Raw genomic sequence first — 72,089 nt, 5'->3', positions numbered from 1 at the left:
TAAAATAGGTCAAAATTTAATTTTTCTATTTCTTTTGTAATTACTAAGAGGCTGTGGTACTTAGTACTGATTGTTATTCAAAGAATGTCTTGCATGCCTAACTCAACATAAAAAAAGTATCAAAAATACAAATCCTATTCACTCTCATCTTCTCATTAATCATGTTAAAATAACATAAACAATCCTTACAGTTTTCTACTCAAGGATCATCAGGCACACCTGTTGATCTAAGCAAAACATGATCATGCTAACGAAGGAGTTAGCATGAAGCAGTGATCTAACAATTAGAAGATAGAGATTTAATTTCTGCCAACATCACTTGTTCATTTTGTCACTTGGACGTTACTCTGTCTCTACCAACCTGGAATTTTTACTTCCACAATTGTCTTGTTTACTAAAATGTGTCCATAGGAACTTCAGAAAATATTAAAAGGTGATAGCTCGTAATGGTAAACCCTGCCTTTTACCTATTGACTACAGAAAGTACTGTATGATTGAGTAAATGAAAGGTTTTGAAATTGTGAATGAGGCTCTTTTTTGTTTTCTCCTATCACTATCCAGTACAATATTTTTGTTTAGTGATGGGTTGAACCCAGAGGAAAATATACTGCTTACACATCTATATATTTCCCTGTTGCATTTACTATTTAAAGCAGTTTATTATTCATCTTTGCAACATTTCCTAATGTTTTTCAATGTTTATTGGCAATAGCAAATATAAGTTAAATATTTTGTTACTTCTCCTGTATTGTAAGGTTATTTTAAAGTTGCCTTTCTCTAATAATAACACCCTGGAAACTTGTACATTTTAAATGTCATTTATCTCCAGATGTACCTTAATTATTGCATGTTTTATGAGATTTTATTTATTTATTTATTTATTTATTTATTTATTTATTTATTTATCACATTGCTCCATGGCAGATAAAATTGCATCCCAAATGGACTCCAAAGGTAATGCTTCTTCCCAAAACAAGAACTGAGCCCATACTTGATGAATATAACTGGCTTTTTCAGAAATAAAATAATTTTAAGGGTAAGTTGCTGGGAAAACCCTTAAACTTAGCACTTCTCAGAAATGTGGCCCATGTTTTAAAATAAGTGTATTCACCTTAGAGTTTGAAAATATTTAAATCTATTATTAATGATCTACAGAATTTTTTTAAAAAAATAGCTCTGTTATTTTGCACTGTTTTATATCAACTAATTCTTCAGCCTTACTTTGCACTATCAGTCTATCAAGACATTGGTTTTGTCTTTTTAATTGATCTCAATTCTTATTTTTTTTAAATGAGCTTTGTATTCCTTGATTTTTTTAACTTTTAGGTTCAGGGGTCCATGTAGAGTTTTGTTATATAGGTAAATTGGGTGTTGCAGAGATTTGGTGTACAGATTATTTCATCACCCAGGTAATAAGCACAGTACCTGAGAGGGAGTTTTTCAGTCCTTATCTTCCTCCCACCCTCCACCCTCTAGTAGGCCCCAGTGTCTATTGTTCTTTTCTCTGTATCCATGTGTACTCAATGTTTAGCTCCCACTTGCAAGGGAGAACATTTGGTATTTAATTTTCTGTTCCTGTGTTAATTAGCTTAAGATATTGGCCTCCAGCTCCATCCATGTTGTTGCAAAAGACATGATCTTGTTTTTTGTTTGTTTGTTGTTTGTTTGTTTATTAATGGCTGCATGGCATTCCATGCTGTATATAAACCACATTTTCTTTATCCAGTCTTCTGTTGTTGGGCATCCAGGTTGATTCCATGTTTTCACTATTGTGAATAGTGCTGTGAGGAACATAGGTGTGCATGAGTCTTTGTGATAGAATAATCTACATTCCTTTGGGTATATACACAATAATGAGATTGCTGGGTTGAATGGTAGCTGTATTTTAAGTTCTTTGAGTAATCACCATACTGCTTTCCACAGTGACTGAACTAATTTATATTCCCACCAACAACGTGTAAAAGTTCCTGTTTTTTCTCTCTTTTTTGCAGCCTCCCCAGCATCTGTTACTTTTTTACTTTTTAATGATAGCCATTCTGATTGGCATGATATAGTGTCTTATTGTGGTTCTGATTTGAATTTCTGTAATGATTGGTGATGTTGAGCAATTTTTCATATGGTTCTTGGTCATGTGTATGTCTTCTTTTGAAAAGTGTCTGTTCATGTCCTTTGCCCACTTTTTAATGGGTTTGTTTTTCTTGTAAATTTGTTTAAATTCTTTACAGATGCTGGAATATTAGACCTCTGTCAGATGCGTAGTTTGCAAATATGTCTCCCAGTCTGTTAACTCTGTTTATAATTTCTTTTGCTGTGCGAAAGCTCTTTAGCTTAATTAGGTCCCATTTGATCAATTCTTAAATTTTTATAGAAATTTATTATTTTGACAACAGCAGGGGAGAGCCTTTCTTGACAAAAATGCAACTGTCTGATGTTTATTGGAATAATATGGTGTGTTTTGGCATCTAAGAAAAATAATCACTCTTCTGCTCTTCTTTTTCCGTTTTTTTTTTTTTTGTGTGTGTGTGTGTGTGCGTGCATTTTTGCTAACTTTTGACTTTGAAAGACAGTGCATTTTCTCATTTTAAACTCAGTTTTGAAGTTTCCTTCCCGACCACTGATACCCATACACAGAAATAATAGCACGTTGTAAGAAAATCCAGCACCTAGTGAAAAGATCGGGAAATCTTCCTGGAAAGTCAGTACGTGAGACAAAAATAGTTAGATCCTGCGTTTAAGAGGCATATTTTCCGTTTTCCAAACTGTCTGAGAGAGGATTTCATTTTTTATGCACAGAACAAAGTATATTGCATATATTAAGAGAACTTTATGACAACAGGGAATCTTTGTGGACTTGAAAAATCAATAAAATATTTATAAGAAAAAATAGCTACTGAGAACATACAATCCCTGGTTATCATCTCACGTTACGGGTGATGGCTTCAGCTATCTTCAAGTTGCAAAATACAATTTATTACTATAAAATCATCCTTACTACAAAGCTGAACTCTTTCAAGTCAATACAGGTTATTGCTCTGCAAGGAGGTAATGCCCATCCTCACTTAGAGCTCAAACAGTTAACATTCAGCACTTGGGACCAATTTGGCTGACATGAAAGAACACCTGGTGCAGTAATGGCTCTTTACTGGTGATCTGTATATCACTACACTTAAGTTCTAGAATGCCAGAAGTGCTTCAGATGTGAATTTATTTTGTTATTGGGCTTAATGCACCCACTAGCATATTTAGATGAGTCACTTTTCTGTCAAGTAAATTTGTCTTTTGATCATCAACCACTTTAAAATAATGTTGACAAATAGGCAATGGATACAACTGTGTCCTGTTTGATCAGAGGTTTTCTTTCTTCCACGTATGCTGGAACCACTAAGGTTCAATAATGTTTCAAATCCATCTTGAAATGAAACAGGTATAGATAAACATGAATTATATAGGCTAGATAGAACAACTGACCTTGGTTTTACATGACTGGGTTCCCATAGCTGTCATGCCTGGACATTCAGAACACTGGTCACAGTCTTTGCAAAGGATGCCCCTCTGTGCCTGGATCATGCATAATGGACACAATGTTTTAGAAAGCAATGGCACCCATATGAGGTGGAAGGATGGAGTTTGGTTAAACTATCACTGTGTGCACAATTGGCACCACAACACCTGGGGTCACTGGTACAGGTAGATAAAAAAGCAAGTGAGGAGTTGGATTACACTATCGATCTTAAATTGCATAAAGTTTTTGTAGTCAGTTAACTGAACAAATCATACTCTTGCCTGCTTTGAATTTATGACTTTTCCCTAATGATATTTAAGAGCTAGAATTCACTTAAGAGTTCCTCTAGTCCAAACTCCTTACAGTATAGGAGAAAACTAAATTTCTGATTCATCAAGGGGAGATGGTAAGCTACACAGTATAGTAGTGGGTGTCAAAACTATATCTAAAATAAAAGTATACAAATTTCCTTTGCAGTGATCCCTTTCCAAAATTCTATTTAAATTCTCCTTAGCTTATTAATGTGTTGACAGCCACCTCTCACCTGATGATTATAAGAAATATCATAGGGAAGTGACCTTACAATTATGGAGTTCTGGTTTTAGTCTCTTTTCAAGTCCATTCTGCTGTAGGGATTCCACAGTTTTGATCTTGGCTTGTTAACCTCATTAGCATTGATTCTCAACACCTGTGCTTGTGGTTCGTTGGCGACCTAAGGTGCATGACTCCTTTGTACCAGGGACCACCACCAAAAATCATTTCTCTCATGACCCAATGGAATACATGGAACCAGTGAATCTGGAATCAAGTGTGAATGTTGGACAGGATATTGTAAATATTTTGCACAGTCTATATTTTATGATATTTCATGCAATAGAGGTTTGGACAACAGGCAAAGGAAAAGCAAATGAAGCTATTTTCTTTTGTCTCTTTCTTTTTTGTATACTGAAGTTGATGGGGTTTTATTTGCTTTCCTAATGAGATGATGATTTACATGTTTTGGAGAACTGCTATCTCTGTGCCCTCTGTGCATGGTTTCAGCCTTGCAAATCTGAATCAGAGGCATGTGTGAGTCCAGAGCAGATGTGTGCAGCTGGGCAAATCTCTTTGCCATTGCTCTTCCTTGGAATGATAATCCACATGCTGAGATTTCAAATGAGTTTAATACACATTTTCTTGATTAATGGAAAATGGCAGAGTGTAGGAGACTGAAACAGTTCGTGCTTTGCTTGATTAATTAATAAGGGACTCTCTTTTCCCAGCTTCGACTCATTATGCTAATGAAGTGTCATCAATTAAGGCTTTCCCTTGATTATTGAATCTGTCAGGTAGTGCTCAGTGAAAATGTTGCATTCCTTTGCTGTCTGGGTGGAATTGCCATTACAGCTTTTTATGAACTGCTCCTGCCATTAGCTGCTGTTTGTTCTATTTTCTCATTATTGTATCTTTTTTCTTGACCTTGAGAGAAGTGACTGTGGAAAGCCTGGAATGAACTGAAAAATGTTGTATCTGGGAGTACAAGTTGAGAAAATATGTCAACAGAAAGATATACACCATTCTTCATTCAGAAACCACTTGTAATTATTAATGATAGAGTAAAAAATGAATCAAAAGAACGTGCTGAAATTTCTGAAGTCGTTGGCATTGTCATTAGATTAGATAAGTAGTTCAGAAATAAATTATCATTAACCATTTCTTATCCTGCTCTTCACATTGTATTTTAAGAGGAAGAATTTTTCCTAAGGGGAATAGTCTGCGAACAAAAGAGTGCATATTACAATTTTTTTTTCTTCAGGTAAAGTTTTCCTTTCCTTTTTTTTTTTTTTTTTTAAAGCAAATATTACTTATATATGGAACCAAGTAAAGGTGACAGAAATGTAAAAATAGGAAAACATAACCTAGGAAAGCTTGTGGGTTAGGCTTAGTAAACAAAATTTTTGTATGTCTTAATAGCCTTTTCTCCCCAGCACTGAAGATCTGAAGATGAGGCTTTGAGTATGAACCAACCAAGCAACAGAAGTCAGCTCCTGTTGCTTAATATATCCATTAGGGGACATCTTACTTTGGAACTAGGGTAGTACTCATTAGTGAGAGACTCTCAAGCCATTTTAAAAAGTTGTATGTAGTAGAATACTGGAGTAAGACACAAAATCACCCATCCCATTCCCATTTTTAAAACTGACATCTCAGGGGAGCAATAATAATGAATTAATTTAATTTTTTTTCTTCACCTAAAGAACAAAATAGTTTTATGTTTTTATGGTATATCCCTGTACCTAAAATAATTATTTTAAACTAATGATGTCATCTGTTTAATGTTTCCCTGACCAGAATGGGAATATAATGTTTATTCATGACTACTCTTCTGAATATTTTGGATATAAATCAATGAAAAAGTAAATGGGATACTCTACTACTTTCTTTTAGGGAAAAAAATTACACTGTTTTGCTTGGTTTAAACTCCAAAATAAAATGATGTTTTTAGAGATGGGATGTTACATCCAACTGATTAATTTCAATTATTTTGGTAAAATAGACTTTAGGGTGTGAATATATATGAAGTTGGTAGATCAATAAAAACAGTTATTTTTTTCCGATGGACAATATGTGTTTAATTTATAACCAAGAGTTTAGGAAATAGAACACAATCAGTTTAACAAACATGACTTGCAAGTCAATATTTTGCCCATTCTCATGCCATCATTCCCCTAATAAATTTTATTATTGGTAGGAATTGAGCATGAGGAGACTTAGCCTTTATAAGTATGTAAATACACCAATGGTGGAGTCAAACAGCCTGAGTGTGAATCTTAACTCTCCCATTTACTACATTTGTGAACATGAACAATTTACTAAACTTTAATATGCTTCATTTTTCTCTATCATAATGAAAGGAGTACCTGCCTCATTCAGTTGTGTACTAAATGAGTTAATAAATGTAAAGCTCCTAGAAGCATGTTAGTACAGATTAAATACTAAAAAAATTTGAGAAACATGTTTTACTGATAAATCTTACTAAATTTTGGGATCACATAGGTAGGTGTTCAGAATCTATCTCTATGGACATCTTTACTATTTTGTTTTTCCATTTTTGGATCTTGAGTAATGAGATTATGTCTGAAATCGCTGCGTTCTGGGTCTCTCTGACTTCAAGAATTAAGCCACGGACCCTGGCGGTGAATGTTACAGTTCTTAAAAATGGTGTCTGCAGTTTGTTCCTTCGGATGTTTAGACGCATCCGCAGTTTTTTCCTTCTGGTAAGTTCGTGGTCTCACTGATTTCAGGAGTGAAAGTGCAGACCTTCTCAGTGAGTGCTGCAGCTCTTAAAGGCGGCATATTGGGAGTGGTTCATTCTTCTCAGGTTCATGGTCTTGTTAGCTTCAGGCGTGAAGCTGCAGCTTCGTAGTGAGTGTTACAGCTCATAAACGCAGCGTGGACCCAAACAGTGAGCAGTAGCAAAATTTATCACAAACGCAAAAAACAAAAGAGTGCACGGTTTACAAGGAAACCTGAGCAGGTTGCCACTGCTGGCTCCGGCAGCCTGCTTTTATTTCCTTATCTGACCCCACCCACATCTTGCTGATTGGTCCATTTTACAGAGCGCTGATTGGTCCATTTTACAGAGAGCTGATTGGTCTGTTTTGACAGAGTGCTGAATGGTGCATTTACAATCCCTGAGCTAGACACAGAGTGCTGATTGGTGCATTTATGATCCCTTAGCTAGACATAAAAGTTGTCCAAGTCCCCACTACCTTAGCTAGACAGAGTACTGACTGGTGTATTTACAAACCTTAAGCTAGACACAGGGGGCTGATTGGTGTATTTACAAACCCTGGGCTAGACAGAGAGTGCTGATTCATGTGTTTACAATCCTTTAGGTAGACACAGAGTGCTAGACAGAAAAGTTCTCCAAGTCCCCACTAGGTTAGCTAGATACAGAGTACTGATTGATGTATTTACAAATCTTGAGCTAGACACATGGTGCTGATTGGTGTATTTACAATCCCTTAGCTAGACATAAAGGTTCTCCAAGTCCCCACTGGACTCAGGAGCCCAGCTGGCTTCACCCAGTGGATCCCACACCAGGACTGCAGGGGGAGCTGCCAGCCAGTCCCATGCCATGAGCCCTCAATCCTCAGCTCTTGAGCAGTTGAAGGGACTGGGCGTGGTAGCACAGGTGCAGGGGCAGCCCTGGTTGGGGAGGCTCCCACCATGCAGGAACCCATTGTGGGAGGGGCAGGGAGGCTCCAACATGGAGACTGCAGGTCCCCAAACCTGCCCTGCGGGGAGGTGGCTAAGACCCTGTGAGAATTCCAGTGAGGTGCAGGCGGGCCAGCAGTGTTGGGGTAGCCGGCGCAACCTCTGCAGCTGCTGGCCCCAGTGCTAAGACCCTGGGGCCAGCGGTGCCAGCTGGCCAGTCACTCTGAGTGTGGGGCCCCACCGATTCCACACCCACCAGGAACTCATACTGGCCCGCCAGCCTGGCAAGCAGCCCTGGTTCCTGCCAGCAACTCTTCCTCCACACCTCCCGGCAAGCAGAGGGAGCCAGATCCAGCTCCGGCCTTGGCCAGCCCAGAGAGGGTCTCCCACAGTGCAGTGGCAGTTTGAAGGGCTCCTCAAGTGCACCAGAGTGGACACTGAGGCCAAGAAGGCACTGAGAGTGAGGGCTGCTAACACATTGTCACCTCTCAAGATGATATATTAAGCCTCAATTTTCTTTTCTCTTTTATTTATTTTTTTTTTATTTTTTGAGACAGAGTCTTGCTCTGTCCCTAGGCTGGAGTGCAGTGGTGCGACCTTGGCTCACTGCAATCACCACCTCCTGGGTTCAAGAGATTACCCAGCCTGAGCCTCCCAAGTAGCTGGGACTACAGGCACACACCACAATGCTTGGCTAATTTTTTGTATTTTAGTAGAGATGGGTTTCACCAAGTTGGCCAGGATGGTGTTGATCTCCTGACCTCGTGATCAGCCCACCTCACCTCCCAAAGTGCTAGGATTACAGGCATGAGCCACCTTGCTTGGCCATCTCAATTTTCGTATCTGAAAAATTGGCATAATGATAGAATCAACCAAATTTTATTTTACAAGGATTAAGTTCTGATACATAATCAGCACTTAATAAATATAATTATTATCGTCAACTTTTGTTTACACATGGAACGCCATTGCCACATCAAAATAGTTTGTTTTCTTAAACAATTTCAGTATATAATAAAATCATTTTCTTGAACATGCTTCAGCTATAAACAGGTAATGTCATGTACTCTAAGATTTGGTATTAAAAATACATTATTGGGCATATACTTTGCAGTCTAATATTCTCTTCTCTTGCTACAGCAAAACCCTGAATTATATCAGAAAAGCAAACGTAACAACCTTAATAGAACTGGATTATATAGAAACAGAAAATCCCTCCTACTGTTAAAATATATTCGTTTTCTTAAAAAGGAAAGTAATATTTACTTTTGACTGACATAATTATAGCTAAGGCACAGAGAATCATAATTTCAAGTTTTATTGAAACTCAAAAGTTTACTCCATTTTCTACTAGATTTTTGCTTTTATTTTTTTTACTATCAAAATAAACTACTCTTTCAAGCAAAATATAAAAACTTTGAGTCTAATTTTAAGGTCTTCTTCAGTATAATCATCATCATCATCATCATTATCTTCATCATCATCACAACACATATATGTGAAGCAATTTGGGTAATATGTATTCATTCAAATAACTGAACGAAGAAGTCTTTTCTCGCAATGTATGAAATGAAAATTATGACATGACTGTAAAATAAGAGGCTACTGTTGGTCTGTCCTTAGAATTTATTTTACTTTTACTATTCTTTTTATTTATCTACTTTTGTATTTTCATAACATAACATTTGCTTCAATAGAAACATTTTTCCTTTATAAGCCTCATTATAGAAAATCAGCAATATGGAAATTAAGTGAGTGTATCTAAATATTGGATGTTATTCTAATATAGAAATAAAAACATTTAAAATTAATAGTTTTGTGTCAACAGCACACAAAACATAACAGTATGTTATGTATGCCATAATATACTTGTTTTTTTATGAATTATGCAACCACTTTTGAGAAATTCAAAAGCGAAGTAAACACTTGCCCACCTGCCCTTTTTACCTGGGCACATAACTAAGCCTATATTCTCAAATTCCCCTGAGGATTGCTGTGACCATGTGACTAAGTATTCACCAGTGGAATGACAGAGAAAGTAGTATACACATTTCCAAATCTATTCTATAAAAATAACTCATGAGCACTCCTTCACACTGCTTTTCCTTCCTTCTACCTTAAATAGAAACCCCCAGAGTGCCTCAAGCTTGATCATTGACCTGAAAGTTCACAGTTACATGAGAATGCTATTGTCTTGAAGTATTATATGTTTAGTTCTACCGTCTGTAGCCCAGCTCACCAAAAGTAGTAGAAGAAATATAATATTGAAATGGAGTGCTGACTTAAAAAATATAACATGTGCTATAACATAAGCAATTTTTTTGCTCTAACAGCAACAACAACAAATTTGGAGACTATGTAATATATACAACAAGTTGCAAAGATGTACATTTGGGCTATGTTTGGAGGCAAAGCATTTTGGAAAGTCATCCATAGTTACTTGGAAAGCAGACCAAGTGGCCCCTGAACATTTAGCTAAGGGAAAAGTTGCAACAAGTAAAAATGTTAAGAAATTTGCTGCACTGAGCCATGAGTTATAAGAAAGAACTGAGCTTAGACAAGAATTAACAGGTTTTAAACAAAGATTGAAGGGAAAAGAGAAAGCCAGAGATTAAAGTGTCATAGGGCTGGAAAACCGAACTGCTCTGAACCCTGAATAAGGGGAGATAAGACTGGAAAATGCTCTGAAAACTGAAGGCATATTAAGACAGTATAATCAAAGGGCTTCAGTTTGTACAAAAATCAGCTTAAAATGTCTTGTCTTCTCATCCAGTCCTATTGTTTTATATGTTCTTAAAGGGAAAAGAGAGAGGGAGGACAGACATATGTGGAGGGAGAGGAAGAGCAAAGAAAGCCAACTTGATAGAGTCATTTTAACAATGATATCTAGGAAAAAATATTTGGCAACATTTATTGGAGCATAGAAATAACTTGAATATGGAATTTATCAGAAATATGTACATTTTTAATGAGTTGTATGCTTCAGACCATAAAATTATTAACAATTCAGAAATTTGAGTGCTGTGGATATGAAAAATTTGTATTATTTTACAAATTTCTGTAAGTCTGTTGTTATATTAAAAGTTAAAAAAGTCCCTCATCTCCAATAAAGAGCAAGAATATGGACATAGGGTGTGTAATAATAGATATGGGAAACTTGAAAGAGTAGAAAGGGATTAAAGGGTAAAAAGTTATTTAATGGGTACAATGTAAATTATTTCCGTGATGGTTACACTAAAAGCCGAAACTTCATCACTAGGAAATATATCCACCTAACAAAACTGCACTTACAACTCTTAGATTCATACAAATGAAAAAATAACGATTTTAAAAAGAGCAAGAATAATAGGACAACAGCAAAAGTGTGTGTATATGTATGTGACATATAGGAGAGCATGTGTGTGTATGAGAGAGAATGTGGCATAAAAAAAGCCCAGGGTACAGGAATTTCACCAGCAGGAAGCTGACTGTCCAAATCATGAAGTTTCTAAATAGGGCATTCTTGACATTACCCACGTCATATGTGGCCATTGAAAATAATAAAGAAAAAAGAGGGACATTCCAAATGTCAGAGCAAAGGGCGCAGTTGAAGAGAGGAATATGCCCCCGGAGAGCAGATTCAACTAAAAAACAAAACAAAAAAATCTTTCTCCATGTCCCTGGGAAGTAGTTTTCCATGATGCTTGTTTTGCAGGATTTGTCCTGCCAAGATCTAGGAACTGAACTGTTCTATATCTCCTTTTCCCCTTTCATGAATATAACTTTTCATCTTGCTCTTGCTGTGTTACTGAGCATGGTGGGAGAGAATCCATAACTTCTTTTTCTATTCATAGGTCATTAGAACAAGCGGAACAAAATTTAAACCTAATGGACTTTGAGCTGACTTCTGTAACTGGAGGGTAGCTAGGTTGCCTCACTTGGCTAGGACTAAGTGTTTTCTCAGTGGAAAAAGTTGCGCACACAGGTGAAGGGGCCAACTTGTGTGATGGTGATGGCTACTTGCAGTTCTCGCAGGAACAGATTCTTCTTTTTCCTGGACTACATTTTCCACTTTTCCTTTCAGATAGATATGTGCCTATGATGGTACTCCCTTGTAGCAAATATGGGCCTCCCCTGGCCTTCATCTCCTAAATGTAGTCCTTCATGCTCATTTCGCTTTCTGACTGACTTGGAGTATGATTCCCAGGGAAATCATGCAAACTCCACACTGACATTAGAGGGATTGCCCTCAGTCTTGATACTTACATGATTTTGTGAAGTAGACAATCCCTGTATATTGGGAAATTCCCTGTACTACAGAAGCAATGAATATCTTTTCATTGTGTTGATCTATTATATATTTGTCCAGTTGTTTTCCTGTCCTATCCTTCACTAATTACCACAAAGGATAACATCCCTTTGGAACTGTAAGGATCTAAGAAATGTATTAATCTAAATTTATATACATAAAATTGGGTTGGGGTTATTTAAAAACCTCAACTTACCTCCAAAATATTTCCAAATTTATGTAGTAAGTGAAAGATAAAATTAGGCTAAAACACCATTAGAAATGATAGATGGTCTATATTTCCTAACATTGTACTGATGGCACTGAAAATTATGTTGAATTTCTTTGTCCTAATGTAAAAAAGCAAAATAAATGGTGAAAAGTCTCCTCAAATCATTTTGTAACTACATCTAGAATGGGCGGACAACACTATTACTACTTGTCACCTTGCTATTATATTCTAGGATACTAAAGTGTTAGAAAAATGTCTGTCAACATGTCATTTGAAAATAAAATTTTTACCATTGATTCTTTATATCTCTGAAAGTAGAATTTTGTTACACTGATTCTAAATGTATATTAGCAAAATATTTTTGCAAACCGAAAAAAGAAAGAATAAAGTTGACTATTCACATTTACTTCAATAGAAACATTTTTCCTTTATAAGCCTCATTATAGAAAATCAGTAATATGGAAATTAAGTGAGTGTATCCAAATATTGGATGTTATTCTAATATAGAAATAAAAACATTTAAAATTAATAGTTTCTATCAACAACACTAACTGTAATTTGAATTTCTGACATGTTAGCATTGTTTTTAGTTTCATGGGAACCCTTTACATTTATTTTACTTTTAGTTGATCTAAATTGGAATCTCAGGTGCTGATTTTTGTTGTTATTTTTTTTTAACTCACTTTGTTTTTCTTGATACATCCAGGAAATTGAAAAGTAAAGTAGGAAACATAATGTTCTGATAAAAAAACAACAGGGCTTCTTGTGCTGAGGTAAGTGCAAGCAGTAATTCTGCATTGCAGTTATTACTACGAAATCAATAAGTATAGAACTAGAAAACAAATGTGTCTCGCTGGAGGTTTAATCAACCGGCAATCTCCGGTAGTGCCCTTCTGTGAACATAGTATCATTTTTATGAAGAATTTATTAACTTACGCATTATTTTTGAATCAGGGCATGCAATTGCAATGTCATTATTTAATGGTTATACAATGCTCTGGTGATTTATGTATAGATCATGTTTTAAAGGCACATTCAGGAACGGGAGGACAAAATGGAGAATGGGCTGACTTCTCTTCAAATAAAATACGTATTAAGGTTTAAATTTGTGCTCTTACTCTTCTAAAGAATGGTAAGATGATAGATTATATAGTAAAATGCATGTCCTACAAGTTTACAACGTGTTCTTTTTTAAATAATAAAACTAATACATGCTTATTATACAGGGTAGAAAGAAGAACATAAACTTTACCCATCATTCTGCCAGAAAATAGTTACTTTTCTGTGTAATTACTTCCAATGTATCTACCCATCGTCATTATCTTCTAACCATCTCTGTCATCTGTCGATTCAGACTCTTTTAGCTTGTTTGCATGTGTACATGTGATATGTGTATTTCTTTGTTCTTTTAGTTTTTTGCCAAATTGCATTATACCATTTATGAAATTTTATTTTCTCCTTTTTGCACTTTACATGTATTTTAGCATTTTCTATATCATTAAATATTCTTCTAAAATAAAACTTTAGATAGCCACATGGAATTCTTTATTTAGATGTACTATTTATTTATTTATTTATTTATTTTTATTATTATACTTTAAGTTCTAGGGTACATGTGCATAACGTGCAGGTTTGTTACATATGTATACTTGTGCCATGTTGGTGTGCTGCACCCATCAACTCATCAGCAACCATCAACTCGTCATTTACATTCATTTATTTATAGTCAGATATTTGCGATTTCTAATTTTGCATCTAATTCACATCTTTTCTACAAACATGTTAATATCTCTTACTCACAATTCCTGAGCTCAGGTTTTATTATTTTATTATTGTAGGCTTTTAGAGATATAATTTCCTGCTCACAAAGAGGAGGTTCTTTGAAAGACTCTTGCATTAACTGCCAAATGGTTTTAGAATAGGTGTACTAATATATATTCCAATCTACAGTGTGCAGGAGGATCTGCTTACTAGCAAACATTAAGAATTATTTTTATTATTAAAATATTTGATATTTTACTAAATTGTATTTTAGTACTCTTTAATTAAATTTCAACTCAGATAATATTTATTATATCTTCATTTGTTCATCAATTGCATTTCATTTTTACAATGTATATTTTTAATATAAATGATACAAACCATAAAACTTATAAATGGAGGTGACACTAGATGTTTTTTCCTTGTTTCTGAATGTAACAGACCTACTCATATATTTTAACTATAAAGTGTGGTGTTGAATAAAATCATGAGATTTTAAACATAGCCTTTAATTGAAGAGCAAAAGGAACATAATGTGCTTATTTTTCATGTTATTTTTTCCTTGTAGTTCTGCTCTGCTATGTCACTGCATCATTTGTTTCAAAGGAAAATGGTTCAAAATAATAATTTATGTAGAATTGAAATTATCTTTTTCTGTAATATACAACCATATGAAACAAATTGCCATTAGGAATATTTTTCCTCACTAAAAATTATGTCTTTGGTTTAATATAATAAAAATCATCTAAGTTAGACCTCAATAAACCAAGGTGTGGATATAATTACTCATGTGCAAGATGGACCATATTTGACAGTTAATCATCAGTTTTTAAAGGTCTGGATATGCAAATTGTTGTGAATTTTAAAGCAAGTAATTCTTAATCTACCTAAGATAAACTATTTTTAAGAATTTTAAAAGTACAATTTGCATGCAAATATATTATGTGCTAAGTTCAGCTGTTTCTTGTCTGTGTAACAAGCAGGCTTGACAAAAGAGACCTACTCAGCAATACTGTTGGCTGCTAGTATGGTGTTATGCTATTGATTTTACTTCTAGATCAATTATACTTTAAAAAAAAGATGTAACATATCCAAGTAAGTATTACTGACTTCGATATTGTAACTCTGAAAGTTTCTTTTCTGACTTTAATGATACTATCACTATTTAAAACCTATTGAAATACCCTCCTTTGGAAATATTTTAACGCCCTCTGCAATACTTTAAATATCTTAACTAGTTGCAACTTATTCATTTTGCAAACGCAAAACCTGTGGAACCAAGGAGTGCATAGGGATATATGAATTACGCAGTGTTGATCCAACACTGCTTCACAAAAAGTGCCATGTGAGCAAATGATTTACTGATAAAGCACATTGTCATTGAGCATTCAGATACACGTCATTAATCTGAATCAAATATCCTCTTTCAAGTTTCTCAGATTTTAAACTAAATAAACTTGATTGATCATTTGACATTTTAAAATCAATATTGAATGACCACTATCAATTATTTAAAGTCTTTGTTTCAGGTTTTGACATATGATCACTTATACATCCTGAAAATGAGAGAGCATTCCATGACACGCCAAATTTTTTTTCAAATACATTTAATTATTATTAGCATTATTTTTATCTGGCATATCTTGAGCTTTGGACTTTCTGCTCTGCACCCAAAACATATATGTCACCATCTTAGAAGAAACTTTGTTCTTATTCAATAATTTTTCACATCAAAATTATTTCCACACTTAATCAGAATTCAGATTTTAATTCCATATATTAGATGTCGGACATTTTAAACAATGTCTTTGTCCCTGTAAACTTATTCCTTTGTTCATTGTTGTTGTTAGTTATTATTCCCACAGCCAACAACTCTATTCAGATTCACATCATTTTACAAGTTCTATCACAATAGTCATATATACAGTACCAAACACTCACTGAATAAAATTCCAATATTATAAAGTGAAATCGAGACCTCTCCCACTTTGAAATGCTTTCTTCTTAATCCTACCCCATATCTGCTACTTTCATTAAAGAGGCCTCTGCTTTACTCAACTTTCCCTCTTCAGTTAATTATTGCCTGTAATAACATGCATTCTTTGTGTTCATGCAGTCTCAAAGAAGACTCTCCATGTCACCTTTCACTTCCCCATGTTTCCGTCCTATCTTTTTTGTTAAACTTAGGTAAAAAATAAAACTGAGTACAGTTTGAAAAGTGAAATAAAATAGGGTTTAACTCTTGACCTAGTGTATGTGAAACTATTTTGTTATAACTAAAGAGTTATGTAATTGAGTGGCTTTGGCAGCAATATTAAAAATTTACTAATTTTAAAAATGATGACATTATTTATCAGTTAATTATGATTACCTGCTCAGACATACAAGCAGGATTAAAGATTGAACAAGTGGCCTTAGGAATGCACAGTTTGGAAATTCTGGTTATTCAGTAACCCCTTGCCTCTTAGATGGGGTACCCCCTGATATGATTGGGAAGATAAATCCATACTATGAAGACAGGACAGAGCAACTATTTAAATTGTTTTACTATTATTTTCCTGACCTTGACCCTAAAAAAAAATGGTTGGTACTAACATATATAAAAGATGAAATCCTCAAAAGCCATTTATAATCTTGATAATACTACAGGAGTGAAATCTATAGTTAGAGAAGGGGGTTAAAGTTATCTCCCCTAAACAACCGTTAAAATATCTGTGTTTTCTAAAACTGTTTCTTAGTCACAGTTATTTTTTCCTCTTTCATCCTTCATTTCTTTCCTGGATGATTTTATCCATGCCTAAGAATACATAATCTCTACCTAAATATTATTGACTTTAAAGCTCATCTCTAGAGCCAGATTTTCTTGAGAACTGTATATTCTTTTTTTTTAAATCAAACTTTCTACTAGATATCTCCACATGATTGTTCCAAAAACACCTTCATGTTAGTACGTCTAAAACTCAGCATCATTTTTCTTTCAAAATGTCTTATTTTGTCATTGCTTCTGTCCCAGTCTAGATCCTTAGTTTATCTGTTATGCATTTCTCACCAGGATTGTTACAGTTGTTTCTCAACTGGTTGTCCTGTTTCTTGTCCACTAACCAACTTAATATCTTTACTGAGCTAGGTTTCTGATTCCCACGTGAAATTATGCCATTTCTATGCTTTGATTGCTTAAGTAGCCCCTTAACCTAATATGATAAATTATACATTCATGACACTCTGAAAGACTACCTCAACTAGGAACACGATACTGTTACTTTACCAAGATTCTGTAATATTTGCTCTGCTCTAAACATTCCGGCTTTCTCATGCCATTTGGCTTCTGCATATTCCTTTCTCCATGACTGAAGAACTCCCCAACTCTTGTCTGACTAATAATTTGATAAACGTTTGTTAAGTCTCAGTCATGACACATCAGTAAAGTCGTCTCACTTCTCAAGGTACACTTCTGTTTCCCTTCTGCCATGCACCAAATGAATCTGCTACCGTTAAGTTGCACTTTATAGCAATGACTATCTTTTATGTTAATTTATTAACTATCTTCCCACTAGAGTATAAGCTCCTTTGAAGTAAAACAGCATGTTTTGTTATCTTTTATTTGTATCATTAAGCATAATGTTTAGCCTATGAAAGACTCTAGTGCAATAATATCCAGTCTCTCTGGGAGACCACAATGGTGTTGGACATGCAGATATATTCAGATCTGTGGTGGACCCCAGTGCATCCATCACAGTTTCAACTTTAGAAATGACCCATTTATCTGCTTTACATGTTGCTCTATAGCAGAATATAATTAAAGGCAAAAGTTTTTAGATGAAACAGATTTTTCCGAGAATCCTTCTCTAGTATTTTGTAATTAATTAACTTTAGGCAACTTACTGAATATTGAATATTTAAAATCAGAGTCAACACCTATACACTGAAGAATTGTGTTCCAATATCTAGAAATATTGGAGAAACTGATGCTTGCAGTAAATCTGAAAAGTCTTCACATTTAGTTGTGAAATTAATTCTTCAAAGCAGAGCTCAGAGAGATCTGCAAATACTATCATGAAGGTAAAGTGAGTTTGTACAAGGCTCTGCAAAATCCCCACATGGGACAGAACCATGCATCTTACCACTGTGACCTTCCAAAAATAATGTCTTCTGCTGCATTTTCCTTTTGCCCTCAGTATACACTGCAGCTGGTAATGATTCTTTGGCTAGTATTATAAAAATGTACTCTGGGTACATGACCACAGAGTGAATCGTAGGATACACTGGCCAGAGGACCAAGATAACTGCTATTTGCTGGAATAACCTCCCCACTTCCAACCAACTTTGGGAATGTTTACTGTATTATAGGCGAAACAAACAATTCCTCTAAGTAGAAAGTAAATAAAGAAGAAAACAGATTAATATGCCATCAGTGACTTTTTTTTTTTCTTTTTTCCCTTTTCTTTTATTTCTTTTCTTTTCTTTTTCTTTTTCTTTTTTCTTTTCTTTTTTTTTTTTTTTTTTGAGATGGAGTCTTGCCCTGCTGCCCAGGCTGGAGTGCAGTGGCGTGATCTCAGCTCACTGCAAACTCCACCTCCAGTGTACAAATGATATTCCTGCCTCAGCCTCCCAAGGACCTGGCATTACAGGCATGTGCCACCATGCCTAGCTAATTTTTTGTAGTTTTAATAGAGGCGGGGTTTCGCCACGTTGGCCAGGCTGGTAACTCCTGACCTCCAGTGATCCTCCCGCCTCAGCCTCCCAAAGTGCTGGGATTGCAGGTGTGAACCACCAGGCCCAGCCCCCTTTTCTTTTCATACATGGTATAAGAAACCGACAGACAAGCATTGCAAGTATGGAGATCTACCTTGTCTTGCTGCCACCCAAGACTGCCTCTTATGTAAGTTTCTCCTGAATGAATATTTGACTACCTACCCACTGTAGTGGCCTGCCTCTTTATTTGCTCCGAACTTGCCCTCCACTTAGACAAGGCAGTTCTCAGTTTAGCAGGGAGTTTTCCCAACAATTGGTGAGCTATTCAGGAGCCCACCAAAGAAACAGGCCTGGGGAATACAGCATCTGTGAGGGGAAATCCAGATTGGCTAGCTGTCTCCGTGCTGGGACCAGTGACCCATATGTTTAATGCCTGTGGACTTTTGCATGAGTACAGAATGCTCTAAAATGGCCCCAAAGAGTAGTCATTCTATTTTTTTTTTTTTTTTTTTTTTTGAGACGGAATCTCTCTCAGTGGCCCAAGTTGGAGTGCAGTGGTGCGATCTCGGCTCACTGCAAGCTCTGCCTCCCGGGTTCACGCCATTCTCCTGCCTCAGCCTCCCGAGTAGCTGGGACAACAGGTGCCCGCCACCTCGCCCGGCTAGTTTTTGTATTTTTTAGTAGAGACGCGGTTTCACCATGTTAGCCAGGATGGTCTCAATCTCTTGACCTCGTGATCTGCCCGCCTCGGTCTCCCAAAGTGCTGGGATTACAGGCGTGAGCCACTGCGCCCGGCCAGTCACCCTATTTTAAAGATAAAAGCAGATCAAGGCAGTAAAGGAGTCAGTTGCAGTCAGGTGGCCCCTGCTGTGGGCAGTGCAAGAGACAACAGATATGCAGTTAGCACCAGAAGTAAAGATACGGAACTCGTTGGAAAGTAAGACATGTTTTTGATGAATTAAGCTATGAGATATAAACTTGTGTTTTGTTAAGGGAAAAAGAGTAATTTTTGCCCAAAAGTAGAAAGACTTGCTTCAAAGTAATACTTTAATATTTAATACTAATTCAAGATGGAATTAATACTAGAAGAAACAAACAACTTTTATCTCTATTAGATGTTTAAGAGTTTAAGATCATAAAACTATGAGTTCAACCAAGGGACAAATGTGCATGTGGAATTGTTGTGTCCATTACTTTTACATATCAAACAGAAATAAAACAAAAATGAAAACAAAACCTCCACAATCTTGTATTTAATTCATTAGGTTCTTGCTTTCTCAATGACTGCTTAACATGAAACATGCTGTGAAAATAGTTAACAGGAAATAACTTGATGATGGCTATTGTTGTTTTGTATTACAATGTGTCAACTTAAAAATAGCTTCCCACATCTCTTTATTAGCTTACAGTCTTGGAGTTTTGCTAAGTTAAATTAAATAATGGATATTCATCAAATATCTAGATAGTTTCCAAAGAAGATAAAATACTAAAACAGTAATTTCTGAGCATTAGTTTAATTTGATTTACTTTTGGTATCTTATTTTTATATGGCATAGAAACACTAAATACTGTATTTTGGGGTCTGTTAATTAACATGAAAAATTGAACTTTGTGGAAGCATACATTTCTGGAAGTTATAAAATGATGTTAATCTACAGAATGCAAGTTCAAGATTGTTAGGGAATAAAATTCTAATTAACATATGGTAATTAAAACTAGAAATAATAAGGGTGCTTTGTCTTGGGACATAGTGGCCAAGAGATAGAGACACACACACACACACACACACACACACACACACACACACCCACAAACGTGGGAATGAAAGTGTACGTTTAAAGAAAAAAAAACAAGAGAAAAAAAAAGTAAGAGACAGATGTGAAGCAAGTAGAAACAACCCAAGAAAGACATTGGAAAAAAGAGGTGGGAGTACAGGAGCCAGGTCTGGATTATCAGTGTTGGGGAATCTTAGATGGACCAGGTTTTTCACTCTGGGTAGGGGTTATAGGAGGCTCAATGACCAGAGGTACTATGGCTTGTGCTTAAAACCCCTGTAAGGCCAATGAGCTCATATTGGCTGCTGTTGTTGTATCCTTTCCTCTTCTATTCAAATACCAGGTTAAGCATGGGTTCCGAGCCTCACATTCATCAAGGACCAGTCTGAAGGATCAGTGACAATGCCTACCCATTGCCCCAAAAGTTTTCACAGGGCATGCAACAGAGTCCTCGACACTATGCTTCACTGATCAAGCCCAATCAGGTAGCACTGGGAGATGAAAAAAGCAAAATAAAACCAGAAAGACACAGCTCTTCAATCTTCCATGGAATAGTAGCCCATGACTTGACTATGTTTTCTCCCCTACCCCACCTCCAGCATTTCATGGTCAATTACATCGATGATATTATGTTAACCTCTGAAGATTTATTTTTTCTCCTACAGACCACTCTGACCTCAATGTCTGGCTGGGTGGATAAAATGTTGCCACAAGCAATTAGCCTTATAGATGAAAACTCAGTGGGCCCTATTTCTCCATGTGGAAGGATAGATGAGCCAATGCTAAATGGCAAACATTTTATGGCAAACAAAGAAAGTCATGTTCTTGGCTCAGTCAGCCTCTACTAATTGCACTATGGCAATGAATACCTCTTGGGACATCCAGCCAGGAGATAGCTCGTTGTAGTGGAGACTGACTCGACAGTAATACCCTGCCAGGCTGGATGGGATACTTTGCCTCACAGTGGAAGGAGGACTTCACCTTACTGACCTGGACTCCTGTTACACTGCTAGATTCTGAGCCTGAGGTAAGGAGATACTAATGCAAGGCCACTCGCATTTTGCATAAGGGAGAAGTGATCAGGCTCCTGATCTGACATAGAACAGTCCAGGAAGAGTAATCATGTGGGAGATACTCCTACCTCTCCAAGTAGGCAAGTATGATATGCTTCTCCTGGGAAGCCTTCCCAGGCAGCTGCTGTTTTGACCACTTGGAACAAATCCTCCATCATAATCGTTGGAGGAGACGATCTACCTTTACAAGTGCCTACTGGAATTTTACCTTTCCATCTCTAGTTTTCTCTCGTTGTATCACATGGCATCAAAGATAAATGATCCCACCCATTATAGGAACGGTTATTGTCACATTAGTTTAGATATTGGGGAAATCGGTGGAAACATTTGTTAATATGCTTACTTCTTTTGCTTTGCATTTTCTCCTGTGTGTGTCTCTATTGTTACTGTAACAATCGTGCAATATGGCACCAAGTTTTTGAATAATACATCCATCTTCCCTATAAAAACCCTCAGGGAAGCCAGGTACTCTCATGGAAGAAGGGGCTTGTAAGAATATAAGGCCAGTCAGGAGGGGTGGAGTGTTGTGAAAATGTATTCTGGGTTCATGACCACAAAGTGAGTTGTAGGATACAGTCATCAGAAGACCAAATAACTGCTACTTCCCAGAACATCCCTTCCTTACCCTCTACTCCGCACTTGGGAATGTTGACCAGATTGTGGGAAACCCAAACAATCCCTTTAAGTAGAAAGTACATAGATTAAGAAAGCAAACCTATGACTTATGATCATCAGTGACTTTTTTTTTTTTTTAATTTTGTCCTTTTCTCTTTTCTTTTCATGGTATAAAAGATTAGACAGGTATGCATTGCAAGCACACATATTTACCTAGTCATCACCCAATCCTACCTCATATGTAAGTTCCCAACTAAATAAATCTTTGACTACTTAACAATCTGAAGTGGTCTGCTTCTTTCTTTGTTCTGAGCTTGTACTCCGCCTACTGAGGGCGATTCTGAGTTCCAGGAGGGAGTTTTCTCAGCAGCTGGCTAAGTGACCCAAATCCAGACTTTCATTTTTATAGAGTCCCAGTCATTAACAGTCCTTTCTGGGCCATTAGCACTCTTACTTGTGTTAGTTATTACAGTTTTACATTAAATTTACCACATGATATCAGAGAACTAAAACAAGAATCTCATGGGCTCCAGACACATTCCTTCCTGCCTGTATTATATAGTTGTAACCCAATTTTCTCTTGATATTCACAATCAATCACTACATCCAATACATAAAGAGACTCAACTGGGAGCTTTTAGCCATTAGCACTCCCAGAAGATGAGGAAATTAATATTTCAGTCCCAATGGAGTGATCTGAGCACCAAATAAAATGTTTATTATTGTTCAGATTTTATAATGCTCTAATTTATTTATTTGATATCATAAATTCTGTGAGCAGTTCTGCCATGATTCTTATTGTTCTCTTTTCCTGGAAAGTAAGAAAAAGATTCGTGAGAAGAACCACAGCTCCTACTGCAGCTGGTCTCAGGGCTGAAATTGATACTCATTGTCTTACTTGCCATCTATCTGGGTGTATACCAAGACCTTATCCCTTATAGGTCTGAACACCTGGTTAACCCACCCTTCTCAAGCCATAGCTATTGTACCTGTCCATTTACTTTTAAAAGCGGCCAAATGGATACCAAAGTCTACGCAAAAAAAGATATGGGTACCAAACAATCTTTCTAGCCCCTATATCTAATGATAATTCTACCTTCTCCTGATGACCAGGGTCAATTATTCCTTCCAGACTGATGATTTCTTTCCTTGTTTGCCTGTCTTTTCACATAAGAAGCCCTAAGTGGTCATGCAATAGAATAGCTTGAAGTTTAGTGGGGCTTATGCTACTTCCCTCATGCTACTTTCCTCAGGGAAACTATGTCTCTAGGAACCAGGAACTCTAAACTCATATTTCCTAGATCATGAGGATGGAAAGTACAAATTCCCCAGAAAAAGGCCACAGAGTTTGGAAGTGAGTGGGGCCATTATTACTTTTGTCCTTGGTGACCCAACCCATGTTTTAGTCTACTTATTGAAGATAGAAGCATAAAATGGTCATTGATTCAGTATAAACATTGAGTCTTGAAAAATGTCTTCCCATCTTTGTAAGTTATTGTACCTAAGCTGGTGTCTCAGTTATACCTTTGAAAGGTAGTTTCATCCCTCTTTCAGGTGAACAGCTTCTCAGTGGTGAGAAAGATAATAGGTCTTGTGGTCATATGCCAAATCTCACACCTTCTTTGCTCTAATGTGGCATTAGGTTACGTAGGGACTTGGGTGAGTGGATCAAGCAAGCTATGATTCTGTCTGAAGCCTTTCAGTCAGTGAAGCTTATCCTACTTATTACATGTATTGATTCCACTTGAGATGAAGCACTGCTCCTTTCAATATGGAAGGTATGCAATGTAATAAACTTGCTATCAAGTAACTGATCCTAAAGGATAGTATATCAGAGGCTGAGCGTTAGTCTCCACGGCTGACTTTATCAGCAGTGGGGGCTCCATAAACTTTGGAAATTGGGAAGCCATACAGCTGGGTTCATACATGGTTTCTATTCCTGCCTCCATGGCTACTGCATTTATGAGTCCATTGTGACCATCTTGGGGTGGACAATGACAGAGTCTGGCTGCTTTTGACTATCTTAGTTTAATGTGTTTTTAGAAGTAGATGTTATTTGGATAGGTGTTTTCATCTGATAGGAAGCCCTTCATACCTTGTGCCCTGCTTTCATAGATCCATCAATGCACACCTTCCTCAGAACTCTTCGTTCCCTATCTTTCAACATTTATCTTTCCAGGCTCCTGATCAACTAGCTAAGCCATTTGACATTTCCCACCCATTCATATATTCGTACGTTGGGTTCTCTCTTCTCACATACAATGGATGCTCGGTTGCCTTACCAAATGCTCTTCCATTGGTTTAGCATATAGGGGCAGTTCACTTATCTCTGCCTGTGGTAGCTATTTCAGGTGGCACAGTAGGACTTTAGCAGTCCATTTTTGACTAGCATACACACACAAGTTCATCCATCTTTAACTCGAGCTTGGCCTCGATTTTTCTGGTCCTAAATTACTGCTCTACTCCCAATTCCCCATGAGACTACAGGTGTTATATGAAAGAGAGGCCAGTGCAATAGTGTTGGCTGTCAATGGAACTCTGTACCACCTTCTTTTGCAATCTGCCTGTGTTCTCTGTTGCCGCTTTTGCAAAATTCCTCTTACAGTGCTGCTAGACCTGCTCATCCTTATGCTTACATTGGTCTGAGAGAACTCAGCTAAGTATATGAAATTTTGCTCCATGATCTCTTAATGCTCATCGTCAGGCTTTCCATTAATACCAGAGCTCATTAGCAAAACCTGTTTTTCAAATTATGTATAATTTTTGACTGAAAATAGCATAAGCTTCATCCAGAAAACAAGGAGTCTTCATTCAGATTATTTTATTGGTGTTGGGTATAAATACCACATAGTACCTTTCCTTAGCATCAATACTTTTAACACCATAGAGTGTGTGGGGTTCTGTGACCCAAACAGCAAAGCCAGGAGCATAGACTGAATACCCTGTAGAGTACTTTATTGACCTGTGTCTCATGAACTAGTAACCTTTTATGATACCAAATAAATTTGTTGGAGTAATATTTCCAAATATGAAATATGCTATGTCTAGAACCTGAAAAGGTTTATTTTCTAGTGACGGAATGTGCAAATGGCAGTAATTTATTTTCTCACTTGGAAGATATTATATCAGCATCTGGTCAGATTGACATGATGACATCAATATAGTGAATAAACATGACTCACTATGGTGTGATCCTTTGTTCTATTATTGAATATTCACTTTTGTCCAGTGTATCTGATTAATTGGCTATAGGTCTTTGGGGGGAAAGAGTGATAAATTCATTATTCTATTCAATTTCTGTGGTATTGCATGGTCTTTCTTTATAGGGACTCTGTCTTTCTTGTGGTAAATGGGTTTCAACTGTGAAACTGGTTCAAGTCCAAACCTGAGAGAAACACCGTGATATTTCTAGGGGCAGCTGCTTTCAACAAACTGGTTTTCTATCCTTCCTGAACCCCAGTTTTAGATTGTGCAGTTTTTATAATGGAAGCCTATTATTTTGTGTGTAGGAATATAGTAATTTATTATTTCTATAGCTGTCAAAGAGCCAGGTTTCTTTGGCTGCAACTTTGACCCCCACACACTGAAGCTCTGCCACCTGGCCTCTATTACTCAGGATTTCTATCATTCCCATTGCTATAAGGGATCCCTGTTTTGAAACAGCATCTCCTACAATGTCTTACACCACTGAATCACCAGTGAGATTCTCAGAAGTGCTGGTGCTCCTTTCCCTTGAATGTTACTTATTGTTTTGGTAAAAAAGAAAGTGTCTCCTGACTCCCCAGCACCCCCATCACACCTGTAGAACTTAGTTAATTGGTGGGTTATATGACCTTGATTAGATATGCCACCGAATGTGTCCACTTTTCTGAGGCTTTTAATCTCTTATTTCACTGCTTTTTGTGGAAATTCTGGCATTTTTATCTATTAACTGTGAGCCATCACTGTCTCCAACTTCCGGGAACTATCCTAAAAGGGTGTTATTATCACATTCTGGAGGTCTTGCTAAGGTAATACATTTGTACCATGAGAGAGTGTCCCATAACTATAAGCTCTCCAGTATCCAACTTTGAGTTTACTACTGTTGATCTAGCATCCTCACTCTTCAGGCCGTACGCATTCCCCAGGATCCTGCCAGTGTGTGATGGATGCATCTTGAAGCTTTCATCACTTATATTTCCTTTCCTGTCTTAGTAGGTCCAGCTCTTATCTGATCAGGTGATCAGCTTAACTGTACTTATTGGCCTAGTAGCCCAGAGAAATCGTAAGGGTAGTTTCTGGGGAGAGAGCATGCTTTCTTGCAAGTCAGAGGTCTCTATTTAATCTTTAAGCAAGAGACTGCACTCACCATTAATAACAGGAAGTAGTGCGCCATTTTGAGTACTCCCAGGTTCAGAAGAATCTCAAGATTCAGGATTTTTGAAAGTATTAACCTAGATACCTCATTTCTCAATACCTCTCTCCCTCCCTATCAACAACCTGAACTTGGTAGAGCATACTTAATGAGGTTGAGAATTCACACTTCTCCAGTAGCTATTCTTCTAGATAATATTACAGATAATTCCTAGGTCAAATCCTTATCTTTTCCTGCCCTCTGGCTGCTAAAGATGAGAGGCTATTTGCGTGTTGCCAAGAAAAGTCTTGGAGCTTTCAGACTAAGCCTTTAATGTGTAAATAATCACTTTCAGTCTTTATCAACTTTCTACGATATATTAGAAGCACCTAGAGAGCCATTCAAATCCATAGATTCCTTAATTTGTACTTATCTAAGCTTTTCAAATGCTTGGATATTTCCCCTACCAGTACCTTTCCTTCCTTGGCATCCCATTTCAATTTATTACCAATGAAAAAATTTTTAAAACTTGTATGACTACTGTATTCTGATAACTCTTTAAATTCCATTCATTTCCAGGGTTTGCTAGCTGGTCACATAGCATCAAAATCCAATTTTCATGTCTGTTTCTTCACGTCACTCCTGGCACCAACTGTCTTATGTTGTCTTTCAGAGACTGAAACTGAGTTTTTCTTTCACTAAATTAATTGGGTAGTGCCCTCAGGGGCATATGTTGGGGATGAAGGTAGTAGAATTGAATAAAAGAGAAATTGAACTGTGACACTTTCTCAGCAAAAGTCTATCTCAACAAAGGTCTTTGGGAATATCTGGAGTTTTCCTAACATACACCAAAGTTTATACCTCTGTGTTAACCAGCCATTGAATACTGCCTTCAAGGATAGACAATGACCTTGGGAAAGTTTGTACACTTTTGCTGAGAGCCATTCCTGGAAAGTGACTCAGCTGAGAGCCTCCAGCCATAGAAATGCTCAAAGGATAGGAAAAAAGCCTTGGTCCTCAAAAGGGTATCTGAGCAATATATCACAACATACATTATAAAGTTTTTAGGATGACCAAAAAACACAAAACAAAAGGTCATAGTTTTTTTTTAATGTATATATTTTCTAAGCCTCATCATGAAGCATCCATTCCAGAGAAGGCTTACAAATACCATTTACACAAAATGACTTGTCAGATGGGCAGAAAGTAGTCTGTCTTCTTAGCCATTATAATATTTGCACAATAAATCCATGAGCAGAGTGGCAATGGCAGATGGAGGCTATGTATATACCTAGTGGCCTAGTCCTCTTATTAAAGCTGATTGAGAGACTGTCTTTGGTGATATATAACCTGTCATCAGAGGAGAACCAAATCCACCCCTCAATATTGAACTGTTTGTTATGGATGACCAGTTGGCTACTTGCAGACAAATTAATTACATAGACCTCTGTCTACCCTGGAGAGAATTGCAATTGCAATTCAGTCTTACTAGAATATACCCTAACTCTGAATGTAGGTTATCTTCCTAGTATATAAAACTGCTGCCGGCACCATTATCTCAGTACTTAAAGAATGCTAGATTTACTTACATGAAATTCCCATATAATGTTGCCTCTATAAAGGGACCATTTTACTGCAAAGACATGGAATAATGGTCATATAACCACAATATAAAGAGGTTTTACTATGCAAAGCAGCAACTAGAAGTTGTCAGTGTGATAAAATACAGTGTGATAAAATAATAGAATGGCCTACTAAAGGCTCAAAAAGTGTGCCAGCTTGGAAAGAGCATCCTGATGAGGTGGAACACTCAATCCCAGGATATATGATGTTCATTGAAACGATGACAAATATATGGTGCTGCATCTCTAACTCCTAGAGTCAAGCAACTATAGACCAAGAGATAAGAGTGGTATTGATACTTCTCACCATCACTTCCAATAGCCCACTTGTGTTGTGTTTTTCATTCTTATAACTTTAAGCTTAAATTAATTAAAGTATCCTAGAAAGGTAAAAAGAAAGGGCTAAATATATAGTAAGATATACTTTCACCAATGAAATGAAAAACATATATATTTTTATTACTCTTGAAAGTAAAATCATAGAGATATCAGGCCTCAGTGCTCTTGGAAGGGACTTCCCAAGAAGGACATTAGTGCAAATATTGTGTGAGACAACCATCATCAAGGTAGAAGTGTTATTATTGGCTATTACTAATTACTATTACAAATGTATATCTAGATTTATTACCTCTTCAATTAGAACAAATTACTTCCCTATTCATAATGAAAAGGACCCAGTGATTTCAACCTATCATCAGCTGACTGGAAGATTCCTTACTGTTGGTGCCATAGGGAGGTCAACATTGGTGTCTGCTCATAGCAGAATATAATGAGGGAGATTTTATGTTGAATTCCTCAGTGAGAGGAATTACTGTCACTGATGAGGGAAATTCTATGTTGTTAAGCTCTTCCATAACCAACATTCCTACCACCATGATATGTTCCACTTCAGTCCATTAATCTCCTGTTAAGTGGATACTATGTGACTGGTAAAAAAGTAGTCATGTATAAACTGTGCCTGATTATGGAAAACCTCCTCTGCAGTGGATATTCTCTGGTGAATATTTACATGAGAAATAAATATATTCACAAGCTAATCCCATTTCGAGAGATCTGCCTACATGTCCCTGCTTTAGTCTTGCTAGTCTTAATGTTCCAAACATATTTTTCTCTGACTAAATGAAAGCGACAACAACAACAACAACATTAAACACTACCATAAAGCAATGTATTATACTTTTATTTAATGATACCTACAGTAACAGTGGACAATCAAAAATATCACTTCACATTTGTCTACTTTTATAATGTTCCTTCACTACTGTCCTTCTTGATCATATGAAACCTGTACTGTCACAGCATATTATGTATAATCAATAAATCATGCCTGATGTTTTTCCTTAGTCCACCAACCTGTCATAGGGAACTCTTCACAAATTCATCAGTGTGAGTTGAAAGCAAGGTGGTAACACAGTGGAGTCTGAGCTGTGTGCAAATTTCTTCTATCCTCTGGAACTACTCAAGTTCAGTCTCACTTCTACTATGTTCTCATAATAATTGATTGCTTCTATACACTCCCGATTTTATGTTCTGGTGGCACAGAAAGCAAGCAGTTTATGATGGATCGGCCATTTTTTAAAAAAGAAACGCGTTATCTATAATAAAATGATATTTCAATATGGAATACAAAAGCACAGCTCTGCTGGAAGACATAACAAAGCAGAGACACTCTGTATGTGTCTGCTACAAATCTAAACTAATGCAGGTGTATTGTATTAGTGACAAAAATTATGAGCAACATTTACATCAGTAAAAAAATTTTTCTGAAATATTGAGCAACTCTTACTACAATCAGAATGAAATAATGCACAGTTCTATCATTATTTATTTTTTGTGTTTTGTTTTAGAAGGTAAAAGATAGTTATGTCTGTTCCTAGTCTGTAACCTAAAGTTGACTCTTGAAGGTTGAAAAGAAGTTCAAAATATAGACAGTGCTCGAGTGCAGAGAAGTTGAAGAAAAGAAAAGGAAAAACTGTGTGTCAAGAAACATGTATGCCTGAGAAACTTTCTGGACACCATATGCTAATTTGCTTGATGTGGAAACCTCCATTAAAAGGGCATGTGTTAATAAGACATCATAGTGTCTTCAGATCAAAAGGAAGTTGTAATATTAGTTTAAATTATTCATGGAAAAATGAATGTCATTGACACTAATTAGGAAAGGACATGTTATTAATATTGACCAGTGATAAAGTAGTTAAAATCTACTAACGTTGGAGGTTTCCATTTGTATAAAAGTAGTCAAGAAGAAACATCACCTCTTCATTCATTGGATATTGTTTGTTCTATATGTGTGATCATGATGAACAGGTCTACATGCTGAAGCTGACAAAACAAAAAAGATAAAAGAAACATGAGTCTTTGATCTTGACAATGGCCATAAATTAACCAACATTTTAATCTGCCTGACATTTTGATTTCTTGTTTCCTGAGATAATATATCCCATTGTTGTTTATGCCATTTGATTTATAATTTCTATGACTTGCAACTGAGATTATTTTCAACAGTATAGCAAGTGTGGAAAAGTTGTTTTAGTGTTTCATTTATCTTCAGTGTCTAGCCTAGGATATAACATCAAAAAGTGCTCAACGGATGTATGCAAAGTAACCAATATACAAAATATTTTCACCATCAAACCTAAGCAATAACCCTGTTTTATTAATAGATACATGGGAAGAGGCACATTTTTCTTTTTATCCCCAGAAAAACTCAATCCACAGGGAATAAAAAAGGGTGGCTTATTCCATTTAGTGTCTCTAAGATTAAATACTTTTCTAGTATAGAGATGATTGAAAAAATCATCTCTACATTATTCACAATTCATATGTAATGCTATTTTTAGAGTGATTATTAATGAAGATGACATAGGATTTTATCTAAGGATTTGCATAACATTAGATTTAATTCCTGGTGATAGTGAAGTTTGGTTTTTCAGATTTTTAACAGATTTTCTAAATATATAAAATACAATAAAAGCTCACATTTCTAACTGAATTTTATTTTGCAGTGAAAAATAGAACTTATGCACTTCTTGGAAAATTTTCTTGGATGGCCTTCTATTAGTTTTCTGGTAGGTGACCAATCTTAAGAAATATTGGAGAGAGCACAATTAATAACAAAGAAATAAGAACTTCTTAATACTTCATTGGAAGTTAATCTTGTTCTTGCTTGCTGCAGGATGATCAGCAAGTGTTTTTATCAGAGAAATTAGATGAAGATTTACTCTAAATTCAAAAATCATGATTCAATATACTGTTTAAATGAAATGCAAAAGAAAGCAGAAAAAAACTTAGGAAAGAACTCAACATATGCCCCCAAAAAAGTCTTTTCACACACACACACAAATAGAAGAATGGGCCTGTCCTAGCATGATAATGTTCAATGTCATTGAGCACTGAGTTCAATGACAGAAGCAGCTGAAGGTATTAGAAAAAAATGTTTCAGCATTGAATAATTCAGTTCTACATTCATACAGAAGTGTAAAAGCACTAGAGACAAAAACCTGTTCCATACTAAAATTACTAATGGCATGTATTAAGTGCCAACCCCCTGTCAAATTTGGCACTGTCCCTTATACTGAATGAATGTAGCTTGTTTCTTGGATGCATTTCATGTACTTTGTTTTGGATGTCATGTTAATCTTCCCAGAAGTACTTGGAAAGAGGTAATTTGTATGATTAGGAGATAACATCAATATCAGAAGAATGATTTTTTTTCAGATTTTTGTTGCCATTGTTCTAAGTGTGAATTAGGCATTAAGTTTTAAATGCATGCTTGTTTAAAAATTGAGCATCTTCTATGAGAAACAACAACTACAAAATTTATCATGTTTTCTATGAGAAAATTTGTTTCTAAACTCAAATAGTGCAAATTATTAACAGGCCTTAAAAAATAACTATTCATAAAGCTTTGTGGATCATCTTGTGTTAGAAATGAAGGATACTAATATCTTATGTATCTTTTTTTTTTGTTGCTGCTTTACAAAATAATTTAATAATGTTTTCTTGAATTCTGCTAAAGCTCTCTGTCTCTCTCTATCTCTTCTGTTAAGGTAATACATAGTTAACAAGGGTATTAACTGAGTTATCATAAAATGAATAGGATACACCATAGATGAGGTTTTTACTTGTTTTCTGTTTTGCTTTGTTGTTAAAGAATGACTTGTGATTTCTGATTGCTAAGTCAATTTAAAATGAGTAGATATTGGCTTATCATACCGGCATTGCCTACATATCTACACATTATCATCACCAGTTATAGTTCCAACTGGATGCTGGAAATTTTTATTTTTAATTGAAATCATTATATTTAATGTAATTTAAAGCAGTGAAAGTTGAAAAAATATTACATATAGCATACCAGGAAACATATTATCAATAAAACGAATACAGTTTGCCTTTAGGTAAATAAACTGTGATCTTAAATATAATAACTTAGAAATAATTTATGTATAAAAATAATTTCTCACTCATAAATAAAATGTAAAATTTTATACATATAGCAACTTTACACCATTTTTTCATTGTCTGTTTGGAATGAAAATACTTGGAAGCTGAAATAATTAATTAATCAAATTTCTTTCCACTTGATCCTATGTAATGATCTAAAATTTAATTTCAAAATTATGAAGCTATATCACTGCACATCACATAGACAGTAAATAGTAATAAGGTAAACTTTACTGAAAATAAATATAAAAACTGGATGCAATGTACATATATCTTAAAAATACAATTTACCAAAACTGACACAAGATGAAATAGAAAACCAGAATAGTTCCATATGTATAGGCATTTGAATTAATTATCAAAATGCTTTCCATGCAGAAAATTCCAGGTCCAGATGCTTTCACTGATTAAGTCTACTAAACATTTAAGGAAGAAGTTTTACCAATTGTACATAATGTTTTTCAGAAAACAGACCACCAGAGCCCAATATTAAAACTTGACAAAGGCTGGGTGTGATGGCTCACACCTGTAATCTCATAATTTTGGGAGGCCCAGGAGGGTGGATCACCTGAGATCAGGAGTTTGAGACCAGCTTAGCCAACATGGTGAAACCTCGTCTCTACTAAAAACATAAAAAAATTAGGTGGGTGTGGTGGTGGATGCCTGTAATCCCAGCTACTCAGGAGGCTGAGGCAGGAGAATTGTTTGAACCCAGGAGGCGGAGATTGCAGTGAGCCGAGATTGCACCACTGCACTCCAGCCTGGACAATGAGAGCGAAGCTCTGTCTCAAAAACAAAAGCAAAACAAAAACAAATAACTTGACAAAGACATTGCAAGTTTAAGAGTATACAAAAAAAGTAGAGGGCAGCAATTAAAAACACTTTATTTTGTTGTGAAAATACTAACTAAAATCAAGTTTCACTAAAAATATGCTTCCTTGTTGTCTGGTATAAATTCAAATTATTTTTAAGATCTCCTGGCATTCTATTATTTAATTTTTGTGAAACTGATGAAGAAGAAAAATGAAAATTTTGATAGCCCTGTACAAAACTACAAATTATTTGTATTTTTAGTTCTACTACTGCTGTTTTAAATGAGCATTGAGCATTTGCAGTTCTAGTCTTACAAAAATGCACAGAAGATACATAAGCCAATTATCACACAATGTCGTCATTTTTTTTCTGTTTTAAAGTGTATAATCATTCTCTACTTATCTGCAAGTTAAATTGCTGATCACTTCCACCATTGTGAAAATAAGTTTCTCCTTGAAATATCTGAAAAGCTTTTGTAGTAGAAAGTATGTAGGACCATTTAATGTGGGTAAGAGCTAAGGAAAGCTTTCTAGAATACCATCTTCATATTATGTAAATTTTTGTTGTGACAGAAAAAATGTTTATTTTATATCTGTTATTTAATAAATATATTGAGTACCTACTATATTCTACAAGCATAAGTTTGGGGAATAATTCGTATAGACAAGGATATCAGTATGTTTGCGTAAGACTTCTAGATCTTTTTCATGCTCTTGTGCATTGTGAATCACCAAGAGAGTTGTTAGATAGGCAACTATGGACAGTATATGACTTGTGCAATTTCAATGCACAAAGTTTTCCAGTTAAGATTGTATGTGGAAGCTAAAATTCAACTTTGTTGTACTTACCAATCTATACGCTGTACCCTATTGAAAAAGGGACAACTATAAGCTAAAATTCAACTTTGTTGTACTTACCAATCTATACGCTGTGCTCCATTGAAAAAGAGACAACTATTTCTAGCTAGTTTAAAGTCACTTGCTTTGCCTGACTGGACTGGGGACATTTTTCCAATTGGCTTTTCCTGAACTATTATTTTTACCCATTTGGAACTTAGTTAAGGCAAATATTAAAAATCAGAAAAACATATTTATGTGACAATCTTTAGCATGGCAAATAAATAAAGTATTTGGTTTTTAAGTTGGTCATCATTAATGTGTGTATGTGTGTGAATGTGCTTCCATGTATACATTTATTTGTTTTATCAACATTGACTACCATAATAATACTTGGGATAGTAATTTATTAAAATGAACTCAAATATTATTTGTATTAATCCTTAGATTGAAAGGATCCTCAACTCTTATTAGGTACTGATGTGCTTTGGCTGTGCCCCCACCAAAATCTCATCTTGAATTGTAGCTCCCATAATCCCCACGTGTCATAAGAGGAACCTGGAGGGAGGTGGTTCTATAATGGGGGCAGATTTTTTTCCCATGCTGGTCTTGTGAGAGTGAAAGAGTCTCATGAGATCTGATGGTTTTATAAAAGGGCTGGTTCCCTGCACATGCTGTCTTGCCTGCCTCCATGTAAGACATGCCTTTGCTTCTCCTTTGCCTTCTGTCATGATTGTGAGGCCTCCTCAGCCATGTGGAACTGTGAGGCCATTAAACCTCTTCTCTTCCCTTTATAAATTACCCAGTCTCGGGTAGGTCTTTATTAGCAGCATGAGAAAAGACTAATACAGGTACCATATTGTATTTGTATTAATTTTTAATTATCTAAGATTGCAGACAATTGTACAAGCAGATTAAGTGTTTATTTAAGCTGCATTAAAGTCATTCCATATTAATCTTATATTAAACTGGGTGGTAGCTAAAAGATAATAGCTTTAGAATGATTTCCATTATACTCCTTTGTTTGAAATTTCCCCATGCTTACTGAAAGCTTCAAATTTTTAACAAATGTTGAATTTTTCCACCACATTCTGGACCCAGCTTTCTCAATTATTCTTAAGTCTCTTGTCTTTAACACACTTAGAACAAATTTTATGTATTTGTGTATACACATGCACACACATTTTACATATATCTAGCTGGTAATAATTTCTATTGAGTTTGGAATACCATTCTAACTCTCTATCTATCTATCTATCTATCTATCTATCTATCTGTTTTTCTATCTATACTTTCATATTATTCTTTTAAGATTTCATAAAAAATTTTCTACTACATACCCTATTAATCTCATGCTACTCAAGCTTTATAATTTTTTAGTGCTTAATGATATACTAACTTATTGAGATGAGTATCGCATAATTATATATAATACTTCTATAATATCATATAATGAAGATAAGTATGATCACTTTGCAATTAAAATATCCTGGCATTGAAATATTTTACTAGGATAGAGGGTATCCACATAAGGATATCTGTAACATGTAAAGAGCAACAATTCAAAAAGCACTCATGTAGCCACAAATTTTTTTTAACAGAACAGATATTTATCTTTGAAGCCCACTAGTAGCCTTACCTAAGTGTAACAGGAGGTAAATACTCTCACAAATTTTGTATTTTTAATTCTGTTTTCTCATTTTATAGCACCATCCCAGCTATATGGTTCCCAATCATAGAAGAAAAGCATTTGGTATTTCCCCATTAAGTATGTTTTTGTTGCTGCAGGATTTTTCTTGTGGGGGAATTGTTTTGTTTTGTAGATGCCCTTTATCAGGTTGAAGTTTACTTCAATTATTTTGTCAAAGTTTATTTTTTCTTATTGTTTTAAAAAATTTAAAATTCTCTCCATTGTGGATACCTAAGTTGAGACTTATCAAGAAAGATTTAGTCAACTGATTTTTCTATGTCCATTGAAAGGATTATATGGTTTTCCCTTCTTATTTTGTTAATCTAGTGAATTACATTAAGTTTCAACTATGAAATCTGAGTTAGATGCTAATAAATGTTATTCAGATAGAATTAACATACAAAATATGCATTCACTTTAGGTTAGCAGTTAAATGAATTCTGCCCCTTTTTAGTTACAATCCCAGTGAAGTTTTAGAATATTGAATTTTCCCCAAAGTTCATTCTAGATCCATTGCAGTTAACTCTGTACACAGAAAACTCCTTCCCAGGTCAGCTTCTGTTATGATTTCTACTAGTATAGACTAATTTAATCTGTCCTAGAAATTCACTTAATTAGAATTATACAATAGCCTTTTGTATCTGATTTATTTCACTCCATATAATGTTTTAGAATGTTTTAATGTTGTTTTAGTCTTCAGTAATTCATTCATTTTATTGATGAATATCATTTTTTTGAGTACTGCAATTTGTTTAACATTTTACCTGCTGACACTTGCATTGTTTCCATTTGCGGACAATAATGATTAAAATTGTTATACACATTGCTATGCAAGTCTTTGCGTGGATATATATCTTCATTTTTCTTGAGTCAACACCTGAGAGTAAAATTTCTGAATTATATGTGGTCTGAGCATAAAGTAGATGTTAACCTTTATTAAAAATGGCTAAGCTGTTTTTCAAAGCGGTTAACATTTAATTTTTTCATCAGCAATGTAGAGAATTCTAATTGTTTCACTTCTGCCTTAGATATTGCCAATCATTTTAATTCCTAGACATTCTAATGAGTATGTACAACTATCTCATGTTTTTAATTTTGATTTATCTGATGTCTAGTAATGTTGAACATCTTCACATGCATTTACTGGTCATTTATACATATACTGATTCCTGAATTATCTGTTTAAATATTGTGTCTCTTATCCCGGTTTGTGATTTATCCCTCTGCTATTTAGTAGAAAGTATTCTATACTTATTTTGAATTCAGACCTTTTGTCAAGTACTTTGTATCGCAAATATTTTCTCCCAGTGTGTGGCTTACATTTTTATTGTTTTAATAGTAACTTTTGAAGCACAGATTTTAAAAATTAATTCCAATTTATCTTTTTCCCTTATGATTTGTGCCTTTTTGTGTATTGTCTTAAAAATATTGTCATACCACAAAGTCATGATGAATTTCTGTGTTTTCTTCTATGTATTTATTTCATCATTTTAAAAATTTGTATTTGATTTTTCTTCTTTCTACTTGTCTTCTCAGATTTCCAATGTTTTTTTATTTCTCATTTTGTTTTGTTTTGTTTTTGAGATATGATATCACTCCAGGTTGGAGTGCAGTGATGTGATCAGGGCTCACTGCAGCCTCCACTTCCCAGGCTCAGGTGATTCTTTTTTTTTTTTTTTTCTTTCCAACTTTTCTGTTAGCTTCAGGGGGAACACATGCAAGTTTTTTACATGAGTAAATTATGTGTCCCTAAGGTTTGGGGTATTAAGGAATCCATCACCCAGGTAGTGCACCCAGTGCACACTCCCCACTTTGGTAGTCACTAGTGACTATTGTTCTCATCTTTATGTCCATGTGTACTCAATGTTTAGCTGCCACTCATAACTGAGAACACATGATACTTAGATTTGTTTCTGTGTTAATTCGCTTGAATAATGGCCTCAAATTGCATCCATGTTGCTGCAAAGAACAGGATTTTGTTCTTTTCTATGGCTGCATAGTATTCCATGCTATATATATATGCCACATTTTTTTTTAACCAATCCACTGTTGATGGATTACTAGGCTGATTCCATATCTTTGCTATTGTGAATAGTACTGTTAGGAATATATGCTTGCATTTGTCTTTATGGTAGAATGATTTATTTTCCTTTGAATATATACCTGGTAATAGGATTGCAGGGTCAAATGGTAGTTCTATTTTAAGTTCTCTGAGAAATCTCGCAATGGCTTTCCACAGTGGTTGAACTAACTAACATTCCCACCAAGTGAATAAGCATTCCCTTTTCTCTGCAGCCTTGCCAGCATCTGCTGTTTTTTGACTTTTTAATAACTATTCTGACTGGTGTGAGATGATATCTCATTGTGGTTTTAATTTGTATTTCTCAGATGATTAGTGATATCGAGCTTTATTTTTTTTTCCCCCCGCACACATTTTTGGATGCATGTATGCCTTCTTTTGAGAAGTGTCTGTTCCTGTCCTTTTCCCATTTTTCTAATGAGGGGAGTAGTTTTTTGCTTGTTCAATTAAGTTTCTTATAGATTCTGGATATTAGACCTTTGTCAGATGCATAGTTTGCAATTATTTTCTCCCATTCTGTAGGCTATTTACTCTATTAACAGTTTCTTTTGCTATGTAGAAACCCTTTAGTTTAATTAGGTACCATTTGCCAACTTTTGTTATTATTACCATTGTTTTTCATTACTTAGTCATAAATTTTTGCTATGACTGATGTTCAGAATGGTATTTCTTTCATTTTTCTTCTAAATTTTTATAGTTTTAGGCCTTTCATTTAACTCTATTTTATCTTGAGTTAATTTTTATATACAGTGAAATGTAGGGGTCCAGTTTTATTCTTGCACACGCAGCTATCCAATTATCTCAGCATCATTCATTAAATAGGGAGTTCTTTCCCCATTGCTTGTTACTGTCAACTTTGTAGAAGATCAGATGGCTGTAGATGTGCAGCTTTGTTTCTGGGTTCTCTATTCTGTTCCAATAGTCTATGGGTCTGTTTTTGTATCGGTACCATGCTGTTTTAGTTACTGTAGATTTGTAGCATAGTTTTAATAAGGATAAAGCGATGCCTCAGGCTTTGTTCTTGTTGCTTAGGATTGCTCTGGCTATTTGGACCCATTTTTAGTTCCATATAAATTTTAGAATAGGTTTTTTTTTTTTTATTTCAGTGAAAAATGGCATTGGGAATTTGATAGGAATCACATTGAACCTGCCTATATCTTTGGATGTTATGGCAATTTTAATGAAATCGATTCTTCCAATTCATGAGCATAGAATATTTTTCCATTTGTATCATATGTAATTTCTTTCAGCAATGTTTTGTAGTTCTCCTTTTACTTTCACCTCCTTGGTTATATGTATTCTTAGATATGTATTTTTTTTTCTGGCTGTTATAAATGGGATTGCATTCTTGATTAGGCTCTCCACTGGAATGTTATTGACACAAAACAATGCTACTAATTTTTGTAAATTGGTTTTGTATCCTGAAATTTTACTGAAGTAGTGTATTAGCTATAGGAGCCTTTTGGCAGAGTATTTAGGGTTCTCCAGTTATAGAATAATATCATTAGTGAAGAGAGAAAATTTGACTTTTTATTTTCCTATTTTGATGCCTTTTTTTCCTTTTTCTTACCTGATTGTTCTGGATAGAACTTACAGTACTATGTTGAAAGGGAATGGTGATAGTTGGCATCCTTGTCTTGTTCCAGTTCTTGGTGGAAATGCTTTCAACTTTTGCTTATTCAGTATGATGTTAATTGTGGGTTTGTCATAGATGGCTCTTATTAGTTTGAGGTATGTTCTCTCAGTGCCTAGTTTCTAGAAGCTTTCTTTTTTTTTTTTTTTTTTTTTTTACCATGGAGAGTTGTTAGGTTTTATAGAAAGTTTTTTATTCATCTAATGAGATGATCATATGGGTTTTGTTTTTAATTCTGTTTATGTAGTAAATCCCATTTATTGATTTGTTGATTTGTTCTTAATTCTGTTTATGTGGTAAATCCCATTTATTGATTTGTGTATGCTGAACCAGCCCTGCATACCAGGAATAAAGCCTACTTGATCATGTTGATTTAACTTTTTCATGTGCTGTTCGTTTTGTTTTGATAGTATTTTGTTCAAGATTTTTGCATCTATGTTCATCAGGAATATTGACCTGTAGTTTCTTTTTTGTTGTATCTTTGCCAGATTTGGGTATTAAAGTGATGCTGGCTTCATAGAATGAGTTGGGGAGGACTCCCTCCTCAATCTTTTGAAATAGTTTCATTAGAATTGATATCAGATCTTCTTTGTACATCAGGTAGAATTTTGCTAGACTCCTTTTCAGCTAGTAGTTTATTAAATTATCAATTCAATTTCAGAACTCAATATTGGTCTGTTAGGGTTTTGATTTTTACATGGTTCACTTTTGGGAGACTGTGTGTTTCCAGGAATCTATCTGTTTCTTCTACATCTTCTAGTTTGTGTGCATAGACATGTTCATAGTAGCCTCTGAGGAACTTGTATTATCAGTTGTAATGTCACCTTTGTCATTTCTAATCACACTTCTTTGGACCTTTTCTCTTTTTGCCTTTGTTAATCTAGCCAGCACTCTATCAATAATTGGTGTATTTTTGATTCTATCTTTTTCCTCTGAAGACTATTACTTCCTTTCCTTTCCTCTCCTCTCCTCTCCTCTCCTTTTCACTCTGATGCTCAGGTCATAGCTCACTGCATCCTCAGCCTCCCTGGGCTCAGGTGATACTCCCACCTCAGGCTCCCGAGTAGCTGGGACTGCAGGTGCATGCCTTCATGACCTACTAATTTTAGTATTTTTGTGGAGACTGAATTTTGTCATGTTGCCCAAGCTGATCTCAGATTTCCTGATTCAAGCTATATGCCCACCTCACCTTCTCAAAGTGCTGGCATTACAAACATGAGCCATGATGTCTGGCCATTTTCTTTTTGTGTGCATTTGTAGGTGTTTTACTTGGCTGTACTTGATCTTTAAGTTTTGTTTCTTGGGAAGCAAATCTGGTCTGATCATTTCACGTCTCCTTTTCTTCGGTCAAATTTCTTTGAATCTGTTCCACACAGGGGCTTTAAGTGTCAGTCACAGTTATGGGTAGAAAGAGTCTGGGGACTCCTGTCTCTGTTTTTTTCCCATTTATTATTCCATTTCTATATTTGTAGCTCCTGGCTTCAGTTTTCAGTTTCCTTAGTCTAGAAAAACTATGTTCATTTCTAAGATTTCTTTCCTCTCACCAGCATGTATATTTTGTAGACTATACTTTAATCTAGGCTGCAAGTTGTGGAAATTGTATCTAGCTATCTAGATACCTATGTTTTATCCTTCAAGGAAACATATACTTCCAGAGCCTTTCTGCTTCTGTTCAAAAAGCTGTTTTCAATATTATGTTCAGATTTTATATTGTTTTCTACTTTGGAGTTTATCTGAGAGAGTCTTAGTGCATCATGATCAGAAGCGGTGATTCAATTTTTTTTTAATTTGTTCATTTTTTAACCAGCAAATATTGTAAATTCCGCTACTAATTTCAATTATCTACCTGTGAACACTGAGGATTCTGAATAGAAAATCATCTGGTCTGGAGTAAAGTCAGTTGCATTTATTTCTATCAATATTTATACAGCTAAGTTAAATCTTTACTTTTTTAATGAGTAGGTACTCCAATACAATTTTGAATAAAAGTCATGAGAGTGAACATTTTTGTCTTGTTCTGGATCTTAAAAGGAAAGCTTTCTATATTCTACTATTAAATATAATGCTGACTATTTTTTTAGGTATGTTTTACATGATTAAGAAAGATCCTGCAATTCTTCATTTGCTGTGTTTGCAAAATTGTGAATATATATTAAATTGTATTAAATATTATAATAAATTATTAATGATAAAATTTTTATTTTTTCTATTTATGTTTCAAACTATACTTATTGAATATCTAGTTATCTCTTTGAATTTATCATATAAAATCAATATTCATTTATTTGTAATTAGTTTTAATTCATTATTTGTTAATGTGGTTTTTTACATCTAAATGAATGTGTGATTTGTCAATATGTTTTCTTCTTTTCGGGGTTTTGTTATTGGTATGATATAAGCCTTCTAAATGAGTCAAGGAGTTTCCCTGATACACCTCTCATATGTAAAGGTGTTTTTGATTTGAAATTATTTATTCCTTGACTATTTGGTCATTCAATTGTTTTATGTTTAGTATTTTATTCATTCATTTAATAATTGTACATTACTGCAGCTTTTTGTCAGCCTCAAGTTATGGAAAAATATAAACAAAAAAAAGACATTATTTTTGCCATCAGGAAGTTACAGTCTACACGTCTGTTTCCCCACAGTACAATGTAAGGTAGGTGAAAGTAAGAACACAGCAAATTATTTATAGACATTTAGAATGAAAGGATAAGCTCTGAAAAGATTTAAGTGAATTCTACCTAAAGAGAAATGATGTTTTCTTTTTCTTTCTTTGGCAAAATCACATACAGATTCATCTAACTTTTGCAATGTAGACAGTCTAATGGACCTCGAACAAATTTATATTTAGTTTATTTCATTCATCAAATAAAGAGTGAAATCATTCTCTTTTTTTCTCATTAAAATATACTAGGTAACTGTACATTGGAATAAATAGAAGTGAGTAATATTACCTGTACTAAAGAAGTAAAGACCTGCAGAAAATTACTCTTTCTGTGGCTTCGGCAGATTTGTGATCACATCTATTGTCTTGTTCTCAGTTGTAATATTTTGTTCTGTGGGCTTGAATTTTCGTCATTTTGTCGCAGACCAATTATTATTTTATTTTGAAGCTTATAGAAAGTGTTTTATTTTTCTTTAATTCATTTTGAAGTATGAACAATCTTTCATACTTCAAAGTTGAATACAATTCAACTTACTGATTCTTCTGAATTGGTTTTGATGGTAAAAGCAGGGTTCTGTAAAGGGACAGAACTATTAGGATATATATAGAGAGAACTAATAGAATATATATTATATAATAGGATATATAAATACTAATAGGAGATATATATATATTTACGAAGTATTAATTCACAGGATCACAAGGTCCCACAATAAGCTGTCAGCAAGCTGAGGAGCAAGAAGAGCCAGTTTGAGCCTCAAATCTGAAGAACGTGGAGTCCAATGTTCTAGGGCAGGATGTATCTAGCACAGAAGAAAGATGTAGCCTGGGAGAATAGGCTAGTCAAGTCTTTTCACATTTTTCCGCCTGCTCTATATCCTGGCAGTGCTGGCAGCTGATTGGATGGTGCCCACTCAGATTAAGGGTGTCTTCCTTTCCCATCCCACTGACTTAAATGTTAATCTCCTTTGGCAACACCCTCACAGACACACCCAGGATCCATACTTTGCATCCTTCAATCCAGTCAAGTTGACACTCAGTATTAACCATCGTAAGTCCACCCCTTGTCAACTTGAATCCACACACATCTCCTGAGACTATGCATAATCTTCAAATAAAGACAATAACAAGGTCATAATTATGCCTATCATAATACAACTATCCTTCGTACAACTGAAAATCCACCAATCCCCAACCCAAATGCTATTACATAAAGTTAACAATACTTAAATCTTAATATGAAGTCAATAAATCTTATGTCACATGATAAAAGAAAAAGGAAATTAAATGAAGGTATTTTCTTAGTATATGTGTATACATGCACAAACATGTTTTTAACAAAAGAAGGAGGAAATACTCATGGTAGTTACAGTCCTTGTTTCTGCACCTGGTCACGTGGTCATAGCTGTTATCAATGATAACAGCTACCTTCCTCTACTACCCATTCTGTATTCCCTTTGTCTTCAGCAAGCACATCAGCAGGTTGTGGTTTCTTTCCTGGTGGAGTGACCCAAACCTTCATTCCTGAAGGGTCTAAGCCATTTGTAATCCTGCCTGATTGTGCTGTTGTAGTTTCCCATTGACCTTAATGACAGGGCATGGTAATACTAAGAGACACCCTGATGGATCTCCTGTATTCCATGCATACTCTTCCTTAACTCTGTTGTGAAGTAGTAGACTGATTACATCTTGATAGTCTGGGTCAATCATGCCAGGCAACACTGTAACTATCTTATTAGCCTGTTGACTTAAATGTAGGAGGACCCCAAGGTGTCCAGGGGCAATCTTAACTTACAGTTTAATGGAATTGTTGTTGTCTCTCCTGGTGGCAGCGTTCCTCCCTCTGGAACTAAGACCTCTAAGCCAGCAGAAGGTAACGTCGTGGGAACAGGAAGCAAACATTTTATTACTGGATCACTAGGGGTGATGGTGAGTGGTGCCGCTTCAAATTCCACCCCTTGATCCTGGACCCATGAATCCTGGCTATGGGAGAAACAGTACCATATATTGGACTGTGATTCAGAGCATACACAGCCTTCTGGTGAATTTTGTCCCAGCCCTGCAAAGTGCTGTCACCTCGTTGGCATTGTAATTGTGATTTCAAAAGGCCATTCCACCATTCTATCAACCCAGCTGCTTCAGAATGAAGAGGATCATTGTAAGACCAGTTAATTCTATGAGCATGCTCCTACTGCCTTACTTCTTTAGCCATAAAGTGAGTGCCTTGGTCAGAGTCAATGCTGTGTGGAATAGCATGATGGTGGATAAAGCATTCCATGATTCCATGGATGGTAGTCTTGGCAGAAGCATTGCTTACAGGGTAGGCAAACCCCTATCCAGAATAAGTGTATATTCCAGTGAGGACAAACCTCTGCCCTTTCCATGATGGAAAAGGTCCAATATAATCAACCTGCCAACAGGTAGCTGGATGATCACGATCCAGAGGAGTGGTGCCATATTGAGGACTCAGTGTTGGTCTCTGCTGCTGGCAAATTGGGCACTCAGCAGTGGCTGTAGCCATGGCAGCCTTAGTGAGTGAAAGTCATGTTGCTGAGCCTATGTGTAACCTCCATCCCTGCCACCATGGCCACTTTGTTCATGGGCCCATTGGGCAATGCCAGGGGTGACTGGTGAAAGAGGCTGAATGGTGTCCACAGAATGGGTCGTCCTATACACTTGATTATTAAAATCCTCCTCCACTGAGGTCACCTGTTCGTGAGCACTCACATGGAATACAAATATCTTCACAGTTCTTAACCACTTAAAGAGGTCCATCCACATACCTCTTCCCCAAATTTCTTTGTCACAGATTTTCCAATCATGCTACTTCCAAGTCCCTGACCATCCAGCCAAATCATTGGCTACTGCCCATGAATCAGTATATAATCATACATCTGGCCTTTTCTTTTTCCATGCAAAGTGCACAACCAGGTGCACTGCTCAAATTTCTGCCCACTGAAAAGACTTCCCTTCACTGTTGTCCTTCAAGGATGTCCTAGAAAGGGGCTATATAGCGCTGCAACTGTCCACTTTCGGGTGGTGCCTGCGTATTGGGCAGAACCATCTATGAACCAAGCCTTAGTCTTCTCTTCCTCTGTCAGCTGATCATAGGGAACCCGCCATGACACCAGCAGTGCAGGCTGGGGGAGAGAAGGCAGAGCGGGGGGAGCGAAGACCATGGGCATTTGAGCCATTTCCTCTTGCAACTTACTTGTGCCTTGTGCTCAAGCCCGATCACATATATACTTCCATTTCATGATGGAATGCTGCTGTGCATGACCCACTTTATGACTAGATAGGTCAAAAAGCACCCAGTTCATGATAGGCAGTTCAGGTCACATGGTGACTTGATGACCCATAGTCAAACGCTTACTACCAAAGACAAGTAACAAGCCAATAGCTGTCTCTCAAAAGGAGAGTAGTTATCTGAAGAAGATGACAGAGCCTTGCTCCAAAATCCTAGAGGCCTCTGCTGTGATTTACCTATGGGGGCCTTCCAGAGGCTCCAAACAGCATCCCTATTTGCCACTGACTCCTCAAGCACCATCGAATATGCTGGGCCGTATGGCCGTATGGTGCAACTTCTTGCCTCTCACAAGTGGTGAATCAGCAGTGTCAAATGCACTTATTTCACATAACTCTCTAAACAGTTTACAGCAAGGACTATCAGTGTTCTCCATATTATTGGAAGTTGAGTCCTTAACATTTTGGGGTTTAACCATGTTAAGCAGCCAACCCCAGAAACCCCAAAACTAACAAAATAACTCCATCCTTAATATTCTGTTCCTCTAGAGCCACCCCACTTCTGGTGCCAAAATTAGTCAGGGTTCTCTAGAGGGATAGAACTAAGAGGATATATATAATAAACTTATATATATGTACATGTATATGTAAACTTATATATATATATATGTATACGTATATAGGTTTATTAAGTATTAAATTACATGATCATAAGTTTCCACAATAGGTAAGTTGAGGAGCAAGGAGACCCAGTCTGAGTCCCAAACCTGAAGAATGTGGAGTCCAATGCTCAAGGCAGGAAGCATCCGGCATGGGAGAAAATGTAGGCTGGGAGACTAGGTCAGTCTAGCTTTCTCAGGTTTTTTTTTTTTTTTTTTTTTTTTTTTTTTTCTACCTGCTTTATATCCCAGCTACACTGGCAGCTGATTGGATGGTGCCCACACACATTAAGGGTAGGTCTGCCTTCCCCAGCCCACTGATTCAAATGTTAATCTCCTTTGGCAACACCCTCACAGACACACCCAGGATCAATACTTTGCATCCTTCAATCCAGTCAAGTTGACACAGTTTTAACCATCATGAAAGGAAAGTACATTTATATTTACATAAACAATTTTTTTTATTTTCCTCTTTTTACAAAACATGTTTTTAAACAGGACAGACATCTTCATTAGCTCTCCCTTTTCATTTCTTGTATTTTCCCACTGTCATTCTTTTTCATTTTGCATGTTAAATTGTGTGAATAATTAAAGTTGGACTTTTAATTTTCTTTTCTGGGCATGGTTCCATTGTTTTATTTTATGAAAATTCACAGTGGTTAATATGGCAAAAATATCCCTAGAGTCTAAAAATTAAAATCAAACAAATCCTATCCATCTTATGCTCTAATCAAACATTGAACTCTAGCAATTGCTTCCTTCTAGCAGCAGCCTAGTGTATGTCAGGTGTGTTACAATTTTATTATCCTCCTTTTCAAACTCTGATGGCTCCGTGTTTTGACACATAAGGGAACTTGGTGTTATGCGTTCAGCAGATGATGTATTCTTCATGGGAGACACTCACAAGTTGGCAGTCAGTGTTGGGTCACATGATGATACTTTCTACCTAAATAGAAACACAATCTAACTGTTTCAATAAAGTGAAACGATTTGATTCTATCTAAGCCTTCTCAAAACACTGCTAAATATTCCAACTGAAATAGTATCCAGTTTTAACTCACCAAAATGCTTTAAAGAGTACTTTAAAGAGTACTGCTTAAATGCTTAAAATTTACAGATGAAGTAAATTTAAGATATCAGTTAAAAGGGCATAAAATTATCTGCTGTGATATCCGTACATGAAAATCATCATTGTAAGCCTCCTATGGGGCAGTAAAATATTGACGTTCTACTATCACACAGGTGAAACTGTTAATATGATCCGAATTGAAACAATTGTAAATATATGGAACATTTTTCAGAGTTAGTAGGCAGATAATTTGAGTGACAAATTACGTATAAAAAACAACTTTTAAACATTTTTAATAAAGATCATTTACTACAGTCCTAGAAAAAAGATTATTCAATTATATCCAGCAATCAGAAATATGATCATGATCATCATTATAATCAGTAAGATAAGCACTTTTTTTTTTTCTTTGACATGGAATCTCATTCTGTCACATAGGTTGGAGAGCAGTGGTCCAATCTTGGCTCAATGAAACCTCTGACTCCCTAGTTCAAGCAATTCTCCTGCCTCAGCCCCCCTAGTAGCTGGGACTACCAGTGTACACCACCATGCCCCACTAAATTTCTGCATTTTTAGTAGACACAGGGTTTAGCCCTGTTGGCCAGGCTGGTCTCCAACTCCTGACCTCCCGTGATCCATCCACCTCGGCCTCCCAAAATGCCACTTTGGGTTTAAGTGGGAGTGTAAGGGCAGTTAAAACCCAGCACATTCAGTAAGGCCGTACATTTGTACTTTATGTGTCATTTGTGAGTGTTATTCCTAGGAGTAAAGCCTCTATTTCTGAAACATTATTATTTGCCCAATCTTAAAATTGATTGATTCTTTTTTAACTTCTGGGAAAAAGTGTAAAGCATTAAATTTGCTGATAGCATATATTTGTCTTTTAAAAATCAACTTTATTGCTATAGATTGCATATAATAGAATGCACCCATTTTCACTGTACAGTTCAGTCACTGTTGATACAAACATACACAATTTTAACCATTACTTTAATCCAGATTTAGGTAATTTCCACCATCCCATAAAGCTTCCGATTGCCCCTTAACTGTCTTCTTCACCCCCTACCCTCATGCTTTTCTACCCTAGGTAACTATTCATCTGATTTTTATTACTAGAGATTCATTTTCTTGATCCTAGATATTCACATATGTGTAATCGTAATTTGGCTATTTGTGTCTAACTACTTTTGCTTAGTGTAACATTTTAAAGATTCATTCATTTTTTCTGCATGCACCAAATGTTTGTTGCCTTTAATTGCTGAGTAGTATAAATATACCACAATTTGGTTATCTATGTTTGTCTTCTGTTTCATACAGTTTTGTTTCTCAACTCGCTCACTTCTCTTTGGCATCTTAGACTGAACATGTTTTAAATTTGATTTCTAATCCTTCTGAAAGCTCAAAAATTTGTATCCAATTTTGTACTTGAATTCCCCCTTGAGTCTTCCTGCTCCTTCACCCTTCTGACAAATTACCAATAGTGCAGACTAAACCCCTTAAATCTGTATCAAACATGTGCTCTATTTCTCAAATATCGATTGAGACAATTCCAATTTTAGCTACCAGCATGTCTTACCAGGTATTTGGTAACTGTTTTATAACCAGTCTCCTCAAAAATAGTCTTGGGACTACACTGGAGACCCAATCTATTATTTCTCCATCTACCACAGGGTAGGTTTTTAGAAAGAAAATATTTCCCTGCTTACAGTTTTCAATCATCTATTTTAATGATAGAAGAGAGTGAATATCATGAATAAGGTGTATATAGCTCTTGATTAATTCATTTTCCTAGTGGACTGTCATCCTTCTTTACTAAATTTCAGCTTCAGTTCCCTTATTCAGTACTTTCTTCCCACAGGACCATTGGGCAAGTTTCCTACCTTATTTGTATGCAGAATTCCTACTTACTTTTTTAATTTCAGCCAAAAATTACTTTGTCAGGAAGACCTTTCTTGAGATTACTGTTTACATGAGCCTCTTTTGTGAAAGGTCACATAGCATCCTGCATCTTGTTTTTTCCTCATCCTTCCATTTGGGCATAGCACAATTATTAACGAATTTGATTAATGGCAATGTCCTTATATAAATGCTTTTATCTATAAGGAGAGATGTCATGTTTGTTTCATTTATCTCTGTATACATTGCACTTAACAAAGTACTGAAGTATTTTCGTTTCTTAACAATTGTTTGTTGAATGAACTGTGATGGAGATGGGTATTTGCCATTGGTTATATCAGCGACCTGTGCTGAAAGATCAAGGGAGAATGAAAGAAAACCTGAAGAAATATGGGGAGGAATACAGCGAGAATAGAACCTGTGGAGATGAAGAAAAAAGTGTTCTTCTGCCTTTAAATTAAAAAAAAAAAAAAAAAAACTCACATTCATTTGTTACTATCATCACATGAGGGAATGCTCATGTGATGTGGAAAATATCCACATCAAAGCACCCTTGTCATCCTTAATGATGGTAAACTAATAGTCTATGTTATTTAGAGAATAATGATATCAGACTTTACAGTTAAAATAATGAGACAATTGTCCATGTCTTAAATAGAGCATGAACATTATCTCATTTTGAACAATAAAATTAGTGGAGACCAGCACATGGGCTAAACTATAAATTAGATCTCTGATAAACAGTACTACCTGTGAAACATCATGTTTTTACACTGGCATTTACTAGCTATGTGATCTAGGATTGTTATTAAACCCCTCCCAGACTGAGTTTTATGATTTGTGTAAGATAATTTTCATTTCATAACATTGTTTATGGGGTTTTGGTGAGGTAATATCCTTATTAAGACCATGACATAGAAATTTCACATATATATTTAAAAATGCAAGGCTACTCATGCTGCTATTGTCATTGGTAGTATTACTGTGTAGATGTTCCTGTTCTGTCACTATCATTGCCATTATCACTAGAACACTTGGCTATGGGTTAAGAAATTTTGTTCTTTCTCAAAAATGGACAGAGGAATTGTTGGGTAAATTAATTAACCTCAAATTCAATGCTTTTATTTTATTTTATTTATTTATTTATTTATTTATTTATTTATTGAGACGGAATCTCGCTCTGTCACCCAGGCTGGAGTGCAGTAGTGCAATCGTAGCTCACTGCAGTCTCCGGCTCCTGGGTTCAAGCAATTCTCTGCCTCAGCCTCCCGAGTAGCTGGGACTACAGGTGCCCACTACCATGCCTGGCTAATTTTTGCATTTTCAGTAGAGACAAGGTTTCACCAAGTTGGCCAGGTTGGTACTGAATTCCTGACCTTGTGATCCACCTGCCTCGGCCTCCCAAAGTGCTGGGATTACAGGCGTGAGCCACCGTGCCCAGCCCAATGCTATTATCTTTTTAAAAAAGTGATTGGTAGTATTGGCTTTCTCAAAATAAAAGTTTTTTTTGTGTGTGTGTGTGAATAAAATGAGTAAATGAATGTGAAGGCAATTGGAACATTGTACGTTAATATTGCTAGGATTAGACTACAGCTTGGAATCACTAATTTGAAGCAAAGCTCTAGAAAGAACAAGTTCATAATTGAATCCATTTTGTCCAGTGGCCTGGAAGGGTGATCTTAACTGGGGACTAGTCATTGTGCTTTTTTTTCTCTAGATTACGGAGCAAAAGTGATATTTTAAAAAATGCATGTATTTATTAGCACAATCTATAAACTATTTTGGTTGAAAACAATATTCTAATAGAGAGGTTGTTGTGAAAGAAATTAGTTACCTTGGCTTTAATGTGCTAATTTTATTACCTCCATCACTTCATGTAAATAATATTGCGTTGCCATCTACATTTATTTTTTTGTAAGGGGATCCTCAAGTGTTTGCAGGTCTAACTTTGGTCTGTAAACCACTGCCTGGTTACCTCCCTGATTGATAGCTTTGAAAACGTGTCAACAGTTTTCATGTTTTACATTTTATCATACTGACAAGCATAATATAATATTTATACTCCCTGTACATACAGGGTTTTTTTTCCTTGTAGAAAAGAAAACAAAATCTGGTTTAGTTAATTTTGCTCTTGCAGAATTTATTCAGTTTCACATGGAACTTCTTTACTTATTTATGGGAGACAATGTTTTGTGATGGAAAAATATGGACCTGAAGTCAGTGGAACCTGTGTTTGAGTACTAGCTCTGCCCCTTAATGATTTTGGACCTTAGGGAAGTTACCTATGCTTTTTAAACTTTTGATTCTTTTTCTGTAAGGTTGGGATAATAATAATAGCCACCTTAGGCATGGATATTATAAATAAAGAAAGAAAATACTATGAGACATTCAAACATTAATGCCACACGGGAACTGAGACTACTCAGGAACAAGAGACCTAGATTCCATTGTATCTTTGCTTGGTAGGATATGCATACCGAAGGGAATGGTGGGCACAATGCCCACGCCCATTTACTTATAGAGCAGTCAAATGCTAGCACAGTAGGGATTGACTATTTAGTTCTAGAGATGAGGGAGTGATATGTCACTTTACAGAGCACAATGGCATCCACAGAACAGGGAGAGAGAAGGTGTTAACTGATATACATAAAAGTTATCTGAATGCATGCCAGGCGGTTGGAGTGCTTGAGCTATGTAGAGCAATATATTTGTATAAAGACTATTTACAGACATACGGGGTCTTGTAGTTTAAGTCTGCAATTTAAGATATACTGTAACTTACTGCTTTTAATGTGAAGAGGGTGCAATCATTATTATAGTAGTACTTCAGTGTTGGGACAAGACTTACCTATCTGCTCCTTGTAGAGGAGCAGACAGGCAGGTGTTAGAGAAAAATATCTGTCTACTGTAAGGGGAGGAATGGAAAAGGATCCATTCTGTAGATCCATTCAAACGGTCATGGCCAGAGCCATACATACTATTAGAGGATATACTTAAAACTTAATATGTAATGATGAATTTATCTCAAGTTTCAGAAGGTTCCTGAAAGCAAGGGCATTAATATTCACACCTTATTTATAGAACACTTAAAATTTGCAAGGAAGTGCGGTAAATATTTTTCATGACTTTTATCATTTATAAAATTTGAGACATAATTATAGCATTTTTGCAGAAATATAAGTGGATTCTTACATCAATTTATAATAATTTACATAAATTTCACATGGTGGAAACTGGTGGCGCCAAGATTTGAACTCAAGCAATCTGGCACGAGATCCTGTTCTCTTTTACTTGACTGTCAGGGAAGAATTCAAATGACCTGGAATGGGACATCATCATAAGCAAGAACACAAAAGTGGACTGGGCCTTCGTTGTTTCTGGACATATCATAAGAAGCAATTTAAATAAGTCAGAAAACATACATAATATTCTAACATATCAGCTCCATATGCATTCATATGGATCAACATGTAAACCGTATTTCAAGAAAAAAATACAAGATGTAGTTTCATGTTAAAATTTCAGTGAAATAACATTTGTGCAGGCATATACTATTTCTGGAAGTTCCTACATGAGGCTGATGTGGTCACTTGTATAGAACAGTATTACATGGAGGGTAGTGGGGGCGTACAGAGGAGGTCCTGGCTTTTGTTTATTTCCTTCAGTTTATTATTTATACTTAAAATAGTTTAGCCTAAAATTGTTTAGTAAAGAAAAGTATATTTTAAGATTGAGAGAGTACTTTAAACCTTATCTCAAAGCGGTCTACGTTTTTCAAAACTCTTTGTGTTTTATTTCTAAAGAAGATTAGTAATATGGGTAGAGGCAGTATTGATTTACGCATGCTGCTATCCCCTTAGTATTCTAGGTAATCTCTTGGTTTATTCTATCTTTGTCAGCAGAAAAGTATGATTAGCATTTAGTCAAGGTATTATTTTTCATCTGGAACTTTAACATGTGAATTATTTAAAAAAGAATAGGAGAGACCATTCACCTATTTTACCAAAGCAATTTACACTTGCAAAGTGGCAAAGAGGCCAGATTGATAACATTGAACTTGTACATCAAATAATTAGGTTTTAATCTCCTATTCAAAGACTTCAGCTTAGGGGTCACAGGAATTAAGAAAACTTTTTCTTTTTAATCACTCTTGGATGATTAGTGACTTTGTTTGTGGAATGATCATTTTCCAAGTACAGCATTGCAGTGTTAAAATAAAATAGGGGGAAAATAAAGAAGTTCACTTTGCTTGGCATTTTATAACTATGTTTATTAAAATACTAAGAACTATGGCAAAACTTTATCATTTGTTAATATTACTCTGGCCTCAAAGGGGTTATATTGAGAAAACAATATTCTAGACATAAAGGCCATTGCCAAGTAGTATTTTTCTTAAAATTTATTTTAATTATTTTTGTAAAATAACCCTCTGGGTACTTAAAATGAAATCTATTTCTTTACTGAAATGTAATTCTTCTCTCACCCTCAATAAGCTTTCTATCTCTAGTTTATTATGGCAATGTTGTTCAGAATAAAAAGACATGTTTGGAACACTGATATATTAATCAGCATGCCCTACCCCATAAGAAATAGGATAAAGGTGACTGTGTATTATTTCTCAATAAATATTATTTTTATATAATGACACACTTGGGATCCTCCTGCTGGATTTATAAAATTAACTGAATTTATCAAATATAGGCAGAAACTCTACTAAATGTGGAAATACATGTTAAATTATAAGAAAAAGTACCTTCCCTAAAATAGAATTGAAGTTTTTATAAGAAGATCAATGATTTTAGATCACCAGGTCTTACAATGCTTGCCTTTTAGGAGTTTGTACTATCTTTTTAAGAATCACTAGATAATTTTTGGTTTCAAAGCATGAAAGTCAACAGAAAGTTGATTTTCACATGGTTGTAAAACAAATACCAAAGAAATATGGAACGTATTCTAAGCTTTTGTCATGATGGTGGTATATTATGTAATAATACCGCATGATGTAAGCCATCCTTACTAGGAGAAAAATAGTACTATAGTTAAAAAGGACAAGAACATGTTTATCAGGCCCAGAATAATACTTGCTACCTGAGAGTTTAAAAATGTACTAAACTGCTTGGACAAAGATCTCTTCTATGCTTCCAAGCAGCAGCTTATATTACCAGCCTCCTACTGAGATCTCTGCCCTGTCTAGTAGGATCCATATGTTTTTGCTGTATTGAGAGTTTTATGTCATATGGTAATTATATGAGACACATATCTTGTATTTGATTAATTACTGCTTGTTAGAATTTCCCCAAGTGACCAGATAGACTACTTTGCACATTGGAAAAGAGCAAGGTGCACACACCGACAAACACAGGACTAAAATATAGGTCTACAAGGGGTATGGCTTCAATTGTCTATTTGCTTTACTCACAATATTCATAAAGTCATTGTGATCTGGGGTATAACAGATACAGAAATCAACTTTAAACAAAAAACAAGATAGTTTCTTTATCTTCACACATTGTGAAGACCACAGAAGGATTATATAAAAATTACTAAAGTCATATTATTAAATAGGATAAATTTACTCTATGTTCTCTACCCTTATATTAACTGAATATAACTTTTGTAAACTTATTTATAAAATGTAAACACTAGATAGTTCATTGTTACTAAAAGCTGTATGTGCACACTTTAAAAATTCAATCATGACTGATGCAGTAAGTACAAAACTCTTCCCATAATTCCTCAGGGAAAGCTATTTTTCTTTTTTAATTCTCTTGATTACTTCAATATTTTTAAATAATATAGGTATATATTTTTTAAGTTTTATTTTGGGCTCAGGGGTACATGTGTGGGTTAGTTATATAGGTAAATTATGTGTCACAGGAGTTTCGTGTACAGATTACTTCTCCATCCAGGTAATAAGCATAGTACTCAATAGATGGTTGTTCAATCCTCAGCTTCCTCCCTTCTTCAAACAGGCCCTGGTGTCTATTGTTCCCGTCTTTGTGTTCATAATGTACTCAGTGTTTAGCTACCACTTATAGGTGAGAACACACGGTATTTGGTTTTCTGTTGCTGTGTTAGTTCGTGTAGCTCCATATTATTTCTCATTCTAAGTCAAGTTTATACAACCTCTGCTGATTTCTTATTCTACTATTTCCACGTAAGATTTTTTGCTCTCATCATTGATAACATTTAATCATTTATGTACTATGCTTGAAAATTCCCGTTAATTTTAATTTATGTATTTTAATTTTACATGCATTAAAATTAACTCTTTGGGATATAAAGTTCTTCTATGAGTTTTGACAAAGGCATAGAGTTGTATATACCACAATAAGAAAAGTATGTGGCAATCCCTCACCTAGAACATGCCCTAGTGCTGTCCCTTTGTAATCAACTCTTTCCCCTGTTTCTGAAACCTGGCATCTATCATTTGTTCTCATTCCCTATAGTTTTGTCTTTTTCAGTATGTTATACAAATTGAATTTTGCACCATGTAGCTCTTTGAGCCTGGCTTCTTTCCCTTATTATAATTCATTTGAAATTCATGTATATTATTACTTGTATCAGTCATTTGCTCTTTCTTATTGCTGAGTAGTATTCACTGTATGGATTCACCAGGGTCTGTTTTACTTTTCACTGGCTGAAGGATATTTAGTTTTTTTTAATTGTTGGAGCTTATAAATTAAGCTACTTTAAAAATCCCTATAACTATTTTAATGAATTAAAGTGCTATTTCTTTTGGGTAAACTCCTAGGGAGAAAACTCATGGCATCATAAGGTAAGCATATGTTTAGTTTAATAAGAAAATGCTAAACTCTTGGCTGTATCATTTTTGCATTCTTACCAGCAATGTACGAAATTTCTGGCTGCTCTGTTAACTTGCCAGTAAATGTAGCTTTGTCAGGTTATTCTTTCGGTTATTGTTGTTTACCAACCTATTGTTATCTCTTTATGGTTTTAATTTGTATTATCCCAATGACTAATCATATCAAACACCTTTTTATATGCTGATTTGCCACTGATAATCTTCTTTGGTGAGTGTCTCTTCAATATTATACTCATTTTTTCATTGGGTGGTTTTCTTGAGTTTTGAGAATTCTTTTTATACTATGGATAAAAAGTTCCTTGGGAGACACCACCTTTGTAAATACCTTTCTCCAGTATCTAGCTTGTCTTTTAATTCTCTTAACAGTGTTTTTCACAGAAAAAAAAAAAAAAATTAAATTTTGGTAAAGTCCCATCTATCAATATTTTATTTGGGGAATCATGCTTTTGGTATCATATCTAAGAACATTTTTCTGATTCAAAGTTCACTTAATCTATCTCTTATGTTTTCCTTTAGAAGTTTAGAGTTTTACATTTTACATTTAAATATGTCATCTGTTTTGAGTAAATTATTATATAAAAGGCTTACTCAAAGATATTTTATTTTTAATGTTTAAATTTGCATATGGATATTCAAATGCTCTAGCAACATTTGTTAAAAAGACTTGTTTTTTTAATTTTATTTTTGATTGTACATATTTATAAAGCATAGGGTGATGTTGTGATCCGTGGCTAACTTGTATAATGATCAAATCAGGGTAATTAGCATTTCTTTCACCTCAAGCATGTATCAGTTCCTTATGGTAAGAACGTTTAAATTTCTCTCTTCTAGCTTTTTTGAGATACACAATACATAATTGTTAATTATAGTCATCCTACTGTGCATTAGAACCTAGAAGGTTTTTCTCCTATCTAACTGTAACATTTTACCTGCTGTCCTACTTCCCCCATCCCCCTTCTCCTTACCCTCCCCTGACTCGGATAACCTCTATTTTACCCTCTACTTCTATGAGCTCACCTTTTAAAACTTCCACATAGGAGTGAAGTCATGTAGTATTTCTATTTTTGTGCCTGACTTATTTCAGTTAATTTAATGTTGTCTAGATTCATCTATGTTGTCACAAATGGCAGAATTTCATTATTTTTTATGGGTGAACATTATTTCATTGAGTATAATATATTTTCTTTAACCATTCATTTGCTAATTGGACAACAGATATCATTGATGACACTGCTATCACGGGATAATGCATACTATATCACTACAAATAGAATGCTTGTAGAATAGTGGATGAATTGCTACATTACCCCAAGAATCACATATTAACAGATTTCTTAAATGAAGTATAGTAGGTTCAGATGCCGAAAGAAAAAAAAGACAACTACAGACAAAAATTTTAAATATGTTCTATTTTTCTAGGTACCTTCTGTCTTGCTACCAAGGTAGACTGATTTCTTTGTAGGCTGCCTATTCCCATCTAGGAATATTTTTTATTATATGTAGAGATGATATCTGCTGTTTCTTTGATATTATGTTGTACACATTCATAGGTTACTTCTAATGTTTGACTGAGGGACATCTCCAAGTATTTATCATATTATACATGGCTGATACTGGTTTTCTTTGTTTTTCTGTAGGTCAGCTTCCCCCAATATTTTTATATTTTGCATAGGAGGACTAGCTCTCGGCATTTCCTGTAGTGGCATGTGAGTAAGAAGTAGATAGACAAGCTATTTTTCACTCTAGTTTCTGAAAGCAAAGAATTACATTATATTAATAAGTGGAAAAATTCTGTCATGTTAATACCTCCACCAGGATCCCTAGCTCTCACACATATATGGTTCAGTTTCTTTGGGGAGCAGTTCTTCAGCTTTGGTCTGGAAGTAACCAGTAATCTTTGTCAGTGCTGGACTTGCATATGAAGAGTAAAAACTGCTTAGTTGTGCAATTGCATAGAAAGGCTTTAATAGTATGAACATTAAATTAATCACTATCATAGTTTAATATTATTGATAATATGATTAATAAAATGATTTATGTTTCATCCAAACTCTCAGAGCATGTGATCATTTTTGATAGGCTCATAATCTTTTTGGACTTCTTTTTTTCCCACTGAAGAGAATTACTGTCATATCTGCTGTCATCTTGTGCCTTTTTGTGAACTTTGCAATGCTCATGCTGTTTCATCAGTTATTGGAAAATTAGATAGCCACATGCAGAAGAATGAATCTGGATCCATATCGCTCACCATATACAAAAATTAACTCAAAATGGAGTTAAGAATTAAATGTAAGACCTGAAGTCATAAAAGTTCTAGAAGAAAACCTAGAAAAAAATTATTTGGGACATTGGCCTAGCCAAAGAATTGATAACTAAGACCCCAAAGTCAAATGCAACAAAACTAAAAATCACAGGGAGTAATTAAACTGACAAGCTTCTGCATATCAAAAGAAATAATCATAAGAATAAGTAGACAATCTACAGAATGGGAAAAAAAATCACAAACTATACCTCTGACAAAGGACAAATGTCAACAAGGGGCTCAAACAAATCTGCAAGAGAAAACAAACATTCCCATTAAAAAGTGAGCAAGTGACATGAAGAGACATTTATCAAAATAAGATTTTCAATTGGTCAAAAATATATGAAAAAATGTTCAACATCACTAATCTTAGGGAAATGCAAAATAAAATCATAATGAGATACCACCTTTCCATAGTCAGAATAACTATCCCTGAAAAGTGGGAAAAAAAGTAGGTGTTGGCATGGGTACGGTGAACAGGGCATGCGTATACACTCTCGGTGGAAGTGTTACACAGTGTTGTTGGGAATATAAATCAATGCAACCTCATACTGTCGTAAGTATGAAGATTTGTCTAATAACCAATAGTAGATCTACTATTCAATCTAGCAATTCTACTACTGGGTATCTACCCAAAGGAAAAGAAAGTCATTATATAAAAAAGATATCTGCACTCATATGCACAGTTCACAGTTGCAAAGATATGGAGTCAACCCCAGTGCCCATCAACCAATGAATGGATAAACAAAATGTGAGATATATATATATGAGATATATATATATATATTTATATACACATACACACACACACACATATATATATAATGCATATATACACACATACACACACCGTGGAATATGACTTAGCCATAAAAAGAAATGAAATAATGTCTTTTGTACAAACTTACATGGAACAGGAGGCCATTTTCCTAAGTGAAGTAACTCAGGAATGGTAAACTAAATACTACATGTTCTCACTTATAAGTGGGATCTATGCTATGGTTATGCAAAGGCATACAGAATGTTATAATGGACTTTGGAGACTCAGAAGGGGAGAGAGTGAGGGGGTTGAGGGGTGAAAAATCACCTACTGGGTACAATGTATACTATTCAGGTGACAGGTACACTAAAGGTCCAAACTTCACCACTATACAATTTATCCATGTAATCAAGAACCATTTGTACCCCTAAAGCTATTGAAACTTTTAAAAAAAATCATATTAACTGTTCTGATATCTATCTCTATCTTATTAGTTCTGTTTCTCTGGAGAATCCTGACTAATAAGTTTAATGTGTCTTCCAAGCTGCCAGTTTTGCAACAGGACAATAGTTTACGGACAGGGAGAAAACATATCAATCCATAAACTCCTCTAATTCCCAAACTAGAAAGTACCAAGGTGCAGCTGTAGCTCAGCCTCACTTTTTCACACATGCTAAAGAGAAACCTAGAGGCTAAGTGATGTACTGGTGTGCTTAGTAAGTGAAAGAACTACAACTAGGTCTCAGTTTTCTCATTATCATCCCCATTGTCTTTCTAAGACTTCTATTTTCATTATTTTTCTTTAGAAAAAACAATAGTAAACAACAATAAACCATACACTTTTGCCTCTTAAGTCTATTGCTGCCTTCTGTATGGATATACCAGCATCTTGCTACTAGTTGTCTGAGGGTAGGTAACTAAATTCAGGCCCAGGTCTCAAGTAGTTTGGCCAGGAGTGTGTAAAATGCTAATTTATGTTTGCATAAAGTATTTCCAATCTAGTGGTTTTCTGAATAGCATTAGAATCTGTGTCACGCTTACATGTTTTAGACTTTATGAATGTGTTATTTGCAAATGTTTGAGCAATTAAATAATAAAATTATAAAATACCTTCTGTCAGAAGCACTATGTATATATAATAATTACTACATTATAAAAATGTAATAAGCAGTCACCCACTAAGATAAATTTAGACGGAAAAAAGTTTAGGATAGTGTTACATAAATGTAAAAAGGATTAATTGTAAATTCAAAAAATCACTGCAAACATGATTAAATGCAAAGACAAACACAAATCAAGCCAAGCACATTTGTCTTTGGAAAAGGAATTATAAAAATGTTTGGCAATAAAATGAAACTGCTTATAAGTCATTTGAAAATAATGATACACCCTGGGTGATTTTATTGGTTCTATAACTTTAAAGCTGTGACCCAGTGCCTTGTAGGTGCTTTCTTGTAAAGTTATAACCTAATTATGAAGTGACCAGATATGAAAGAGTTGCTATGAATCTGCTGCAGCCTCCAAGTGTTAAGTCTGATGTTTAAAACTCTTCTAATGAAAATTGCATGGAATAACTATCAATAGAAAAAGATTAGATACTAAGGTGCAGTAAAGTGAAATAGAAATTGGTTTTACTCCCTGTCAAGGCTATGATTGGATTATCATGGACTCAATACTGGAACCAAAGAAAATTATTTATTTCTTTAAATATACAATTCAATAATTGAATAGACAAGGTTATTCTTGTTAGTTAAGGAATTTTTTTAAAACCATTGGAAATAATTATATATTGTACCTTTCCTTCTATTCGAAATGTCCATTTACCTCTATTGTTATTTTATGAAAATACTTTACAATGCTGCAAAAGAAAACAACAACAACAACAAAAAAAACAAGTTTCTCAACTCCAGAAACTCTTCAGGATATTGTCTTGTATTTCTGTGTAGACATTTGTGTATGGGGGTTGGTGAGTGGAGAGAGGGTGGGGTGGATGTTTGAGTAATTGATAAAGAAGGGAGTCAATCTAAGAACCAGTTAATGTAGCTAGCTCAGTACTATAATTTCCAGCCGATAAGAAAGCTGTTTTACTTTGGGAGGCCAAGACGGGCAGATCACGAGGTCAGGAGTTCAAGACCAGCCTGGCTAATATGGTGAAACCTCTTCTCTACTAAAAATACAAAAATTAACCAGGCGTGGAGGCACGTGCCTGTAGTCCCAGCTACTTGGGAGGCTGAGGGAGAAGAATCGCCTGATCCAGAGAGGCTGAGGCTGCAGTGAACCGAGATTGCGCCACTGCACTTTAGCCTGGCGACAGGGCAAGATTCCATCTCAAAATAAAAGAAAGGAAGGAAGGAAGGAAGGAAGGAAGGAAGGAAGGAAGGAAGCTGTTTTATGATTTGTCACATACTCTGTCCTATTCATTCTACTTTCTAGCATCCCTTTCCAGAGTGCCACATTTAAGTGTTCCACCCAGGACTCTATAATTTTCTACAGGGAAATAGTTGTCTATGGTATAAAATTACAGCATCACTTAACATTTTCATCTCTATATTTCTCATTACTGAAGTGCAAAAATGAGTTCTTAAAAGGTGAGATTCTGACTATAGAAATTCACACTGAAATGTGAATGTTAATAATAACCATATTGACATGTTTAGGAATATTTGTGTAATAAAAGAATATACCTACACATTCTAATAAATATACCTTTGATGATGACATTTCAGACAAGTTGGGTACAATAGGAGAATTGTATCCCAAGAAGATTCTACGTCTTAATTCCCAGATTATAAGTATGCTATTTTACGTGTGTAAAATAACTTTGCAGATGTAATTAAAGTTACTAATCAGTTGAGTTTAAAACCAAAAGATTGCCCTGGATTATCCATCTGCAGGGGCCCAGTATAATTCCCAAATACCTTAGACACAGAAGAGTAAGACATAAAGGGAAGTCAGAGAATTTGACAACACAAGAAGGATTCAATGTTTTCTGTTTGCTTAAATATGAAAGGGACAATATATCAACAACAACAATAACAATAAACAGGAACCTCGTCCTACAGTCACAAGAAACCAAATTCTTCCAATAACCACCAACCTTGGGAGAAGCTGATATAGAGCCCTAGCAGAGAAGTGTAGTACTGACCAGTACCTTAATACCTGAATAGCACTGCTCTATTCATTCCTTTAAAATATTACTGATTAAATTATTGCAATTTAAAAAATAAAGCATATGAGCTCCTGTCCATAAAAAATTTCTGTAGGAGCTGAAGAGATAAAGTACCTGTTGAATTATATGGACTGATTAAAACACACTTTTTTCATAAAAGATATATGAATAACTTGCTCTGAGACATCAGAAAAGTGAAATGTCACTCATAGTTGATGATGATATGTTGGGAGGTTTCTTGGAGCAATTGGCATCTAGTCTGCTGAGTTGACTCAAATTTCACCGTTTTATTTTGACAAGTAACTGAAAAGTGTTAATTTCTATATCATTGGCACAAGCAAAACAGACTTTTTACTTGACTAGGAAATATTTACATTTAATATTTCTCTTTTTTGCATGTATTATGGTTTCTATTTTGATCCTAAAATAAGATTCTAAAGCTATTGTACTTACTAATATGTATGTGTGCTCTTAATAATACATAGAATAGTGAAGTTTTGGGAAAAAGTAATAAGACACATGTGGATATATATTGTTAGTCTTGAGTTGACAAAATAAGACATTTCAATACATTAATATTCTTTATTAATTTGTACTAAAAAGATTAATGTTAAAGAGAAAGTGGCATTGCTAGCTAAACAATAATAAGTTGAAAAAGGAAACTGGTCATGGCACATCCATAAGTTTTTTTTTTATTGATTAATCTCTTCAAGGTAGATAGTCTAATTCAAGTTATTATTCAGTAACTGGATATAGTAGTAATGAATTGAGAATGTGCACAGAAGACATTAGCCAATTCATGACTTCTATCCCTTTTTCTTTCTTAATAGAACAAATTTGCCATAGCATCTCAGGTGTGACGGGAAGCAGAGCCAGGTGAATTTCCCTGATAGTCCATGCCTATATGTTTAACTCCCATTTTACCTGTGGAACGCAGTCAGTGTAGATACCATTGTTCATGTTTTCTGGATTTATCTCTAACATGTTTTCATGTGCAAATTTCATACTTGTGTCTCTTGTCCAATATTATCTCGGCCAGTAGGTTTATTCAATTCTGAAATATACAATGAAATATATAAATGTTGAAGCTTTGTTTTTGCCAGCTCATCATTATTAATCTATTTATTTTCCAGCATCCTTTTATGCTTTTTTGCAACTTTGTTACTTTTCTATTTAGCTGTAAAGACTTAACAAAATCAGAAGGCTGATGTTTATAGAACACAGGGTTTTCATACTACTCGTCTTCCTGGCAGCGTATTTTCAAATTTTATGCCTCATCTGCCAAAATCTCTCTTAGCATAAACCTCTACTGGGCAGCTGTATAAATCGTGTGTTCCTGTGACCAGGTGTGCCAAGGATGACTGTGGAGATACCCCTGTTAAGTAATCCTCCCACTGGAAGAGATACTGATAACATTGATTTTCAGATGTTGACAGGCTGTCTGACTTAGGAGTCAGTCAGTTCAAGACTGTTCCAGAATATTTTCATTTGAAGCACGATGGCTAACGGTGAGCTATCAGCTTGGGAACAGTGGGAGCACCTTTTCTGTGCTAAAAATTACTGGGAAGCGTTGCCCTCTGCAGACTTCAAGAATCTTTAAAACGTGGGCTGCTCCTACCCTACTAATATTTCCGTTTCCCTTCTGCTGTTGCCAAAAGAAGCCAAACCATAGTTTCTGTCTAACAAGCATCAATTACTCCACGCAATCAAAAGAATATATTGATTGATTGTGGAGCTGCCTTGAAGTCATCAGTCATGCAAATTATTATCATTATTAATATCGTTTTGGTTTAGTTTTACAAAATGATGCTTGAGAAGTGGTTACTTTAAGTGTGCCTGTGATGACCGCATTGAAGAGAAGTAAGACCTCCTTGAGTTGAGAAGAAATAGCTGGCTTTTATTATGAAAGAGCAGTTTATGCTACCTCTTCTTTCACTTAAAATCTAATATGAAAAGCAGTGTTATAGGTATATTTTAAATCACTGTCATAGAAAAGTACATATTATTCCAGTAGTTTGATTTTAGACATATATTACATACTTGCCCTTCAAAAGAGTGGAGAAGTAATAAATGTCTTTTGTTTTGTTTTCTGGGTATTTTTAGCCAATGTATTAGCACCTTTGTTCATGTCTTTTATGTAATGTTGTTTACTCTGAAGTGCTGAGAAGTTAAAAAGAAATAATGTCTTTCACTAGCAGCTAATCATCTGTCCAAAAATAGCAGAATACCACCAGCAAAATGTGAATTATTCAGTGAATAGAGAAGAAATTTCAAACGTTAGGTTTTTATCAGTAATGCAAGCTAGGAAATAGATTAATAAGTTAAAATTTACAATTGCTTGGATTCTGATTTTATTTCAGAAGTCATTGAATTTCTGTGTGAATTTTAGCAACTCTTATCCACTATTAAACAGAAATAATACCATCTCTTTCCAATTCATATCAGAGAAACATTGTTGTGAGGATTAAAGCAATAATTTCTATGAAGATACTTCGTATAAATAAAATGCACTGGGTGAATACAAGGTAGTGCTATTGTTGTTATTATATAGTGAGAGGGCATTCTGTTCATTTTGTTTTGTTTTTGTTTTTGCCTAGTTGTATTCAATTTTTTAAATGCCCTATTTCTCATTTTCTTTAGCCTTAGCTTCTTATGGTCTCCTTAATTCAATGGTAGATTATTTTCTCTCAAGTTTATTTCTGTTTTTCTACCTACCATTTCTTGTTGAAACAGGCCTTATTCTATATTCGACAAAATGTTGCATCTGTAGGCTTGGAAAAACCTTTACAGGTTATCTCAGTACAATAAAGAGCATATGAAATCTTAATCATGCCCAACAATATAGTATATGGAAACTTGCAATTACACTTGTATGACTGGAAGCTGTTGGTAATTTCAGAAAGCATAATTTTTCATGAAATTTATTATGTGATATAATTCCAGTATAATAGTTAAAGCCTATACTTTTTGTTTCCTACTTATCAATCTATATCTTAATTTATTTATAGTCTTCTTCATAATTCATGTTGAGAAATAATGAACATTTTTATTTTAGTAATTGTTCTTATTGTTCATATGCTTAAAACTAAATCTTATAAGCTACTTCCAGAGCTGTAACTAGGATTTTTGTATTGTAATCTGTGGATGTTAAACAACTCATTATTTTCTATATCTGCATATTTGTTTACTTGTTTTGAGAGTTGGTTAGGGAAAATTACAATTTATTGTGTATATTCTTTCAATGAACAATAAGAGATAATATTCCATTAATTCTGTTCAAAATACTGTTATTTTTATGTAGCCTTTATATTTGATAAAATAACTTTGTAATCTACACATTAATATTTATATTTATATAAGAATTTATGTTTTAGTAACCAGTAACGTGAGGTTCTTTTTTATTAAAAGATTGGTTTGTAGGCAAAATCTTAAGAAATTGACTGTTATGTGGGTTCTCACTTAATTAGTCTCAGAATAAATTGTTATAATTTTTATAAGCCAACTTTCCCTAATCTTTTCCCAATGCAGTGTCCTGCCATAGCACTGTAACCACTCATTTGTAAGGGACGTAATCATTGTGGAGGTACTGATGCTGGGGGTGTTTCTTCGAGTAGAGTGAGGAAAGATTAACAGGTGACACTCAGCTACAACATTTGCCCTTTTGTTGTGAGAGGTTCCTATGTATCGTATTAACTAAAATATACGACAAACATGTAGCTTGCTAAATAATGTGATACATTAAAAATTCGGTTATCTAAACTTTATATAAAAGTTAAGGATAATATTCTTTGCCACCATTTCTGTTCGCCTGAGCTCTAGCTGACTTTAAAGCCTAGACTTGTAGATATGTAATTAGGACTGAAAGAAACAAAGGATTGGGCATTCATGTTTTTCAGTGCTAGAGAGCCTATTCTGAAACTCAACAAAAGCAGTCTATTTGAGTTTTCTTTCTGCATTTGTATACATTAATTTTTATATGGATATGGCATATAATAAATATTATTTCTTATGATAATAAAAATGACAATGAGGACAATTTCTTAGCACAAAATTTGGAAGATACCTTAGAGTTCATCTATTTCAACCTCTTAAACACTGAAAAGTGTTTTTTTCTAATATGTCAGATAGCTTTTTCATAAAAGGTACACTTTCATAAACACACATTCATGAATAGAAAGCTCATTATCTGTGGAGAAAAATATATTTTTAAAATGTATTGTTAACTCATCCAGGTCCTTATAATTTCCCATTACTTTAAAAAATTCTTCTCACTCAGGAAAATTTTGTACTTATTATACAAACATAAACGTGATTTAGTTGAAACAAACTTAAACTACCAGGGTTAATATTTGCCTGTCTTTTTCCACATTTTCTATTTTACCATAGGCCCAAAATATAGTCAACAATGATTCTCAGTAATTCTGCAATGATACTGCTTTTATTTTCTTACCTCTCAGTTATTTAAGTAGTGTTGGTATAACATAAAATACCAAAGTAATCTTTTATTATGCTCTTCTCTATGTTGGAATTGTTCATTTTCCATGCTGATTTTGCTATTTTCAGTTTAATGTTTATTTGAAGAAGATACAGATAATTTTATCCTCTCTGTTCTTATACAGGCAATAAGCTAAGGTATGCCTTTTGGTTGTCTTAGCTTTTCAAATACTTGCTGACTTGTTCTGTTAACATAAGAAGTCATTCCAGCTTCTGCCTTTGTGCCTTGGATTATATGATACGGACTTCAGAAATTTTAGATTCTCCCTAAAATGTGTCTGTATCTGTTACCAGTTGTGTAGAGCTAGCTACTTCTATTTCTCTTTTCTATAACACAAGCTTTTCTTTGTCAATAATTTAACCGAGATTTCTACTTTAAACTTCAACCTAAAATAAACTAGTTCACAGTCTGACAAAGTTGGTTAGAGCCGCTTAAAATATAGTTCATTGACTTTATGCACAGAAGTTTTTATTGCCAAAGCAGAAATTACATAAGTAGAAGGCAAAATTATGAGACCCCATTACCTGTTACTATTCTAGATGTACCCACCAATAACACTGTCTTTGACCTGTGAGAGATTATTGGTTTTCATTTCAAACCTAAATGCCCTTCATTTTCTCCCATTTAACAGGTACAGCAATCACAGTAGACACCGAACGGTTAAGCCTCAGTCCCACTCATTCCTTTCTGTGGGTGGTAATATCTTGTTATCTTTGTTCTTTATCTATAAGCGACTTTAAGTCTGTCTAATATTCGCTAGTTTCATTTATTAAAATAACCATGCGCTGGGTGCCATGGCTCACACCTGTAATCCAAGCACTTTGGGAGGCCCAGGCGGGTGGATCATTTGAGGTCAACAGTTTGAGATGAGCCTGGTCAATATGGTGAAAACACATCTCTACTAAAAATACAGAAATTGGCTGGGCATGGTGGTGGGTGCCTCTAATCTCAGCTACTTGGGAGGCTGACGCACAAGAATCACTTGAACCCAGTAGGTGGAGGTTGCAGTGAGCCAAGATGGTGTCACTGCACTCCAGCCTGGGTGACAGAGCAAGACTCCATCTCAAAAATAAATAAATAAATAAATAATAAAATAAAAAATAAAATAAACATTGGGCAATTACCTGTAACCCTTTACTGTTCATTTTACTCATTTAAAACATTTCTTAACCATGTCTTTTAAAAACGGACTTTATTTTTTGTCAAAACTATAAAAACTGCACCTTTCTTTGCTTTTTTTCTTTATCCGGGGAATATTTTTCAGCCCTTTGTGCAAAATTTCTTCTATCTTATTAGGATCTCTGCATACTTTATAATAAATCAGAAAATAGAACATTGTCTTTTAAACCTGTTTACCTCCCATATCAGAGCAACCAGCTTGTATTTATGGCAGACATCATTGATACCCACCTCAGGCAGGAAAGACTTATGCAGTAGATATCTTGAAGGTCAATGTAATAATAATCTCACTGTTTCCCTATGGGTGACATCACACTACAGTCCTCCGTGGCTTCCCCTGGAGGTCCCCGGAAACATTTTCCCCTAAATCTTGTCAGAGCAACAACTTAATCACTTCAACTGCTTACTGGAGGCTTTTTGGCATGCTGCTTTTACTCTACCCTGATCATTTTTCTTTGTCTTTCTACTAACTCTGCTAACCCTTTATGTTTTAGAAGTTTGCAGCCATTTGCCAATGCAGACTAATTATTAATCAGGGTTCTTCAATAGATACCAAAAACAAAGAGCACGCAATCATGTGCTGCATAATTAGTTTTGGTTAATGATGGACTTTATATGTGATAGTGCTCTATAAGATTATAACCACTGTATTTTTCTGTACTTTTTCAATGTTTAGATATGTCTAGAAACACAAATATTTGCCAATGTGTTACAATTGTCTACAGTATTCAGTAAAGTAACATACTGCACAAGTTTGTACCCTAGAAACAATAGGATATAACAAATAGTCTAAATGTGTAGTAGGCTATGCCATTTAGGTTTATGTAAGTATGCTCTATGATGTTCACCCAATGATGAAATCATTTAATAACACATTTCTCAGAACATACCCCTGTCATCAGTAGCACATGACTGTATAGACTAAATTACAATTCTCTTCCTTTGTACAAAAATGTCTGGATTAAGTTCTTGTGTATGTTATAGTAGTCATGCCATTTACTATTTTTTTAGTCAGACCATTTCAACTTTTATTTTAGATTCAGGGGTAAATGTGCAGGCTTGCTACCTGGGTATACTGCATAATGTTGAGGTTTGGAATATAATTGATCCTGTCACCCAGATACTAAGCATAGTACATAATACTTATGTTTTCAACCTTTTACCACCCCGCTCTCCCACTTTCTACCTCTAGTAGTCCTGTTTCTATTGTTGCCATCTTTATATACATGAATACCCAATGTTTATTTTCAACCTATAATCGAGAACATATGGTACTTGGTTTTCTATTTGTATGTTAATTCACTTAGGATAATGACCTCCAGTTGCATCCACGTTGCTGCAAAGGATATGATTTCATTCCTTTTTTATGGCTTCATAGAATTTCATGGTGTATATGTACTACATTTTCTTCATTCAATTCACTGTTGATGGACACATAGGTTGATTCCATGTCTTTGCTAATGTGAGTAGTGCTGTGATGAGCATACAAGTGCATGTGTCTTTTTGGCAGAACGATATATTTTTTTTGGATATACCCAGTAATGGGATTGCTAGGTCAAATGGTGTAATAGTTCTCTTTCACGTTCTTTGATAAATCTCCAAATGGCTTTCCACAGTGGCTGAACTAATTTACATTCACATTAACAGTGTATAAGCATTGCCTTCTCTCGACAACCTAGCCAGACTCTATTGTTTTTTGATTTTTTAATAATAACCATTATGACTGGTTTGAGATGATATCTCATTGTGGTTTTGATTTGCATTTCTCTAATAATTAGTAACGTTGAGTATTTTTTCATATGTGTTTTGGCTGCTTTTACATCTTCTTTTGAGAAGTATTGGTTTTTATTTTGCCCATATTGTAATTGGGTTATTTAGTTTTGCTTGTTCAATTGTTTAAGTCCCTTATAGAGTCTGGATATTAGACCTTTGACGGAAACATAGTTTGTGAATATTTTCTCCCATTCTATGGGTTGGCTATTTACTCTGATAGTTTCTTTTGTTGCGCAGAACCTCTTTAGTTGAATTAGGTCCCATTGGTCAATTTTTGGTTTTGTTGCAGTTGCTTTTGGGAACTTAGTCATAAATTCTTTTCCAAGGTTCCCTAGCTTTCCTTCTAACATTTTTATATTGTTAGCTCTTACATTTAAATCTTTAATCCATCTTGAGTTAATTTTTGTATGCGGTGAAAGGTAGGGGTCCAATTTTATTCTTCTGTATATAGCTAGCCAGCTATTTCAACACCGCTTATTGAATAAAGAGTCCTTTCCCTGTTGCTTATTTTTGTCGACTTTTTTGAAGATCATATGATCATAGGTATGTGGCTTTATTTCTGCGTTCTCTATTCTGTTCCATTGGTCTTTGTGTCTGTTTTTGTACCAGTACAATGCTATTTTGTTTACTGTAGCCTTACAGTATAATTTGAACTCAAGTAACATGATGCCTCTGGCTTTGTTCTTTTTTCTTGGTTTGCTTTGACTATGCAGGCTCTTTTTGGTTCCGTATTAATTTGAATAGATTTCTCTAGTTCTTTGAAAAACAACATTGGTAGTTTGATAGAAATAGCACTGAATCCTGTATATATCTCTGGATGGTACGATTATTTTTATGATATTGATTCTTCTGATCTATGAGTATGGAATGTTTTTCCATTTGTCTGTGTCATTCATGTTTACTTTTAGCAGCATTTTGTAGTTCTTCCTGTAAAAATCTTTCACCTCCTTGGTTAGATGTATTTCTAGATGTTTAATTTTTTATGTGGGACTATTGTTAATGGAATCATGCTTTTGATATAGATCTCAGTTTGAGTGTTATTGGTTTATAGAAATGCTACTAATTTTTGTAAATTGATTTTGTCTCTTGAAACTTTACTGAAGTCATTCATCAGTTCCAGGAGCCTTTTAGCAGTCTTTAGGGTTTTCAAATATAGAATCGCATCATCCACAGACAGAGATAGTTTGACTTCTTGTTTTCCTTTCTGGATGCTTTTTATTTCTCTCTCTTGCCTGATTTCTCTGGCTTGCACTCATAGTATTTTATTGAATAAGGATGGTTATGGTGGCTTCCTTATCTTGTTTTAATTCTCAAGGGAAATGGTTCCAGTTTCTGTCCAACCAATATGATATTGGCTGTGGTTTTGTCATAGGTGGTGTGTTGAGAGTTTTTATCATGAAGGGATGTTGGGTTTTACTAAAAGATTTTTCTGCATCTATTGAGATGATCATATGGCTTTTGTTTTTAATTACATTTATGTTGTGAATCACATTTATTGATTTTAGTATGTGAACCAACCTTGCATTCAAGGAATAAAACCTATTTAATAACGGTGAGTAAACTTCTGGAAGTGCTGCTGGATTTGACTTGTGAGTATTTGTTGGGGATAATTGCATCTATGTTAAAAAGAAATATTGGCCTGTAGTTTTCTTTTTCTCATTGTATATCTGCCAGATTTTAATATCAAGGTGATGCTGGCTTCATAGAATGATTAAGGGAAGAGTCCTTCCTCCTCTATTTTTTTGAATAGTTTCAGTGGAACTAGTACAAGCTCTTTTTGTGTATCTGATAGAATTTGGCTGTGAATGCATCTGGGCTAGGGATTTTTGAGTGGTAGGTAGGACTTTTAATACTGGTTCAATTTCGGATCTCAATATTGGTTTGCTCGGGGTTTCAGTTTCCTTCTGTTTCAGTCATGAGACATTTTGTGTTTCTAGGAATTTAGTAATTTCTTCTAGATTTTCTAGTTTGTGTGCATAGATGGGGTTCATAATATTCTTCGAGGATCTTTTGTATTTCTGTGGGATTGGTTGTACTGTCACCTTTAACATTTCTGATTGTGCTTATTTGGATCTTCTCTCTTTTTTTCTCTGTAAACCTAAATAGTTGTTTTGGGATCTCGTTTATCTTGTCAAATGACCAATTTTTTGCTTCTTTGACTCCTTATAGATTTTTAGGTCTCAATGTTGTTCAGTTCTTCTTTGATACTAGTTATTTCTTTTCTTCTGTTAGTTTTGGAGTTAATTTGTTCTTTAATTTTTAGTCCCTGTAGGTGTAATGATGGATCATTAAGGTGACATCTTTCTAACTTTTTGAAGTAAGCATTTAGTGCTATAATCTATACTCTTAACACTGCTTTTACTGCATCCTGGAGATTATGGTATAGTGTGTCTCTGTTTCCATTTATTACAAATTTTTTAAATTTCTGCCTTAATTTTCTTGTTTTCCCAAAAGTCATTCAGGAGTAAGTTGTTTAA

The sequence above is a fragment of the Piliocolobus tephrosceles genome, chromosome 6, assembly GCF_002776525.5.
Source record: "Piliocolobus tephrosceles isolate RC106 chromosome 6, ASM277652v3, whole genome shotgun sequence".
Lineage (NCBI taxonomy): Eukaryota > Metazoa > Chordata > Mammalia > Primates > Cercopithecidae > Piliocolobus > Piliocolobus tephrosceles.
This window is presented reverse-complemented; position numbering follows the sequence as displayed.